General features: G+C 43.3%; 2 protein-coding genes across 2 annotated transcripts; one reads left to right on the forward strand and one right to left on the reverse strand.

The window, feature by feature from the left end:
• Window positions 1–9,189: 9,189 nt before the first annotated feature.
• On the forward strand, window positions 9,190–53,312 carry cdon (cell adhesion associated, oncogene regulated). Its single transcript, XM_078245895.1, has 19 exons — window positions 9,190–9,671; window positions 24,555–24,693; window positions 28,316–28,594; window positions 29,125–29,271; window positions 29,919–30,062; window positions 30,160–30,450; window positions 31,227–31,496; window positions 35,328–35,602; window positions 36,919–37,093; window positions 39,611–39,727; window positions 40,471–40,674; window positions 42,008–42,189; window positions 43,742–43,847; window positions 45,871–45,993; window positions 46,253–46,444; window positions 48,079–48,374; window positions 49,020–49,099; window positions 50,030–50,292; window positions 52,583–53,312. The coding sequence occupies exons 2-19, from the start codon at window positions 24,621–24,623 to the stop codon at window positions 52,735–52,737; spliced, it is 3,372 nt and encodes a 1,123-aa protein (XP_078102021.1). The 5' UTR covers window positions 9,190–9,671; window positions 24,555–24,620; the 3' UTR covers window positions 52,738–53,312.
• A 5,136-nt stretch (window positions 53,313–58,448) lies between these two features.
• LOC144512557 (uncharacterized) lies at window positions 58,449–60,748 on the reverse strand. The gene is made up of 2 exons (XM_078243330.1): window positions 60,596–60,748; window positions 58,449–60,220 (listed from the first exon to the last, which is right to left on the reverse strand). Exons 1-2 carry the CDS (start codon window positions 60,645–60,647, stop codon window positions 59,859–59,861), a joined length of 414 nt encoding a protein of 137 aa, XP_078099456.1. The 5' UTR covers window positions 60,648–60,748; the 3' UTR covers window positions 58,449–59,858.
• Window positions 60,749–62,810: the final 2,062 nt, after the last annotated feature.

Below are 62,810 nucleotides of genomic sequence, written 5' to 3' on the forward strand. Positions count from 1 at the left end.
CTTTTTGGCATATACAGTCTTCTTTGTGCGTCACGGGACAGTGTTTGCTAGCTGAGAGGGACAGTAACACAAAGTGTAATTTTGCTCCACTAAGACTACAACTTGACTTGATTTGTCTAATTGCTGAAGCCCCATATTCACTTTTGGTGAACTTTGAAATCAGTTTTTACACAGAATGAGAACTGTTGAGTTTGATTTCACCTACAGTGTATGAATAAGTGGTTCTATATAGAACCTTAAAGGGTTCTATAGCTTGGTACATATGTGGCACCCTCAAAAGGTTCTATGTACTGTAGAACCATTTCAGAGGGTTCATTTGAAAGAACCCTCAACAAATAGAACCTTTTAAAGGTTGAATTAACATGCCAAACCCTTTATTGCTTCGGTTGGCCACATCTTTTTTTATTTATAATTTTGCAGGATTACCATTATATTAAGTTAATTTACGTAACTACTACTAGTAGTTTAAATAAAATAACCAATAACCTATAATATCTAAAACTTCAATAACATAAAGTAAACCCTTATCCGCCACCAACTTATTGTAGATTGAAGAAAAAGAAAAGAGAGGTGGTCTCAAACTGACTGTATTGATAATCAAAAAGGAGTTGCACCATGTAAAACCGTTGACCACTTGGTGTCTTTAAGCCTCGGTTGCTAGGTAACCATACTGTATACAAAAAATAGGTACTAACTAAAAAACTAACGGTTGTATGCTTTCACTGAAGACAGAAAGCGCAACTGTAGTATTCATTTTCTCTTCTGGGCATTCATAGCATGTGAAAGGGTTGAGCACTGGCTTCTACTACTATTAAATGGCTTCAAAGTGGATGTAAATACCCATGACATTTAACCTTATAGTAAGCGTTTTATTTTAAATCTAATGTGCCGGGGGTGCGAAAACTAAACTGCTTCATAAACTTCATTTCCTAGTCTCCACTTTTAGATTCCCCTAACTCACCCACTCCGAATGAAGTCCCACTCAGATCATATATTTGTCCTGAATACTTGCACTGTGATGGCAAAAGTAGGAGCACCACATGCACAGCTCGCATGACAAAACAACGAAGAGAGCTCAGTGAAAAGTCAGTAGAGAAGTTACTTGGCAGAGAAGAAAAAAACATGCTGAATGTGGAACTCAGGTTGTATGTGTGTGTGTGTGTGTGTGTGTGTGTGTGTGTGTGTGTGTGTGTGTGTGTGTGTGTGTGTGGAGGTTATATGACCAGACGGTGCGAGTGAAAGAGAGTGTGGTGACCTGTAACAGCTCCATGACTCCAGTCTGGGGCTTTAAAATCCACACGCCGGGGTCCTGGATTGAACCCACGGCAGACCTCACTTCAGTATAGACAAGGCCGCCCCAATGGGAAACCGATTGTTTATTTAACTACTGTTTTATGGAATACCTAGTGACAGGAAGTCCTTAAAACAGCAGCAGTTACTATTTATATAGTCCCCTTTTTTTTCGGAGTAAACACACTCGCTGGCTCGCCCCCCGCCTCCCTCCCGCAGACACCCTGCCGTTGAGGAATGCACCCATTAACATGCTGGTGGCCATCTTGGAAGCTTGCCTCTCACTTCCTGTTTCCATGGCTACACTCCACTGCTACGGGAGATGATAAGCACTAGCAGTCTCCGGTCCTAATCCTCTTCATCTAGCTCATTTTCTACATCACTTCATGCCATTCAAGAATGAGCTGGAAAAGCCAGTTACCCGCAACAAGCGTCACATTTTTTACGCACGTAATCCCTGGATTCGCAGACGGAAGCAGATAAAAACAAGAGAAAAGGGATGTGGATACAGTTTGTTTTCTTTTTATTTCAGTCCAACAGATGGAAAACATTCATCCCAAAGCTGCAATGATTATTATCATTATTTTCAATTATTTTATTTTACAGCTATCTACCAGGTGAGGTACCCACGCGCACCGCTCGTTTGATTTGACTGCAGAGCCAGACTACCAATCATGCTTCTTCTTATATATATATATATATATATATATATATATATATATATATATATATATATCTATATATAGTTAGTGAAGGCAGTGTAACAACAGTGACATACAAGGTAAATGCCATATACAACACATAGACAATACATAAAAATATGCATAGACAGTGACAGACAGTAAAAACAATAACATCCAGCATACAGCAGTTATAATGATGTGGTAAGAGGCAGAGAGAATGGTGGGTGTATGTATATGTCATGTGTAAGTGTATCAATGTTGGGGTGTTCGAATGTAAGAAATGTAGATATGTATTTGTTTGACGATCTTGAGCAGGTTGACAAATGTGGTGGAGACAATAATAGGGAAGGAGAGAGAAAAACGAGAAGCTAAGAAACATAAAACTCATAAAATTGGGAGGAAAACCCCAGTCCTGCTTGGGTCTGGTATACGTGTGTGTGTGTGTGTGTGTGTGTGTGTGTGTGTGTGTGTGTGTGTGTGTGTGTGTGTGTGTGTGCAGCTATGAGGCAGCTGTATTCTGATCTGCTCCTCCAGCGCTGCACCATAAATCTTCGGTTCGCCATGAGCCTGTAAGACCAGAGGAAACATCAGCGTTAAACAGGAATGATATTTCACTTCAGCCTCTTCCTGCTCCACTACTCCCCAGATACCCACTACAAGCAACTCCCAAAAGCGTTATCGTGACAGCTTCATGTCAGTGCCGATTCGAATGTTGGGGATGAGACCGGAACAGCACGTCCGTACGATTTGAAAATCCATTATAAATCCGAGCTCGGTGGAAGAGATATAGTACAGAGTAGCAGAACATCTTTCATGGCTTCACGTCATGAGTACTGTCCCAAAATAATTGACTGGTAATAGATGTTGGTACATTACTTTAACTCTTTTGCAAATACTTACACAACATACATGGCTGCAGGTGTTCTACATCTTTTCACATTGTGACAGAGTAAAAGTGTAAAGAAACCGTTATATTTGCATATTCTAATTCTCTGATAGCTACAGTTGAAAAACTAACTTGCTTTAAAAACAATCATACTTTTTGTAAAAAATGTATTGCAGTTCATCATAGCAATCATCATAATCATTAATTTTATATATATCCATGTATGTACAGTGCTCAGCATAAGTGAATACACCCATGCTAAATGACTAAAAAGAGGAATAAAAAAAAATCTTTTGTAAATTGATCTTAATGCCTTAATTCAAAAAATGAGGAAAAATTAAACCTTTAAGGACACCAATTGTCTTTGTGAATGAATAATGTATCGTAAATAAATAAATGTTCTTCCTTAAAATACAGGGGGCATAAGTGAGTACACCCCTATGTTAAATTCCCATAGAGGCAGGCAGATTGTTTATTTTTAAAGGCCAGTTATTTCATGGATCCAGGATACTATGCATCCTGATAAAGTTTCCTTGGACTTTGGAATTAAAATAGCTCCACATCATTACATACCCTTCACCATACCTAGAGATTGGCATGGTTTTATTTCAGTTATCCTAATAGCTGGTTTGATTTGCATTGAGAGATGATTTTATGGAAAGTACCCCATGCCAATCTCTAGGTATGGTGAAGGTATGTGATGATTTGGGGCTATTTTAATTCCAAAGGCCAAGGGAACTTTATCAGGATTATCCTATTCTATTATCCTCTTTTTAGTTAACTTTAGCATAGGTGTATTCACTTATGCTGAGCACTGTATATCATTTAGCTTTGGATCCACCCAGCTGGAATGTGAGTATGTGTGAGAACATTTCATCAAATACCATTTTATCATTTACTTTTTCCCCTGACAGATCCCTCTGTGGTTTAAAACAGTGCCAGTTGTCCGTCTAACAATCTTAGGATCATCAAATCAGAGCTAACTTTTTTTGTTCTTAAATCTACTTCATTGCCTTATTCATTAAATACGACCAAGAAATCTAAAGGTAAAGAACACATTATTATTATGTTTGTGTTTTGTTACTTACGAATAACTGCAAAAACTTTGTGTTCATCTCCTTAAAGTTTGACTTTGCCCTCTCCCCGGTTGGTTTGGTTCCATCATGTAGGCAAGGCAGTTGCTGTGTTTATGTGAAGGAATATATATTGTTGAGCTGTGGACAACTCAGGCAAAAGATTTAGACAGTTTTATGCCCCGTAGCAGTTCTCACAGAGGCACCATATCAAACGGGAGAAAGCTTTAAAGATGCTCCAAAGATGTACCAGGTCACTGCAGTGTCAGGAGGGACACTCAGGATTGTTGTACATGGTAAAGCCCACGGAGACGTGTGAATAAGTGAGATGTTACAGACTGATGAAATTCCCAGAGAGCCTACAATGGATAATGTGATCCCAGCACAGTGATGCACAAACCAGATGGAGAGAGGTGCCTTCACGTTTCTCTTTCTCTCTATCTTTAACACATCCACCGACACACACACACACACACACACACACACACACACACACACACACACACACACACACACACACACACACACAATACCTAGACCTAGACCTACATATAGAAAGACACAACGTATACACACGTATACACACACACTCATGCACACACACAAGCACACATCCACCGACACACACACACACACACAGACACACACACAGACACACACACACACACACACACACAATACCTAGACCTAGACCTACATATAGAAAGACACAACGTATACACACGTATACACACACACACACACACACACACACACACACACACGCACACACAGACACACACACACACACACACACACACACACACACACACACACACACACACACACACACACACACACACACACACACACACACACACACACACACACACACACACACACACACACACACACACACACACACACATACACACACACACACACAATAGCCGGACCTACATACAGAAAGACACAACGTATACACACACACTGTCTCTCACACACGCACGCACGCACACGCGCGCACACACACACACACACACACACAAACTCATTGCACACACCTGTCTATGTCATGAGATATACAACCCTCAGAGGGGAAATCCATTTAGTCTATGTTGTAAAATAATGTGATTTTTCTCACTCTCATATATATTTCTTCGCCTGCACAAAGTTTTCTTTGTCTTATAAAAACTTCTAAAAAGTCGGAAATAAATGTTCTTGTCTCAGCTCCTTAAAAAAAAAACAAAAAAAAAAAACTTGCAACTGTCCGACTCCATGCCTTAGCACTTACTGTAGAAAAAGAAAGGCAACAAGTGCTTATTCATGGCAGTTTACACTCTAAATTTGACCCACAACATCTGCTTTCATGTAATTACATAAAATTGGGCTTCAGGTCTGACAATTACAGCAAACAACAATTAAGCTTTGTTGCAGATTTCATCCTGCTGACGAATCCACAAATCCTGACTGGCTCAAACAGAGGGATGGTACTCCAGTTATCTGAAAGTGTCTTTTAATAGCCCTTGGAGCCAGGCGTCCCTCAGGCCCCTGCTGACAAAGTCAACACAACGCAGGGCTGCTTTGCAGGTCATAAACACTCTGTTGACAGTGGTCCGAGGCTTATTGTCCTCAGAGCAAAGGACAGCAAGCTGGAAGGACCAACTCCAAACACTCCCAGCCTGCAGATTCAGACAAAGCCCTTGTTAGCAGGTCTCCTGCCATTTTCCCGTCCTTTAGGCTAAATTAGGACGTCACACGATGAAAGTCAGTATTTTTTTACTTTAAAGTTAAAGTAATAATTATATTACAATCTTTACATGTCCCATTTCCCTCAGAAAAGGTCCGTATGTGGACGTTTTGATTGATTTTTCGTTTTTTTGATTCAGACTCCAGAAACGTTTTTTTCTTCTTCTTTTCGTTTTCAGTTGTGTGTAATGGGGATCTTAATAAACAAACAAATATCACCCGGACCCCATACCTGGTAGATATTGGATCTACTTCCCTGCAGGGTGTATTCTATTTTAAACAACTTTAACCCGCATGTTGTCCTCGGGTCAAAGATTTTTACCGAGTGTGTCTGTCTGTCTGTCTTGTTTTCTGCTTTTTTAACTAAAAAAGTAGATCTCAACATCATCAACAAGTGCCAAGTGCTCTTGTATCTGCTAAATGCGTCATCTATTGATATTTGATCAGGGCTGATATGACTAAGGAAACAGCCTTCCTATCAGTTAAATGTGGGCCAGAGGTCACTGCTGCATTGTGCGCCCAGTGCTTCTGCTGCTTCTGCTCTCAATGAGCAGCTCGCTGAAGCAGCAGCGGCTCAGCAGTGTGGAGCTGGCAGCTCGGCACAGAGAAGTGAGCATATACCCCAGGGGGCCAGAGACAGCCGAACCCTCAGTGGATGAGAAGTGTCTGTGCTGTCAGCTTTGGTTCCCAGCGTGGCCTCTCCTCCTCGGTCGGCCCCCGCCGCCCCCGCCGAGCCCCTCCCTGGCCCTTTGTGTGTGGACCCTGCTCCCTGTGGACTAGCCACTCTCTGGCCTTTCACATGCGACTGTGTCCAATCACCCCGCTCACCCCCCTCTGAACCCAGAGCCTCCGTCTCCATCTCCAACCAGCCCCTGACCCTGAGAGAGAGGGGGAGTGAGATTTAAAAAGGGGGGGGGGGGGGGAGAAAAATTGCTATCACTGGGTTGATGAAAATAGGGCTGCAACCAACGTTAATTTTCATAGTCGATTCAGCTGTCGATTATGTTCTCGATCAGGGGTGTAGCACAAAATTCTGGGCCCTGTAGAAAGACATTTTCTATGGGCCCCTCCCCACATCCCCAGCTATTCATTCTAGCATCTTTTTGGGCCCTCCTCACATGAGGGCCCTGGGTACTCAGTCCCATTTTTCCCCCCAGTCCGACGCCCCTGTTCTCGATTAATCGATGAGTTGTTTGGTCTCTAAAATGTCAGAAAATTGCGAAAAATATCAAACAGTGTTTCTCAAAGCCCAAGATGACATCGTCAAACGTCTTGTTTTGTCCACAACTCACAGATATTCAGTTTCCTGTCACAGAGGAGTGAAGAAACTAGAAAATAATTCACATTCATGAAGCTGGAGTCAAAAAATGACTCAAATCGATTAATCGATTGTCAGAATAGTTGCCGATTAATTTAATAGTTGACAACTAATCAACTAATCAATTCATTTTGGCAGGTCTAGAAGAAAATAAATCACTTGCATTGAAGATGATGATGGAAAAAGGGGGCTGTACTGTCTTATAAGACACTAATTAAAGGCTTCTCTGACCACAATAAACCACCAAGTCTGTGGTTTAATAGTTTGTCCATGAAGAAATTACAAATACTAATGCTACTAATATTAAAAGTAATTATAAAAGCAATGTGAATAAAGTGGTCATTGCATTAATACACAACATTAATAAGTCAGGAGGAAGAGGTTGAACTGTCCAATGCAGTCGCCTTTCTGCATGACAAATTAAAGACCCAGTTTGAATTTACCATCAGGCAGAAATCCAAATGTTTTAATGGGTAATGGTTAATGATTTATGACATTAGTAGAATCCTTTATTACAACGTATAAAGCTTTTACAATGTATGACATTAGTGCTGATAACGTGACTTGACAGTATGTAGAAAAGAAACACACACATGGCAGAAAACTGGCAAGGACAATATCAGGTCTGTTCAACTGTGAAAACAGAGTTGAAGCATCCATCATCATTATTATATTCAAAGGTTTTGCAACTCTTGGATCCAAGTGAAGCATCCATCCTCCATCTTGTTTCCCCTCTCCTCCTGTGGCAGAGCTTTTGCTGGTGTGTTGGCATTGGCCCCTGAGCGCCTGAGGGCTCTCACTGGGTCGACCTAGACTCGGGGAGGATTGGATCACACCTTCCATAGCAGTCAGCTGTCAGATGGTGAGCTGCACCTGCTGTCTGATGCAGGGTGGGCCCGCCCGCCGCCCGCCGCCCGCTGCCCGCCGCCGCTGCTGCCCAGCCAACGCTGGAGCACATAATTACTGCCTCAAAGATGATTCTGCTGTTTACTCATGCCCATACGCACAACAGATGCCTGTATTACACTCTCAGCCCCGCACCCCCCACACACACACACACACACCCCCACCCCCCCCACCCCCCACCCCACGCCTCTCTGTGAAGGCTTTGCACCTAGCAATGAGGAAAGAGCTGCAGCCAAACAACATTCAGCCCATATAACCGACAGGTCTGATGCCAGAAATGACCCGTGGCTATTAGCTGTTCAAACATCCCCCCCCCCTTCCACATAACTCTCATTCAATTCAATGGGCCAAGTGAGAGCTGGTTCAATCTACCAAGCACAGTGTATTCCACTAGAAAAAAATTGAGAAGTGCCTTTATGGCTTTGAGGCTGTTTGTGCAGTAGATATAAACTTGTGTGGACACTTGACTGTTTTGATTCTGGTCTCAATAACAAAAGTATTCCAGCAAACAGACTGAGACAGACAGACAGTGCACTAAGAGAAAAAAGATCCACCTCGTCAGACATTGACATGCATGCACGTAGTGGATAGTATCACCCAAAGTCAGTTTAATCCAAATGTTATTATTCTATATGCACATTATGAACTCAACCCATTCAGTTATACACAGAATGTTAAGGACACGCATCCCTTGCTTTGTTTACAATGGGTGGTAGGTTTTCTTAGGATGATCCCCTGCCTGCATTAGATGATCACGGCTTATTGTAGATGACTTATCCCATCCCTGCAACCTTTAGTAAGCGATAACTTACTGTGCAGGTAAAATATGTCTTCATAGATTTCAACAAATCTATTGATTTTATCATGCCATTTCATTTTGGGTTACCTTTCTCTGATGCAATATGGGTTTTTAAGATTTGTATTATGTAATTTAATGTATTTGTCTGTCTCTGTTGGTTAACATGTTGTCCCTGGATTCATTGTAATTTGTAGATCAATAAGTAAATCAAAATTCCAACTTAAAAGAAAATGTATTATACCCCATTAAAGCCCTTATTGTGATGTAGCCTTTATACTGTACATCTTGTTAAACAAAGGGAATGATGTGTTCAGGTGGATTAACCTTCAAGTGATAACAATAAGTCGCACAGGTAAGTGCGCAGTTGAGGAAGGAGGAAGTTTGATTTATTATCTTTTCTCGTTCGATTGTAAAACTTGTTAATGTCTATATGGGTAACACCCCCTCTTCTCTCTCTCTCTCTCTCTCCCTCCCTCCCTCCCCTCTCCAGGAGCCGTATTGAGCTGTGGGGCTGGGACATTCCTGGGTTTGACGACCAGCTTCGCCGCTGCCATGATTTGCTGAGCAATTCGACACTGGCTTCAAAGATGCATGTGTGGAAGAGGCAGCGGTAGAGAGACGGAGACCGAGACCTGGGGGAGAGTTACAATAACGGGTACACAGACAGACAGTGAGGTAGTGTCGGGACGTAACGCTTTTATCCAACACGAGGACTTCAAACTTCCCAGGAGAAAAGTCTTCACTACCTCAACTCGAGTTTAAACCAGGGGGAGTTGTCGCACCTTGGCCCCCGAAGCCTGCGCTGCTCTGCGGGTCTACAAAACTCTCTTTCATCCCCTCCACCTCCGGCTGTTTTCATGTTCCTCCCGTCGTCTCGCACTTTGAGCCCGTGTCTAATGGAGGGCCCCGTACGGATTTGCCTCCAGAAGAATGCTTTTTGCTGCTAATTCACCCGACGGCTCGCAGCTTTTGCCCTCCTGCACGAGAGGTAAGGACGGGACGGAGGGGAGGCAGACAGGGCAGGGGAGTCCCGGGCCGGCTGGCCGGGGGCTTGGAGCGGGTTGGGGGTGGTTTCGGTGTAGCCTACACACCAGGCCAGCTGGGCTTCTCTGGTAATAACAAAAGAAAAAGTGACCTTCAAAGAAGCAGAGAGCACCACAGTGCCAGTTTAATCTGTTTCCCAAACATGACCGTGTATTCCTAACTTTGTATTGTGGGTAAAGTAGAGAGCCGCGGCACGGAGAGGCAGCAGGCTACATGCTCCGTATGTGTGGCAGTCTGGTGGACGGGGGCGCCCGTGTACTAACATTACTATTCTGTTCATGAATTAACTAACTGTCCACATTATATACTATATCTACTGTTGCATGTAGCCTGCCTACATAAGCTACTCTGACTCCAAATAATGACTTCCTTAACCGTCCAGTTCCTTCATTGCATTGACAACATGACTATGATTATTGAAAATATGATTTCTCTAGATCGGTTTGTAAATGTCAGAGTATGATTGTGTAGCCTACTACAGTTTGGATTTTGTTGACTCCAGGCTACATCTTTGTTAGATTATTATCTGCACACAGAAAAAGAGCAGCATTTCTGTGTAAAACCATGCTTTGTATTTTGGCTAAAATTACCCCAAATGATTTGAATTCTCATTATTATTCAGCAGTTATCTGTGGTTATACATTCCGACACAGCTTAGGGCACTGTGTTGTCTCAGAGGTGAATGTAACACAAGCAAAGGCATACATATTTGTTTGGTAAACAGCCCTGGAAGGCAGGGACACTTCCAGTTGAAAACAGATGGCCTGCGGCTGCATTTTTGCTTTGAAAGATGAAATCTTATATATATATTTGGCAATGATTATTATTACAATATTATTTTTTTTTTTAGAAATGGCAAATATGTCCCTCCGTTGACACATTGGTGTCACAGTCATAGAAGGTGAAAATGGACAGGGTCTATGTGAAGTATTTGTTCTAAAGTTATAGTTATACTTTTTTTTTTTTTTGTATTACAGATCCGCTTTAGGAGCCAATTTTCAGCCACACTGACCACTGTGCAGAATGGTGGCTTAGACTAATATTTGGTGTGTCCCCCCCCCCCCACACCTCTCTCCAAAGACAGGGAGACTTTATTGTTGTAGATGCATCCCCTGAGGGTGTCATAAACGTCTGTTTGGTAAATCCATGTTGGTATTGCTGTAAAATTTGGCTAAGTGCACAAATCACTGCAAAGAAAAGCAAGTGTAGCCTACCTGCCTGCTTGCATGAAGGTGTCATTGTTTACTGATTGGGAATGTGATTTTTTTTTTTTGGCTGATTTTTGATTGGGGATTAGTTGAGTTATACAAACGATAAAAAAAAACACACACACACACCAGAGGCAGAAGGGGATCTTAGTAAAGATGCAGATGTGTTTGTAGTCTGATGAAGATCATCAAACAGCTTCTGCCTTGTTCCTATTGGCTCAATTTCACGTTTTATCCACTCTTTTTTCAATGTTGGAAGAATTCCAAAAACAAGAACAAAAATTAGGTGTGTGTCAAATAATGCCCTGACTAACAGCTCAGGACTGAGTGTGCAAGTGTGCACATGAGCTTATTCTACTCCGGCCTTGCTGGGTTGTCATCCGCACTGCTGCACCTCAGGATCTTTAAAGGATAACAACTCTAAACTTGATAGAGTTTTTGAGTCATAGACAGACCTGTTCTTCAATTTGAACATTGATCCACATTTAATAAAAAGTTTCATGTAAAGTTAGTTTTGTATTGTGTTGCTGTTTTTTTATAAAGTAGGCTACATCATACACTATGCATGCAGATTTAAAGAGGCCCCATATATGTCTTTCAGAGCACAAAAAAACCGGATGACAGAGTCAAAATGATAGTAACATTGTGACAATGAGACAAGTTCCTCACTTATTTCCCGCCCCCCCCAAGTCATTTCCTCTGTCTGCTGTTCACTATCATCGGAGCTCCGGGGACTTTTGTTACATAGGGGGGTAACTCTCAGAAGAAGCCAACACTTAAAAAGTTTTCGAGAACAAAGTCTTGAATCCCTCTCGAATGCATGACATCCAGTCAGTGGGACACACATGGCTGCTCTCAGATAAAACACTTTCAAGTTCAAACAGTTGCTCGTGCATTGTCGCATCGGTGGGGGAACAAGAAGACACTTCCGATGCCTTTTCAAATCCTTTCAGTGCTCCCCAATATCGGGCGAGCTTTTGACAGGGGCAGAGAGAGATTTGCCCTTTGTGTTAGGGCTCGGACGCTGACGGCGTTCACTTTAAATCCTTCCTCAGATTTTGATACTGGGTCTGTTCCAGGAGGTTTTTCCTAATGTGTTAATTTTTTTTTTTCTTTTTTTTTGTGTGGCCACTTTCCTTTTCAACCTGCCACATTCTAACTCAATTCCCTCCATGATTCACCACGTTTCCTTAAATACCTTTCTCCCTCGCTCTAACTACTGCAACATTGGCTGCGTTACATTCTGGTCAGTCTGTGAAAAAATATAATAATAAATATAAATTTCATAGAAAATATAACAAAATAGACCCATTAATCCAAAGCTACAAGACCAATACATGGTGAATTTCAAGCTGAACATAAAGACCTGTGGACTATTTTTAGTATGTGACTATTGGTAATGTGATTGAATCACATGCTGACAGAGCCTCGGAGTCCTGTTTTGTATTTTCGCAGCGTTTTTTTTGTGTGACTCGTAGAGAAATTAATAAACCATTAGCGGTCCGGGCTCTTATCAGACAGAGCTGAACAAAGCACAGCTCTGCCATTAAGCCAGCCCGAATAATGTTAGAGCCATTAGGGTGCTCGCTAATGATATACACATGTTGCTGTAGGAGAACTATGTTAAGTGGGCAATTTGAATGGAAGCATGTGTAATGATACCAGCCGCTGCTCTCATAATGGCTCTTTTGATTTTTCTGATCACACAGCCGCATATACGCTCCAACAATGACAAATTATTGTTGAATCGTAGCAGTTGAGGTAACAGCTGGATTCCCATAGTAACGATCATGATTCATTGAAGGTAAAACCAGGAAGTGTGGTCATATATGAGTGACATTCTTTTCTTTGTTTTGATATTAAAATAAAGACACTTTTTGTTAGTACTGGTACGGTTGTTCGATCAGTTGCGAACTACTTTGGGTTACTATGGGCTTTACTTTCTCAGAGTTTATAGGACAAACAAAAATCAATAAATCGAAACAATAGTCATGTTCCAAAAAGTCAAGAAAAGGTAGCACATCTCAGGTTCCCAAGTTTAGGAGGAGAAAATACTAAACCAATAGTCTAATACCGAAACAATTAGTCGTCAGATGAAAAAAAACTCCAGCTGCTGAAGAATTCCCGTGATGGTAAAGTGGATGAATGTCTATCGGCGCCCAGTGTGGTGGGAGAGGGTGTGTCTAAATGGGTGACTAAAGTATATTTTGGGCACCTCATTCTCATTTTCTAGGCCATACAGATTGGAGGCCAGGCAGCAAACCTCAGCCCTGGCCCTAAAGCGAATGAAAGTGAATTTAAAAACCTAAATCACAATGTGGTTTGGTTGTTTATTTGGTTTTAACTCAGTGATCTGTCATTTTATTGCTCCCAAGGATCAACCGTTGGCTGTGAAAAATTCTCAGCGAGTCAGAAAACAAGAAGAGAAAATCAAAATTTCTGAGCAGCCACCGTATTTTTCATCGTCATCACAATATTTTGACAGCTGTATTGAAGCCTTACTCATTTTCTAAATCTCCGATGGCTAATCCATTTCAGCTTCTTAGTATAATGAAGTAGAATTTAGTGGACTGTTGTATGGTTGGCGTTTGACCCGCCGAGCAACTATTTCCCAAACGAAAAACCTGGCTTGTTTTGAACTCTTGACACATAGCCCTCCTGTTTACTCTCATTGCTCAGGGATTGAGTCATATACTGCAGCCTTTTTTTTTTTTTTTTCACCATTTGATAATGCTGGCCTTTACTCTGTGAGCTTCAGCTCCCATTCGTCAAGGACAGAGCCATAGCTCAGGCCCCATTAGATGGACAGAAGAGAGTTTTGGGCAGCATGCCAAAGAGCCCCCATGTTCAAGGAGCCAGGGGGAGGTGGGGGGGGGGTGGTGGTGGCGTTGATTGACAACACCCAGCAGCCATGAGCAGGGGGTCGATGGGAAAGATGGGCAGGTCAGAGAGAGAGAGAGTTTGAGTTCTCGTGACTGCTGGGTTGGTGAGTGCACCCTGCAGCTGCAGTGCTAACAAATAAAAAAAAAAGAAGAAAAAAGTACTTTCCACCCTCCGTTTTCCTTCCCTAAATTTATTCCAGGGACACGCTGTGAGTGGAGTTGGATACATTGAAGCTGTGTTGAAGAAGCTGTGAAGGCAAACGCGGTAGCTGGAGGTGTCACTCGTGTTTTGTGAAGCTGTCATTAGTAGCACTTCTTATCTGCTCGGAGCTCACACCTTCATTATTTTAACTACACAACGCATGTGTCTCTCAGTGGGGACCCCCCCCTACCCCCCTCTCCCTGTTTCTTCCATGCCCCCCCCTACTCTGACAGATGATCCAAACAGCCCGGTGCTGACTCGCTTCACTATGCAAGCATGTTGCTCCAGCAGGTTACAGATAGGCTGCATGCTTCCTCCCGTACGACTCCTTCTGAAATGTCAAAGGTGAGCCGACTGTAAACACCAGCTTTCAACACATGGTCGTATTGGGTTTCTAAAAAATTCAGAACCTTGAAGGACCTGAAACTGGATAATGATTTTCGAGAGATTTGAGAAATGAAATGAGAAACATCGGGGCGTAATTGTTAAGACAAACAAACAGTTTTTGGAGCAGCAGAAACAGATGTTCCAGCCAGCCACCGAAGTGCAACGGGACGAAGCCGTACAGGCGATGCAGGGCGAGGAGCTCTGCTTCGTCTCTGAAGATGGGTTTGTTTTCTGTTAATGTAATGGAAATACAGGCCTATATATATGTACCTATATGTACTGTATATATATGTTCTCAACATGATAAAGGAATGTAACCCAATACCACACACAGCGCTTTGCGGAAAAATGGTTATTGTCCAGATGGGTACAGTTAATAAAAATACCTCAGCAGCAGTTTGTGTGACACAGAAAGACACTTTGATTTTACTGTAGGAAAAAAAAATGATGTACTGTAGAATCAAATCTTATACGTAGCTGGCTACACTCACTGCAAAATACTTTGTCGGTCCTGAGCCGTTTAAAGCACACTGCCATTTTTTTTGTTTTGTTTTATGGTTTGCAGTTTACTTTTTTGTAGATGCCTTTTTTATTATGTGCTCAAAATCATTTGCGAGGGAGTGCTTTGTGGCTTGTGTAGCTGTAGTATATGTGCCTTTAACACGATGCATGACACCACCACATGCATGAGAGAGAACAAAAAGTACCCCTGGAGGGTGTGACGTGGCATTTTTTTTACACAATACTCGCCTCTCGCCAAAAACAACAATCTTTCTCATAATTGCCAAGCAAAGATACGACGAGACCCGTTGTCTGCAGCCTTGTCTTGTGTAGTTTTCTTAATGATTCCTCAGCCCTAGGGAAGATTTCAGGGAGTGAACTTCTGAACCGGACCTTTGTATTTCAGAACATTTCTTGGGGATTTTTTTTTTTTGCATCCTCCTCTTCCTGTTTGCAAGATTCATTTCTTTTTCCCTTCCTGCAAACTGACCCCGCTAAATATGCCTGACTTAGTCTGTTGCCCCAGCGCGGGCTCCGAGTCTTTTCTTCTTGAAACTGTGAGCAACCACAGCTTTCTATTTCAAATGTTGAACCAATAAGTCACATCTGACATGGGTTTTCTGCGAACCAGAATATGTGTGCTGTTGAAAAGCCAGTGCAAGGATCAGCAAGACTATATTAAGGCAAAACTAGTGGCTGGCACTCCCCTCCGGCTGACAAACAGGCTACTTGTTTGAAGGGCTGTTTTTCTCCCAGATCAGAGTGTGAGGCAGTGTGGGTACTGCTGTTGCCTGGGCCTGTGGTTAGGGGGTGCCATTTTGGGCCTTCCCTGCTCCAAGATGTAGCCCCTTAGGGAGCAATGGAACCCCTCATTTATAAAAGATATTCAAAGTGAGCGGAGGAATCTAAGCCAGAAGGATACAACATATAATTGGTCCAGCCGTCTGCATTGTTCTGGGAAGATTGTAGCAGATCCTCAGCATGCTGCGGGATGCATTTCTGCCTTGTGATGAATGAAAACACATACCGGGTTTGACTGACTTTAATCAAGTCAAATAAATCCCTGTCATTGCTTTTGTGGTGCTCTTACACAGTAGCAAACGCACACAAACCTACCCAGAGAATGCACCGAGTAAGCCTACGCCATGGTTTCTGTATTATTGCTATGTTTTGCTGTTGTCATGACTGAGGTTGTGTTTCTCTTGGCTCCATCAGAGCACTACGTCATTTGCCCAAAAGCTCTTCTCACCTCCAACACAGCAGCAAAGAATAGCCCTGGACCCTAAATATGTTGCAGAGTTTTTTTATACCAAGAGCCAGAAGTGGAATCTTAGATGGTGTGTGTGTGTGTGTGTGTGTGTGTGTGTGTGTGTGTGTTGGCGAATCACCACCAAGTTTGTTTTGTGATCACTCGATTGCCGCACAACAAGCGTGGAGTGTTACAAGGCGAGACGGATAAACATTTAGACAAACTAAATAAAGCATTTACACACTCAGTTCGGGACTGCATATTTATCTTTGGGTCCTCAAACGCGTACGTACGAGGGTGCTGGTTTGTTTGGGTTTTTGCAAGAGATTTGTGGAGTTGGTGAAGAAGACTAATTATATCTCAACATTTGTTTGTTTTTGTTCGGCCGGCTGGATGTGGAGATCAGGCAACGCTTTCTGTCCTACATCCCCCCCCTTGTGAATATACATCGCTCCATTATATTTGCAGAGTCAATTTATCATTCTGAGAAATACTCCGTGTGTACTTTCTTTCTCACGCCTCTCAAGTGACAAACAAAGACGAGGCAAACACCCTGAAAGCAACTCCGTTGAGTTTTATTCCTCAATGTGTTTTTTTTTTTTTTAATACTGACTTTGAACAACCTCTTGTTAGTATCTATTTAGACACCCTGCCACTTTGTTTTGGTTGCACATGTTTGGAATTGCATTATTAAATATACAGTATGTTTTTGGTTTGAAAGTACTTTTGGTCGGCAGCCACTGACCTATCAGGAGGAGAATGAACAGAAGCTGTTGTCTGCGTCTTCGCCGCTTGTTGCCGTAGAGACGCGGGCAGTGATGGAATCCAGGAGAGTTTGGGAGGGACGAGAGACTGAAGGGAGAAGGGGGGGGCAGCTGGATCAGATCACTGCATGTCCAATAGTTCACAGCCCACACAACAGCATTTCAAAACATAGATAGTGTCTCGACTTCCCCCCTCCCCCGGGCGAAGGTGGACATTTTCAAGGTATTTGGCAGGCAAACGTGATCATTTTTTCCCTCCCCTTGCATCGACGTCTTTTCCCATCATCTCTCTCTCTCTCTCTAATCACGGCTGATATTGAGGAATGTGTGGCCTCCTCTGGCTTCGGTGCCACGGCTGCACAATCCCAGCTCGTCTCTCGCCTGGCGTGAAGAATCGGACTCTTGGCACTCATGTTGGACATCGGTGTTATAACGCACCCTGCGGGCAAGACGGCCCTCTTGTGTATTCCTCCTTTCCATCAGAATTACCTTTTTTCGTCTGAGCAGACGTTCCCCTGTGGGCTGAAAAGCCTGTGAAATCAGCCGGAAGGGCCCAGAGTGCCCCGACAATGGGGCAGGGTTGTTAGTTACATGCGCTTTGCAAAAAGGGTCTCGAGGTGGCCTTGTATGGCGGCGATACCCGGGGATCTGTTTCCAGTGTCCGAGGCCGCTATTGAGTTTCGCCCCTGTGGTTAATCCCGCTGTTCAGGTCCTTGGGAAACAACCGCGCCTCCCCACCCTCCTGTCCCTCCCCCCTCGAACCGATTCCCAGGAAAAACAAGGCATTGCAGAACAATCTCCAATTAAGATGGGTCTTACATACTGTACCATTCAGTCCCCACTCTCTCTTTCTCTCTCTCTCTCTCCCCTCTGTCTCAATCTCTCTACCTCCCCTCCCTTTCTCTCTCTCTCCCCCCTCTCCGCTCTCTGTTTATGTCCGCGGCCAACAAGCCTTGGGGCTAGAATTAGCGCTGTCTCCCAGGTCCCGGCCCTGGCACTTTGGGAGGGTCGGGCTTTTGGTGAACGGAGATGTTGGCGGGGGGTGAAGGGAGGGGTGGATGTGTGTCCTCGGTAAACAGGGCTTTGTGGGATGTGACTGTCTGATCCCCGGGGGCCTCTCCTTTCATTCGCCCTCTCTTCTGATCCCATACCACGGCCGTGTTGTCAGGGCTGCGGCGTCTCTGGGTTCTGGGACCCGAGTGGCCCCGCTGTTACCCTGCGCCTCCCGGACTGCTTCTGCTCTGTCCTCTGCGGTCACACACACACACACACACACACACACACACACACACACACACACACACACACACACACACACACACACACACACAGAGACAGCAGTGTCTGAAATACAGACTGTCCATGGAAGGTGTATCTCATTTGTCTTCTGCAGTCACACTCCGTTTAAATCATCTATCAAGGGGACTTGCATTAACTTCCTGCAGGACGTCAGGTTCAGACAGGGGCAGTCATTTTGTATTATGGATTGACTAAACCCTTTGAATGTGATTTTCTCATTGTGAAACGAAAAAAGGATCCCTCTTCTCTCCCCTCCTAATTCCCTTATTGGATTCCAAATCATGTCTCTCTTTCTTTTTCTCTCTTTCTCTCACCCTAAGCTCACTCCCATTCTCTAAGTCTGTCCCACTTTTAATAACATCTCAACAGACCACCAGAGGCCCAGTCTTTCAACTCATTAGTTCCCTCAGTGGCCCACGGCTGCCTCAGTGGGCTCACCCAGACCAGCAGAAGAAGCCCATAATGGTCCCCTAGAGTCTCTTCTCTCAGGACGCTCTTCCCGAGGTTTTTTGGGCCGAGCTGAATGTAGATAGGCTGAATCACCAGCCAGTTTTGGCAGACGTGGAAACAAGCTCAGACATTATCTGTACGTCCATCTCTGAGCCAAATAAAGAGGGAGGAGAAATGAGTCGGGGCTTGGCAACTTGTTACCTGCTCGTGAATGTTTCACCTCTTCTTACCCCCATCTCCTTTTACTCCTCTCCCGGAGAGCTTTTATTTCGATATGTGTGTGTGTGTGTGTGTGTGTGTGTGTGTGTGTGTGTCCATCTCTCTGTCTCTGAAATTCAATTCAAGGGGCTTTATTGGCATGAAAGTTTCAATAACAATGTTGCCAAAGCATCAGACAAAACACAATAAACAGTTATATGTACATTAACACTGTCTCTGTCTGTGTCTCTGTCTCTTTCTCTCTCTGTGTCTCTGTCTCTTGCTCTCTGTCTCTTACTCTGTCTCTCTCTCTCTGCGTGTGTGTGTGTGTGTGTGTGTGAGGCTGAGGAATGCGTGCTGCAGATCCTCTGTCCATGAGATGTGGGGCGAGTGCAGACAGGTTTGGGGTATAGCATGTGAATCAGTTTCAGCGCACAGGTCAGATTAGACCATCATACCGGAAAAGACTTGCTCTTTCTCTGGTACACCCCACTGCTCTCTCACGCTGAACACCTTCATCTCCAACTCTGAACTTCATCCAGTTCCAGGCATTCGTTACAGTTCTCTCTCTCTTTTTAAGCTACACCTTTCTGATTGACTGGATATACAGTATATACCACTCTGGTATTGATTGCCAGAGCATTCAGGATTGCCCCCCTGCTGTCGAATCAGTGTTGGAGCGGCTTCATGACAGCGCTGCGCGACATGAGCAAAATGGGCAATTTGGGATAGCGTTGCTGAATATCGCGATAACGATATTACTTGCGATAAATTAAAAGTTGCACTTAAATCTGCTGCTTTCAGTGTTCTGCATAAATGCAGCAAACTGCTTGTTGAATTGAAAACAAATGAAAGGAAATCATTTCCAACCTTCTTTAATTGAACAAATTGAACATTGAATTGAATCCACTAACTCAAGTGTCTTTCGCGATGTGCTTATTGCGCCAGTTGATATCGCGACGGCGCTAAAAAAAACAAAAAAACAACAATATATAGTGTGCAGCCCTACTTCGTGATGTTTGCCGTTGACTTTTGTTCAGCTGTGCAGTGTTGTGAAGCGGAGAGGCCAGGCCCCCACCTCAGTCAGCAGCACCAGTTGTGACCTGTTCTTCCTCTGCCCCGCAGGTCTTTGATGCTCCGCCGCGTTGCCTTTGTCCCTGTTTACCCAACATGACAGGGATATGGGCCAGCCCCACATGCAGGCAGATGGGGCTTTAAGTAGTTCCTGCAGAGAGGAGGCCAAAAAGAAGTGCAGGTGCTAATCCCCCCCCCCCCCAGAACTCGAACCCCTTTCCCTTCCCTGAGGGCAGCCTGTCAGTGTGTTTATTTTCTCCTGTGTCATCACCAGGGATCCCTCTTGTCCTACCAGGGGATATATGGTGCTATTCCTGTGTCAGTTTTGTATTACTCCCACGATAGATAAATAAAGGTGCTGCCTCTCAACACTACATCTCTACTATGGATTTCTCTGAAAGGGAACATGATGGATAAACTACAAAAAATAATAATAATAAAAAAAGAAAGTAAGATTGAGTGAGGGGCTCACGCTGTCTAAGAAGACTGCTGTTTTTTCTCGCTTTCACACATTTAAGCCAGGTGTCAGTCAGACATTTCCCAAACATACATGGGTCAACCCCCCAAAAAAATAAAATAAAATAGGAACTTTTCCACTTGAACCCACTGACACTGAACTCATTTATTTTCATGAACTGTCTCTGTGTCTGTATATCAGCTTTCAACGGTTCGTTTTGTACGCTGGATGTCTCGTCAATTTATAGCCGATCAGCCCGCCTTGAGAATGGCCATGCATCTCCAACATAAGTGCAATAACAGGAGGGTAACACAAGATCAGATTTGGGATAGGAGGAGGAAATGTGGAACACAGGATTTATTTTTTCTTTTAAGGAGTATAGTCTGGAGTTTTGAGAAGGGGAGCAGAGAGGAGTGAGGGAGTGGGCTGGCCGCAGACCAACACGGGACCAGAGGAGACGGCTCTCTGGCCCAGCAGACTTCATGTGATAGTAGGGCTGCTCCATTATGGAAAAAAAATCATAATCACGATTATCTGGGTCAGTATTGAAATCAGGATTATTTAACACGATTACTCATTGAACTATGGATTAGCATTTATTGAACTTAAAAACAGTGAAAACACCTTGAACTGTGAAATGTCCCTTCATACTTTTCCTGTTTTGAACTTTTTTTTCATTCAGAACACAAGACAAAATAAGAGTGTACTTGCAAAACGTAATGTGTAATAAAAAAATAATCGTTTTTCTCGATAACTGTTTTTGTGATCATTAGGAGCTGAAATCATAATCACGATTACAATTTAGATTATTGCACGGCCCTCTGTGATAGGGACTCCCCCTTCTGCCAAAGGGCCGCTCCAGATTTTGTCTGGGCGTCTGCTCAGGAAGAAGCGGGACTTGCCTGCCTTTCCATGCAGCCGGTGCAGCCAGCATCGGGACGACGCTTTGTGATGAGGGATACAAGATATCCTGTCTGTCTCCACTGGGGCGGCTTCATGGTGGCGGATGTCAAGAGGAAAGCCAAACAGATAAGAGGCAGGAATGATGCCCCTGTGTTTCCTCGTTGAGCCAGATCGATGGGCGAGATAGGCAGCTGTGTGTGTGTTTACACAAGGGCACCCAGTCGGTGTTGTAGTGCCTGACTGCTACACCCGCTGGGAGGAAGTCACTGGTTAAAGTAAGAAAAGAGAGAGAAAAGGTGAATACAGAGAGAGGGAGTTTCAGAATCATCTCCGGTTTCTCATCATACAATGTGCCAAGGTGCCTGCGCTTGGCTGTGCATTTTTTTTTTATAGCGCTGTTGTTATTATTGTAATTATATATCATTATTCCGGCAGGGAGATATATAGTTTCCACTGATGACATGGGGGCAGTGTGCAGCGCCTGTTACAACTTGTGGGATGGAGAATTGCTAGCCTGTGAGATGTGGGTTTGATCTGCTCGAATGAGCATGCACACACTTTAAACTGGAGCCTGAAATGCAGAGCGTACATAATGCGTTCAATCCTAAAGTCCAAATTACGTCGTCGTGACGTTGTAGTCAGAAACATGGTTGTTTTTACTAGTTTTTTAATGTTTCTTTTAGGGCTGAAACTTAAGATAGTTTTCATTGTTGTTTAATCTGTGGATTGCTTTCTGGATGAATGGATTAGTTGTTTGCGTTCTAAAATGTCAGAACATGGTGAGAAATGTGGATCAGTGTTTCCCAAAAGCCCAAGATGATGTCCTCAAATGTCTTGTTTTGTCCCCAACTCAAAAGATATTCAGTTTACTGTCACAGAGGAGAGAAGAAACTAGAACATATTCACATTTAAGAATCTGGAATCAGAGTTTTTTTCTTTTGTTCATAAAAAATGACTCGAACCTATTAGTCGATTATCAAAATAGTTGGCGATTAATTTAAAAGTTGACAACTAATCGATATCGATTAATCTTTGCAGCTCTAGTTTCTTTTAAGCACTTTTACACCTGTTGCGTGTGGAGTGTTTGGTAATGTGTGAGGATGTGTGTGAGTGAAACAGGGAGCGCTGGAGGTGACCCCTGGGGGCCGGCCCAGGGCCACCAGACACCCGCTGGTCCATCCTCTCTCTCTCTGCTCCACCCTGACCTTTGACCTCGGGGTGAGAAGGGGGCGGGAGCCAGGAGCTGGGAGAGTTTATTATTTCCTGGACCTGTAGGCCGTTATATTGTTAGCTAGTTTCATTTAGAATAAAACATCAGATTTTATAAACTACATGTGTTTTGTGTAAAGTAACTAGTAACTAAAGCTGTCAGATGAATGTAGTGGAGTAAAAAGTACAATATTTCTCTCTGAAATGTAGCGGAGTAGAAGTAGAACGTGGCATGAAAAGAAAAGACTCAAGTAAAGTACAAGTACCTCAACATTTGGACTTAAGTACAGTAATGGAGTAAATGTACTTAGTTACATTCCACCACTGGATAATGAGAGGATGGATATGTCTCGGGCCATTTGTCAAGCAAAAGTGCAGAACATTTGCTTGTTCCAGATAAACAAAATTGTTTCAGAAAATGAATCAAGAGATGAATGGAAGATCATTGCAGCCCGACTCCAAACTGTTCCCCACTGGGACAGAGTTGTCATTTTCTCGCCGTCCTGCAGCCTTTAGAGGAGGCTAAATAAATTGACCTGCCTGATGAAACAATGTTATGATGAGGGTTAGAAACCTGTTGAGCTTCACCGATTCCCACCCAGACATCATCCTTTTTAATTTGACCCAGCCTTCTGCCCAGGTCGGCCCTTCTGCTAACGCCTGCGAGCCACCGAAGCGCCAGCGTGAATATCACAGCTTGACGGCCATTGTCCCGCCACCCCTCAGGCTCAAACCGTGGTAACCAACCAGGAACCTGGGATCAAAGCCTGCCTGGATTACTCTTAGAAAAAAGGAGGAGGTGCCGCAGTAGGGGGGGGGGGGGGTCGGGGTTGAAAAGGATAGAGGAATGCTCCTAATTACGTGCCCTCTAGTGTGTTTGGGCCTGCACTTGAGGCTACAGTGAACCTATGAGGAAGCAACACAGTGTGACAAGAGAGTGATATTAGGAGTGAGGCGACAGTCTCTCCACGGCCACTCCATTAGCGGGAGATCTCAAGCGGGGGGTGTCGACATTCCAGCCTCCGTGGAGACACGGCAGTGGGTGAGAACAGGGGTCAGAGGAGAGGCTGGGAGGTGGAGATCAAGGAGTGTGTAAAGAGGATGTGTCGTGAAGATTAGAAGGATTGTCGTACAGGATTCATTTGGAAGCTAATAGATCCCCCCAACCCCCCCCGCTCAGATCCACTGATCTAAGAATGATGTCACTGGATTTTCACCCTGCGAACTCATGTTCGGACGCCGATTGACTTAGCTTTTGGACTACCTGTGACAGAGGACCATTCTCAGTATGTTCAAAATCTTAAGTCTCACTTGGAGAAGAGCTACACAGTTGCCACAGACGATGCAGAAAAAGTCCTGCAAAGAAACCAAACCAGATTCAACTTATCTGTGGGAGATCGTGTCTGGGTCGGAAAGGTTCGGCTGAGACTAGAGCCGGGCGATATGCTATTGTCGCTTTCACATAATGTTAACACAATGAGAGTTCAGTAGCAAGGGTTTAATGACTAAGTGGGCAAAGACAAATAAGCTAGAACAGTAGCCTGTGGTAAGCGCAGAAAAATACATCACTTTACTGTAATGCAGCTCTTTAAAACCAGGAAAAGACAACACTTGTGTCATATCACGATATCCAAAATCTAAGGCGATATCTAGCCTCGTATATCGATGTCGATAAAATATCGATATATTTCCCAGACCTAGCTGGGAGGCAAACACAAACTTGCAGATGAATGGAAATCTGAAGTCTGCATTGTTTTAAAGAGAGGTGATACTCTTCCGGTCTACACTGTCAGACCTGAGAATAAAGACATTCCTCTCCGAACACCACACCCGGGACCTTCTGCTTCCAGGACCGACAGAAATTCCAGTTTGTGAAACAAACTCTTTAAACCAGTTGATCCTCTGAAATCCTCCTCCCCGCTCGTTTTGTCGTTTTATATCTGGCTCAGGTCTTCTTTTGCTCGTACTGATGCTGTCATGTCTCCACGCACATTTCTGGTCTGATGTGGTTTTTTTTTTTTTCCCTCTCTGCTGTGGGTTGCAGGTTTGCTGAACAGACGAGGGTGTGCGCGCCGGGCAACACGGCTGCTGGCAGGGGTCAGAGTGCACCATGGACAGTGGCCTCAGGGTCCTCCTGTCAACTGTGCTGTGTCTCAGCCAGGCCCTGCTCATCGGCTGCTCATGTAAGTCTCTTGTCCTACTCGCAGCTTAACACGGATGGAAGTGGTGTGATCCCCCTAAAGCAAAGATCTTCAACAGGGGGTCCGGGACCCTTAGGGGGTCCTCAGAGTTACTGCAGGGGCCCACCAAATGATTGTTAATTTTAAAAAACAAAACAAAAAATGTCGTATCATGAATCCAACATATTATTAGCACATATAACTCAGCCTATTTGTGAGAAAAACCCCACTGATGATAGGCTTACTGGCCTATAGGTAAGGTAGCCAGTAAGGTAGTCATCCACAGATACGGTTCATCCTAAGGATTCACTGTGCTACATGTACACTACCGGTCAAAAGTTTGGGGTCACTTAGAAATTTACATTCCACTCCATTATAGACAGAATGCCAGCTGATCTGAGTGGGTGGCTGATCTTTAATGCAATATCTACATAAGCCCATTATCAGCAAACATTCATCCAATGTTCCAAAGGCACGTTCTGTTTATTAATCTGATATCATTTTAAAAGGCTAACTGAGAAAACATTGGAGAACCATTTTGCAATTATGTAAGCACATAAAGTAATCTGAAAACTGCTGCCCTGGTTAAAAAAACAATGCAACTGATCTCAGCTGGTATTCTGTCTATAATGGAGTGGAATGGACATTTCTGTCCCCAAAGTGACCCCAAACTTTTGACCGGTAGTGTATGTTTAACAATAAAACATGATTTATCAAATCCTGCCAACAATTATTATTTTAATAGCTTAGTATTGTATGCACTAAAACGGTATGGATAAAGGCTTTAGGCCGCCCTACATGTTATTGTTTAATATGCAGGAGGGATGGACAGATACTGTTTTTTTTAAGGCTGATACCAATAGCGATTATTAGTAGTTAATGAAACCGATAACCGATATTTGGAACCAATATGCATTTACAGTGAAAATGAAAATCTTTAAGGCAAAATTAAGATTTTGGAATGTTACAAACTCCAACACAAAGTTTTGTTTAAATGCTTTAAGCAAGTGTTTAATAAATGAGAAACTTTTCAACATAATCCCCAGTAACAGAGTCAGATAGTGTTGTGGGCGGGACATTAAGTCAGACTCAGTGGTGAGGGAAACCGAAGCAGAGGGACAGACACAGAGATGTAGCCGAGCCAAAGTAGACCACTTTTTAAATTCATTAACTTTATCAGAATCAGAACATCTTTATTGCCAAGTACGTTTTTTACACATACAAGGAATTTGTTTTGGTGCTGTAGGTGCGCGTCACACAATCCCTAAATACAAGAGGGCTAAGAGAATCAATCACCAGAATATAACGATATAAGTATAAACATATATACACAGTATGTATTAATTTATCGGTTATCAGGCAAATAAAACGCTGATACGGATAATCTGCAAACTGCCAAAAAAAAGGCCCAATAATCAGCCAGGGTCGATAATCGGTCTATCCCTAATATACAACTCAATTTTATACAATATATGTAGTAGGGGGTCCCTGCTCTGTCTCTCTTTCAGTTTAGGGGTCCTTGGCTTAAAAACATGAAAGACCCCTGTTCTAAAGTTGATATGTGTTTTAAATCACAAACCATTATTTGTACATTAACAATGGAGCAAATGATTGTGTAATGTGAAATGTGTCCCACAGCACCGATAAGAGACTCTGCTTTCATGCACGCTTTCTTCAGTTTCTAGCAGCAACATAGCAGCTGTTTTTATCCAAAAGGAGGATACATGTTGGACGTGAATTCATCAAGACCTTAAACATGACTCCAAATTAATGTTTCTGTGTGTCTGCTGAATGTGTTAGGGTTTTTTTTTTTTTCCGCTTGATGTGGAGTCGCCTGTTCCCAACTGGCCAAAAAAAATAAATGATTGCAAGTTTAAAGCAATAATTTACACAAACATTTCTTTTTCTTTTTTGTTTGAAACATCTGGTTTAGGTTAGGTCTATCCTGTCGTCCACTAGAATGCTAAAGAAGCCGATAGCGTGATAACAAACGAGGGTTTGGTGCGTCCTGAAAGTCAAACTTAATCAGGAAGACGTCGATGTAGCCTCGTGCTTTTACTGATAACAGAGCTTTTGAATTTGTATGGCAAAAACAAAACAGCAAAAAGGGACAGTTCGCCCCAAAATTCAACATTATTGTCAGTCCCTCCAGAAAAACGCGATTATGCGATCGCAGAATTCAATGCATAATCAGCCAAAGTCCGCATATTTATGCATGGGGGGGCCGCGTTTTCTTCAAATACGCCGCACTTTCGCCGCATAAATTGCCGATTTCCGCGCAAAATATGCGGGGCTTGCGTGATTTCATAATCCCCGCATTTTCGTTACAAAAAAGTCACATATATCTTAGCAGAAAGTACTTATACTTCACAAAAGAGCAGCTATTTTCCCCTGTTGCCATGGGAAGGTAATTATGCGACGTGAACATCATCGAAAAGCAGGGTGTTGGGGGAATTACTTTCATCAAAACGCAGTTTTTGCAATTTCATCGCATAAAATTGCATAAATATCCCACATATTCCATCGCATTTCTTAAGAAAACGTGCCGCATAATCAAGGATTTTTGCCCGCAACAATCACAAAAAAATTCCACGTTTTTCTGGAAGGACTGTATTGTTTTTATTACCTATCTGCAAAAATATGAAAGCCATCCAGATAGTTTCATTTGTCTATGAGATGTGTGTCTCTGGGTTTTCTTCGAGCACCCCCATTGTGTTGTTCTGGGTGGAGGTTGACATCTATCTGCATGAGAACATGCGTTTGGTAATCTGGGCTAACCCAGAGCCAGTACCACTCACCAATTGTGATTTTTGTCCACATAAGTACCCTTACTTCTAATTGTTAATAACAGTATTATGAACATGCTTATATTTATACCAAAATAAATCTCACATGGCTATATATCATGATTTATTGGAAAACAAACAAACAAGCGATTCTATGTAAAATCCGACATTCAGCACCCTTAATGGAATGATCCTTTGTTTGATAAGAACATTTTTTCAGACACTGCGATGATTGGACTGTGGGTCGGCAGTCGAATCAGGCTCCATAGATTGATTAGTCGACTATTCCGGGACAAACCTACTATATATATATATATATATATATATATATATATATATACGCATGAATCTAAATATATCCAAGACACATGATGAGCATGTCATGCAACTTCTGAAACCTTTTGTGATATTTAAATAATGACGATATAAACTGTGACACACTGGAAATTCAAAGATTTGCTATACTGTCGGGCTGTTCTTAAGAACTGTGACTACAGAAATTCTTAGGCAACTCATACTCATATGATTTTGTTGACTAATCAGTCAAATCGAGTTTCTCCACAAAGAATCATGCAAAAGCACCACTTTAAATCTTGTGTTTACGAGAAATGTGTTCATACGTTTTCTTGGGGGGAAAAAAGTCACGCAGCATGAAAAAGCATAAAGAAATGACCAGTCGAATAAAGAAATCTGACTCCGCTAAGACCAAAATGGTCGATTAGTCGAAAAATCGTACAGGCACCTTTTATTGGTCCGATTCAAGCACTGGACCAACCTATGACAAAATGACTGATTCCAATCTGTGAACCTGTTTTCCTCTGCTCCTGTCTCCTCCACAGCTCAGTATCCCTCTTTCCGCTCTGAGCCTGCCTCCGTGGTCCAGAGTCCAGGCTCTGTTGCTCGTCTGCGCTGCTTAGTAAGTCCTCCATCAGCGTCGGTTTCCTGGCGCTTCAGAGGCCGTCCCCTGGACCGGGACAACCTGTCCGGTGTGGAGCTCAACCAGGGCTTCCTCACCATCTCCTCCCTTAAGCCCAGCCATGTTGGCGTCTATCAGTGTGTGGCACGCTTAGACCATGGGCCGGCCATCGCCAGCCGCCACGTGCGCGTGGCCATAGCAGGTACGGATGCAAACAATTGCCCTTGGGTGCATACTTCTACTCACTTCAAAGCAGAGTGGTGAAAAAAAAGAGAGGAAGTTGCCTTGAGAAAAGGAAGGTCGTTTTGTGAGTGTTGAACACTTAGAAAGAATGTCTGTCCTCGGCTGCCTGCTGCTGAGTGGCGGAAGGGAAGGAAGCAGTAGGAGTTTTTTTACTCGGGCACCCTTCCAAAAGCCTCTTGACCGGTATCCTTAATGAGCCTTGGGCTTTCCTGTGTAGTGTGTTATGTTCCTGCTGGGGTGCTGCTTGCTGTTGGAAACTACCCCCTAAGGGGATGACCCTGATCTGGAATTGCATCAGGTTTGAATAGAATCGCTCACTGCAACAATAAACAAACCCAGCGATCCAACACAAACAGCTCGGCTCAAGTAGCGCCGTTTTGCCTTCCCTCTTCACTGTGCTGGTGCTCAGCTCATATTGAATGTCCAACAGTCTGCGCAGAAAGTGAGTTTGACTGACTGAAGGAGTCTTCTTTTTCTCTGTCCTTGCAGAAATATCAGAATATGAAGATGGCCGACGGCGGTCGTTATCGGTGCAGGAAGGCAGCTCTGTTCTTATAGAGTGTCCTCTACCGCACAGCGTCCCTCCAGCTCTTCCCAGGCTGAGAGCACGAGGGGAGCGGATAGAAGTGTCAACAGGTTTGTTTGAGACCAGCAAATCAATCAGAAGTTTGTTTGTATTTGGAATAATGCTTTTAACTTGAGGTTGGCAGTACGACTATATAAACTGCAAACACTAGAAATTCAGATCTGTCAAGTTGATCCAAAAAGAATCATGTAAAAGCGCCACTGTAATTCTGTGTTTACCATAGATGTGCTCATACATTTCTTGGAAATAAGTCGTTCAGCATGACAAAAAGAATAAAAAAGGACTAATGGACTAAATAAATCTGAGTCCGCTAAGACCAAAACGACCGATTAGTCGACTAATCGACTCTGAGGGAGCAGCCCTGTTTTAGGCCATTGCAGGCAATGTTGAAAATCAGTGAGCTGGACTACTTGTGCATCAATGTGATGACATTTCTAGATTTTATCAGGGTTTTTTTTCTCCACAGAATTAATCAAAAATATACATTTCCATTTGGTCATTTTATCTATAATGGTTTCTCTATTGATATTGCAGAACATGTACTGCTTCACAACATGCTGCCATATAAAACACACTTACCATGCCCATGGTGTAACACACACACACACACACACACACACACACACACACACACACACACACAATATATTAATACTGTGGAAGTTCTCTGAAACTGTCGTTTCCTTTTTCTTTTCAGATGACTATGTAGTTCTCCCGTCTGGAAACCTCCAGATTCTCTCTGTTTCAGCCCGGCACCAGGGCATGTATAAATGTGGTGCGTTCAACCCTGTTACTGGGGAAACCGTCATGCAGCCTCATGGCACTAAGCTGTCGGTGAAACGTGAGTCTGATGACATTTCATTTAAGATTCGCAAGTTTTCATGTCTCAGCTGTATGCTCTGTTATCGTGTGCTGACGTGGTTTATTTGCCTGTTCAGATTCAGACTCCTCCCCCCCAGTGCGGATAGTTTACCCCACCGCCCCATTGACCGTTTCAGTGCAGCGGTCCCAGCCGCTGACGTTGGAGTGTGTAGTGTCTGGTAGTCCTGCACCAGCGGCCACATGGTTTAAGAACGGTAAGGAGGTCGCACCGGGGCCTTCTCACCAACGACAGCACAACAACCTGGCCTTTGTTTCAATGACGAGGAGCGATGAAGGGAGTTACACCTGTGCTGCTGAGAGCACGCAAGGGACTGTGATCAGCGCGAACTATACTGTCAATGTTATCGGTAAGAAAAACACAAGAAAGTCTCTCGTTAGGGCTGGGTATTGTTCAAAAATGTTACAGATACCAATACCAATACCGTGACTTGGATACTCGTTCCTGAACATAACTTTTTCCGATACCAAGTGTGTAAAATCCATTTTAACATCCATCCATTTTTTACTGCGTGTCTCTACGACGTGTAACGTTAGACAGCCAATCAGCAGCATTATTAGATCTTTGTAGAAGCATGCTGCATGCTTATTGGCTCACTGACACTGATGGGATTTACTCCTTAGGTATTTCAAGTTAGGTTTGGGCATCGTTTTGATTTGAACAATTCTGAATCCAATTCTGATTCTTTCCTTTCGATTCTGGTTCTCATCGCCGATTCTTTGAGGGGTGGAAACGGGTCACATGCCTATTTCACAGATAAGAGGAACATTATATTTTGATTCAATAGTGATTTACAGTTTTACCGGCTCTTGGCTGCAACACAACAATCACCTCGAGGTACCAAAACTTGCGTTTGTTGAATTTGGAACCGATGATCGGATTCAAAACCAAATTTTCCAAATTTACAATAACAAAAACTATTCCATTGGAATTGTAATGTTTGAAACCATTCCAAGTTGTAAAATTTGGTATTATTGGCATTATTCAATGCTCTATACTGTAGTAAGGAGGCAATTTGGTCAGTGTCCAAAAAGTATGGAATTGGGTACCCAGCCATAGCTGTTGTTGTGTGGGGATTGTTTGCGACAGATCCCATGGTGATGCTAATCTTTCTCTCCTCCACAGAGCCTGTGTCTATCACAGAGGGCCTGACCAACCAGCTGGTCTCTCCCGGCTCCTCCACCCATTTTACCTGCGTAGCGACAGGAAACCCTTCCCCAAACATCACCTGGCTGTTCAACGCTGACCCCGTCACCCCATCGCGTCGCTTTCAGATCTCTGGATCCTCGCTTGTCATTGCAGATGTGACACCACAGGATGAGGGCATGTTCCAGTGTCTGCTGGACAACGGGATTGGCTCGGCACAGTCATACGGAATCCTTACGATGCTAACGGGTATGTATCGGTTATCGTAATTTGTGACTTGGCTTTAACACGGAGCTATCTCGACTCAGCTTGTATTAGTAATAAATACAGACTTTTTAAAACACTTAATGCTTCCAACCCACAGACTTTTTAGTAGTAAGTAAGTAATTGGGGTAGAGAAGCAGCACTGGTTGCAGCTGTCACCATCAGCTGTGATGTGATGACGCCACCGAAGCCTTGTTTGCGTTTCAAGATGGCGGCGACGTGAAAAAAGGCGAATTGCCACCGTACTGTAAGATCATTAACCTAACAACACCAGTGTGTACACTGACACTGGACGCCTTACAGAGCTCAGAGAGTTAATGGATACAAAAGGGAGGGTTTTGAGACACGCCACATCATTGTCCATTGTTCCAAAGATTGTCGCTAGTGTTGGAAAGGCATCCTACCAGGCGGGATCTCTGTGGGCCTGCGCATACAGTATCTGCAGGGAGTCCTTGCTTTTTGAGTGCGAATGTGTGTGTGTGTGTGTGTGTGCGTGTGTGTGTTTCTCTGAGGGCTGGTAGGAGAGGCTTAGCCAAGGCCGCCTTCCTTCTGAGCCTTGAACTGAGCCTGAGCGTGAGAGTGAGCTTTGTGCACGCCGCTGGGGATAAGCCCCCGGACACTGGAATGTAAGGAGTAGCCGTGGAGGGTTATGACGAGGACCAGACCACCCAGCTGTCAACATCATACATACTGCTTTTTATTTATTAACACATCACAACGCCCCCCACCACACCAAGCCTCCCCTCTCCTGCCTCCCCAGCCGCTGTACGCCAGGGCCCCATTCCTCAGCTCGGCCCTCTATCTGCAGCATGATTAATACAGCGACATGTGGTACATAGGGAGTACAGATCAGACAGGATCAGGCGGGGTCAGTGCAAAATATTTGCTCCCCACTCCACAGAATACAGCAAGAAGGATGGGATTTCATCTATTTTTGCTGCAGATATACACAAAAGAGAATATGAAGCCGATAAGCAGGACATGCCTGGCAGAGGTAAACACTCTGAGGTCAGTTTGTATTCACTTGTTTCTTAGGTGCCAGGCGCCGGAGCTTATCCAATGCCCTTTGCATACAAAGATAAACACTATCATTGATGTGAGTAGTCTGTTGTTATTATTATGAGCAATCTGAAATATGTTCATATATTGGTATCGTTGTTTTCCATCCCCATGACAACTCTCTTTCATCCTTCGATTGGGATGCACCACAGGAGAGATGTGGTGTCCTCCTGGCTCTCACATGTCAAAAAGCTAGCACAGCGCTGCAGCCACAACACATGCAGAAGTGATTATTTGATCACTTGATTGACAGAAAATGAATCAAGAACAATACCATAGGTTTACTGCCTTTTCTCAGTTTTATATATCATTATTCAGTGAATCTCTTTGGGATTTAAACTGCTGGTCTGAGAAAACAAGCAATTTGAAGACATCACCTTGACCTTTTTTAATTTTTTTCTGATATTTTCTAAATTTCAGCCCTCATCACTAATCCCTAATCTCACAACTGCCACCTCCTCGCCACATCAGGAAAGAGCTATCGTGACGTCCAGGCAGTCAGTCAGTCAGGATTATAAAACATATATTCACTTGTTCCAGTTTATCCAGTAAGCCGAGCTCTGTCTGTACTGAGGCTCTCGTCTCTGCTGGTAATCCTTCACAGTTACTCCCAGGTGTTCATCTCTAATGCACTGACCTTTTTCTGGGAAGGACCTGGCAGCGTATCTCTGTCCAGGTGTACACACTCAAGTGAATTCGTCAGCTGTATGGGCAGAGTTAGCAATGGCTTTCAGCTGCACGGCTTCCAGGAAGGCTGCTCTCTGTATCCTCGCTCATAGCTCCTCGGAGATCCCTCCTCGATGCTAGCTCCTTGGGGCAGGAATAAGCGCTTTGAGACGGCCTTCAAGAAGGAGGGCCAGAACAACTTCCGGTTCAGCCGAGGACCGAGGAGCGAGGAGATATCGAATAAGGGAACTAGGATGTTCCCATGATACATCACTCCTGTCCATGAGGACTGTGAGGATGCCGTGGCCTTAACTGCCTCCTCCTGTATCAGTGTGTTGGAGGCTGTGGTTAAGCTGTGAGTCGGAGCTGTGGAGGGGGCAGAGGGAGGGAACGGAGCAGGAGAGTGTGTTGGACTGGCTGTAGCGCTGACTGGGGTCTGATTCTCTCCGGTATTTTAATGGTTGGCGTGTGGAATGTGTGGCAGCTGGCCGCAGTCCCAGGATCAGGTCTAGTGTTACCATCCCCGGGCCTGTTTGTTTTACAAAGTGAACCGGTGCCGCACACAAAACAGCCTCGAAACTGGACCCTGGACCCTGCAGTTTGGCCCTGTGGCAAGCCTCGGTGCTTTAACCTCCTTACTCACTTGTTTAGCTTTGAATATTCAATTATGGTGCTCTTTGACCGGAGTGGTGTGGCGAGTCGAGCGGGCCCCCTGCTCTTGTGGGCTGTGCTCAGTGTCCTCCAAACGTCTGTGAAATATTCCACCCGAGCTGTGCCAAACCGGTGTCAGCCATAATAAGATTCCCAGCCTGCATTATTCGCCCAGGTGGACCTCTCTGGCTCAGGCGAAGATTTAATGAAAAACAAAAACAAAGCATGATTATGTAGTGCTGCACAGATCCAGGTTTTTCTTGTTATTTTATGTAGATTCAAAGACTTGTTCCAAATGTAAAACTTTCCAGCACTGGTTTTCTTCTGTGGGCATGGAGGGCCACCTCGGTTAGTCACTGACTGAGTAACTTTGTTGCCATGGCTTTGGCTTTTATTGCTTTGTGCTTTCTCCAGTGACGGTTGTCTCAAACTCAGCACAGCCTAGTTCCAGGTTCTTAATCAAGAAACTAAATATGCACCATTAAAAAAGCTGTCCATCGGCTAATAAACATATACAGTACCAATGCATACCCTATATAGGAGATACTGTACGTTACATAAATGTTTTTATTTTGCAATGTTCATATTTGGCCGATCACTTACCTTTAGGATATGTTGATGCAAAAATGTGACAATATGCATTTTAGAGCAGAACAATTCATCCAAAATCATAATCCGGTCTATTGCCATGTAGGTTTTCACATACAAGGAATTTGCCTTGGTGATTTGGTGCATAACAATACAACATAGTAAAGAAAGTAAAAGCAAGTACTGCAACAGTCAAGAAACAATAAAATGAAAATAATATAATAACAAGTTAATACAATATATCTGTTTTCAAAATGTAGAGCTGTACAGTTTTGTGCAGCGATGTGCACAATATTGTCCAGGGAATAGTATGTGTATGAGTATGTATAAATAATATGTGCATTCTTGTACAGAGATGATAGTCCAAAAGATGAGCGTAAATGGAATGCGTTGTAAAAGACGTGGAGACTTTACGTTAACGATCGCAACATAACTCAATCTGATTACATTTTGTTTGCATAATCCCACAAATGAAACGGCATTCAAAAGTCTCGGCTGCTGCCTGGAAATGTTGACATGTCTTAAAAGAAGCTCTTGTTTCTTGACAAGATGTTTGAAGTTGGAGATCCTTACTCCGACGAGGTTCAGACTTTTTATTCATTGGTTTAGTTTTATCTAGAGAAAGACATTTTTGTATACAAACAACTTTTTCACATAAACAAGACAACTCATTTTGAACTAAAACCTCTATGAAAGGCAATTAAAAAAGAATCAATGGTGAAACCTGTCAATTTTAAGAATAAACTGAGTTTTGTCACAGTGTGTCTTAATTGCAGCTTTGATAAAGTATTGTGTATCTGACTGAACTGACTTGTTATATTATAAATAATATTTGATTTTGCTCCCTGACAGATGTGCAGCCGAGCTCCACTGCCACCGTGCTGCTGGAGGCTTCACCATCGCTCCACCCCATGCAGAGCGACGAGGGCCACGAGCGCTTCCTGACTGAAGACGACGGCGACGCCATCAACCTGCCTGTCGACAGGAGCGGTGAGCGGCCCACTCCGGAGGCGCCGATCATCACCAGCCCGCCGCAGACCCACAAGCCTGATATGTACGACCTGGAGTGGAAGGCCGGGCGGGATGGCGGGAGTCCAATCAACGCCTATTTTGTGAAATACCGTAAGGTGAGGGGGAAAATACACGCTGCCATGTTTCACTTCTTTCATGCCGGATTTTAGTTTTACCACAAACGCACAACCTTTTGTGTGTTTTGCCTATACCGGGGTTCTTCAAAACTTTTTTAGGCCAAGGACCCCTTAAAACAGAGACGGAGAAGGGACCCCCTACTACAAACACTGCATAACATTTAATTGCATATTAAACTGGGCCGGATAGGTGAAAATTTATATTTACATGTTATTTATACATCAAGTTTTAATGTCTTACCTATAGTAAACCTATCATCAATACTGTGTAAATGAAATGTTGTATTTAGCAAAAAGGCTTTGCTAATAATGTGTTGGATTCATATTCATGTATATTTTCAGACATATTTAAATTTTTGAAAAACAAAAATCTGACATAATCAGGTGGCCCCCCTGCAGTAACTCTGAGGACCCCTTAAGGGTTGCGGGCCCCTGTTGAAGATTTCTGGCCTATACCAACAATGCAATATGTTCATTAAAGGTCCCATATAATGCACGTTTTCAGGTTCATACTTGCATTTTGGGTTTGCACTAGAACATGTTTACATGCTTTAATGTTCAGAAAAACACATTATTTTTCTCATACTGTCTGTCTGAATATACCTGTATGTACCCTCTGCCTGAAACGCTCCGTTTTAGCGCCTGTCTCTTTAAGGCCCCCTCCTGAAAAAGCCCAGTCTGCTCTGATTGGTCAGCATTTCCAAACTCCTGCATCTGCGTTCTCTGAGTCTCTGCACCGCCATTGCAGTCAGGCAATGACTGTAACAGCACTGTAGCGACACTCTACCTATATATAGTATAGTTGTGACATCACAACCGTACAGAAGTCCTGACGGCTCGTTTAAAGGCATAGTTTCTGAATACGGGCTGTGTGCGTTTCTCTGTGGATTGAACGTTTTGATACTTCACAGTATCAATATAGCACCTCAACCTGCTTTATAATCAAAAGAGACATGCAAATCTCAGTTATTACAATATGGGACCTTTTAAATAAAGAAGGTACCTGAGCTGGCTGACAGGCTGCTTATTTCCTGTTTAAAATCCTGTGTTTTCTTCAGTAATATGCTCACTCTGACTATAAAACCGCAGCAATGTTTTGTTGGCAGCACGACTCGATTCTGCTGGAGTTTGGAAATTGTGACAGAAATCTCACAGGGATTGTTTCTGAGGTCGTTCACTGTCGAGAGCAACTGAGACTGAACTGTGGAAGGTTGTAGAGCGACACATGATTTTGTTTTTCTTTTAGTCATGTGTTTGTATTTGTCTGTGTGTGGCCGTCTGTGTGTGCGTGTCAGGTCGATGAAATGGGAACAGTGGTGGGGAGTTGGCATACAGTTCGTGTCCCTGGCAGCGAGAAGACCCTGCGGCTGTCAGAGCTGGAGTCCTCCAGTCTCTACGAGGTGCTGATGGTGGCCCGGAGTTCAGCCGGCGAGGGCCAGCCGGCCATGCTCACCTTCCGCACCGGCAAGGGTCAGTCCAACCACAGGCTCTCAGCACTCAAAACACTGTTTAAAACAACTGTTAATAGCAATGTTTTTAGGCCTGTAACTAATATTACACAATTGTCTAATCGCAATTTCTTTATGTAGTCGCCGTTTTCTTTGCTTAACCGCAGTGACTTGCTAACATTAAGTAAGGTCCTAAGGCAGGGGTGTCAATCTCAACTTCACTAAGAGCCACACTGGAAAATAAGAATCACATCAAGGGCCAGACATGTTTAGTTTATTCACATGCTTTTATTTCATCAAAAAACGTCAAGCATCTTTTACTGCATTATTGCATGTCTCATATAGCCTTCTCACTTACAGTTTGGTCGACATAAAGACCCCAAAATGTCAGCAAAAAAGTAACTTAGCCAGCAATGAAAAAAGCGATTCAACAGTCAACAAAAAGCAACTAAAACATCGGAAAAAGGCCTCTGAAAACGGGCCAAAAAACGTTGGAGAAAGCGACAAAACATTAAAAAAAGTGTAAATGTCAAAATGTATTGTGAACCTAAATTGATATGCGGGCCGGATCAAAATCTGCAAAAGGCCGGATTTGGCCCACGGGCCTCGAGTTTGACACGTGTTTTAAGGGGTATCATTGTTGATGGTAATTGTTCATTTCAGAAAAAGAACCCAATGTTTTAAGACAGTGAAGAGGCGTGGTTTACTTCATAGGCTGTGTACCTGTGTTACTACATTATCTGGGTCACATAACTGTGATATTACCAAAAGATGTATTCTGGGATACAGTCAAAATGTATTTGTTCGAAATAGTAATACATCAAAAAATGATTTTTTTTTTTAAATTTGACTGAAAGAGACAACTATATTGTTAATCACAATTATTTCTGAGACAATTAATTGTACAGTGAAATTTGGAATAGTTACAGCTCTAAATGTACCTTTCAACCATGTATGTTTTAGGTGTTCTGGGGAATAACTGACCACTGAAAGACTCTCCTTTACAGCTTTTTCAAAGAAAGAGGTTCAGCTGCCTAAAACATCATCAGTAAATGTCAGGTTTTGGTGTCCACTCCTTTAAATAAAAGAGCATCTGGTTGTTTCTGCACTCCAGATTTTTTTTTTTTTTTGCACCAACATTAAACAGACATTCAAGCAGACATTTTTATCGGAGAAGAAGCAGAAATATGCATCTCTTTCTCCAGCGACAGCAGTCTCATGAGAACAGAAAAATATGCAGAGCACATTTTGTTTTCCAGTTCGAAAATATACTGTGGCTCTTTGGATGATTTTTTTGTGCTTCTACCTTTGTGATTTATAGAAGAGGAAGCACAATAAAGTATTTTCAATCAAACGGGCAAAATGAAATTAGTTCGCCATTTCTGTGGACTGAAGAATGTTAATAACAGAAGTAGAAGCAGATGGGACAGGCTAGGGATAATTGAATACACTAAAACATAAAATTGTGACTTCGTTACGAACTAACTGCTGATTAAACGTGTGTTCTACACAACCGTATCCTGTCTCTGAGGGCGGATTATTCCTTTAATTACTTCTACTTCCACCACATTGTCCAATTATAATCCTAAATTCAATCATAATGATCAGTATGATAATCATAGTGAGTTACTTTGAGCAAGTTGTTTGTGTTTCTGAGACAAATAGAAACAAGGACAACCGCAAATGTTCCAAAAACTTACAATAATGCTACACCACAGCCGGGTTGACAAAATGTTCCCCGCTCAGAAATATGCAAAATACTGCCAGAAACCACATATATGATTCTATCCCGAGGGTGGTTCTTTTACAAAAATGGTCCTGGACCCATAAAAATGCCAACCAGTCCAAACCCAGACCCATAAGCACCGCCACCTCCCCAAGAAACACTTGACTGAGCCTCAATACGGCCATTTGCTTTTGGTCTCGGTTGTATTGTTTTCTTTAAAAATGTATCTCCCGTCATGATGCTTGTTTCAAAACCTTCTCCACATTGCCAGGAATATAATTCTGGTGGAGAATAAGTAAATCTATAATCTATAATTATTTTGCATACAAAAAAAGAAAGAATCAGCCTTTTAAAAAGCCACCAAATGTATATAAATACAAACCTCAAATACCCAGAAACAACAACGAGGACATGTTGTCGGTATCCTCAGGGATAGCTACGGCCCTGTTTTTAAAAATATAATGCCCAGAAGATAATCTATTTATTTATTTATTTATTTTTAAAGAGAATGAATTGACTGAAAAAAACGTGATTAGCATGAGGCTTCTGTTCCTGAAAATTGTTAAATTGGATCCACATCACACACTCAATCCGAGCAACAACCCAGCCGAGTGGAACTGCAGCGTTGTCGGGGTGAAAACCTGAACCCCACCCTGATAAAACTCCAAACAGCTCTGGAAACCAGGAGGAAAAGTTTAGATTTCAGAGCCAACATCCGGAGCTGTTCCATGTGCTTTTGGTGGAACTGATAGCCCTGAAGACCTGTCGAGCCTTGTTTTTCTTACTCTCTTTTCCTTTTCCTCTCTCTCTCAGAGAAGAGCACCACCTCCAACAAGAATCCGTCCAAGCCTCCCGTCATCTCCATGCCTCCCAAAGCTCCAGAAGACAAAAGCACCAACACACACTTTGGTGTGGTCATACATGACAGAGGTAGGTCTGCAGAGTGCTGTGCTGTGCTATGTTGCTGCTGCAGCAGCGGCTGGGATGCGTGCACACAATGACTATGGGACTGTGGGGGGGTTTCTGAGGAAGATATGGGGCTTTCTGTCTGAGTAGATAGTTCTAATGGAGTTCATGACCGGACCGTGTTGAATAGATCTTACAGCTTAATGTTTAGATGTGGTCTGCTTTGTTTCTCTGCGCCTCGGAGTAGAAACAGTGACACGATAGTTTGCACCCTGTAATGACTCTTTGGATGAAAGATGCTGTAAGCAGAAAGCTGTGAAAATGCACAATGCTTTAGAGGTCAGATCTGTGTGTGTGTGTGTGTGTGTGTGTGTGTGTGTGTGTGTGTGTGTGTGTGCATGTATGTTAACTCGCGTTACAAGCAGGCCTACTTTGCTGAAACTCACATTGGTCTTTTCACTAACCCTCATTTCTCTCTCTCTTTCGTACTCTCTCCTGCCCTCTCTAACTTTGTGGCTAAGAGCCCAGGCAGTAAGTACACATTCCTCCACGTCATGCCGTCTTTATTTTTTTATTTATATATTTTTTTTCCTTCTCTGTGAACATGTTCCATCCTTGCATGAGTTGGGATGCAGTGCTGACGGTTGCCAGTTCTCTCTGTGTGTGTGTGTGTGTGTGTGTGTGTGTGTGTGTGTGTGTGTGTTGAATTGGATTCGCAAAAGTTTGCACCACTCAAGAGGGTTATTCCTTATTTGTTTCTGCCCCAGTGCCCGAGGCCCCCGATCGCCCCACCATCTCCATGGCGACTGAAAGTTCGGTGTATGTCACCTGGATCCCGAGAGCCAACGGCGGGTCGCCGATCACAGCTTTCCGCGTGGAGTACAGACGCGGGCGCAGTGCAGAGTGGATTCTGGCCGCGGATAATATCTCACCTCTCAAGCTGTCTGTGGAAGTCCGTAATCTGGAGCCTGGTGAGCTTCCTTCTCTACAGTCCAGTGAAGCATGACGTGATTCCTCTGCCCAGTAAAGGGTTTCTTGATCTTAAGTTATTATGTGATGCTATATGAGTAGTTCGCTTATCTGTCTTACCTTTGTTTTGACCTTAATCCAGACTAATTTGACCTGTTTCACTGCTGCATCATCTAGCCAGCTGATATTTGTTTTAGTTTAGTTATTGGGGCCAGACAACTATTGGCCCACAGTGGTAAAAAGCATGCAATCATTGTTTTTGTGACACAACGATAATATTGTTTTTTGCAGCTTTGTTATTACCGTATCACAATATTTGTAAAAAGTATAGTATAAACCTATAATATAACAAAATACGACAATGACTACGTTTACATGCACAAAATATTCAGGTTTTTGCCCTTATTCTGAAAAAGACGATATTCTTCCAGAGCTTTGCATGGCTAATGAAAGTGAATATTCCACTAATATTCCCGTTTACATGCAGCCGTGCAAAACATAACTTTTTCCAGCAGTGGAGGACTTGTTGGACCGTGTGAACACAGCCTCCCTCTTTCATTCCTTCAACCAGCTGCTTGAAAAGGTCGGCTATGCGATGTTTGCGGATATCCCAAAAAATCTGTTGATATCCAAGTCTTTCATACTGTTTAAAAGTAGCTGCGTTTCTCCTTCTTTTCTTTTGGCCATGCATCTCTACCACAGCCCTGCAAACTGTCGGCTGATTGGTTTGCATACAGAAACCATAGCGACGCGCAGAGCTGACTGTAAACCGTAAACAGGCACGAGGACGTTGACTGTTGCAAACTGCCGTAAAAACCCTGATTGAGACGCATATTCTGAATGGGGAAAATGCTATATTGAGAAAACGGCCTTATTTGGAACTCCCAAACGGAATATGCTGTTTACATGACCTTTATCAAATTCAGAATATTGTCATTTTCAGAATAATAGTGGAATATTAGTGTGCATGTGAACCTACTCTGTGTGTTTAATTATTAAAGAACAATCAAAACTAATTTATTCCTGCCATGAGCAAAAACACCTTCAGCAGCTCTCTACTTGAGTTAAAGAGATACTTTGCCCATTTAAAACAGCTCTGTGTCCTGGCAGTGTGGGCAGTGTGTTTACGTCATTCATGGACACACACTGCCCACGCAAAGATGACTCAGAGCTGGTTTAAAATGGGCAAAGTATTACTAAAATGAATCATTAGAAACACAGACAGCATACCATAGCTGAGTATAATGTAATGATGTACTCCACAGGATAAGAAGTAACATTTCTGTCCTTACATCTGTAACATTTCCCATGTGTAACATTGCATTTCTTTCTCAGGTTCCTCCAATAAGTTCCGTGTCGTAGCCATGAACATGTATGGCGAAAGTCCTCACAGCATTCCCTCCAAGCCCTACCTGGTGCCACAGGCCAGCCCGCGCATCGCAGACCGGCCCGTGGTCGGCCCTCACATCTCATCCACCGACGCCATCAGTGACACACAGATCATGCTGCGCTGGACTGTGAGTGCCCCACTGACATACAGCATCCATTAGACCGCTGGAAGGAACACGTCTAGACATCCTTTTTCTTATTTAACTTTTTACAACTATTTTCATAGTTTTGGGTCATCATTCCTATCAGTAATATCTACATTACATTTTACTCATTGAAGTTTATTTCCGAGATCGAGAATTAAATTGTTATAAGGAGTCAGATGGGGCAAGAAACAGGAACAGACATATTTGATACAAACTTACTTTGAAGAAAAAAAAAGGAAGGCAAAAACCTACCAAACTAGTTGCTCCCACACAGTTTTCCTGTGCAATGAGGGATTATTGAGGGACGTTTTGGGTGCACTCACTTCCAGTTTTACCTCTGAATGAAGTGGTTGGTGGTGAAGAGATGATCTGGATAAACTCTTGGCTTGTTTAAAACCTGCCTGACGACTCGTGTACCTTGCCTTGATGGGCTTCATTGATGTCCTTACAATGCAATATTATTATAATTGAATATGGAAGGCTTAATTACCCCTTTCCTATAATTTTTTGGAGTCTGACTTGAGTCCAATACTTGTAGACATGTAATGTTTACAGCTATCAGTCAGAGGAAAAAAAATCAAAATAAGCATCCCTAGTTTCAATGTATGTTTCAATGAGAAAAACAACAGTTATGAAGCTATTTGGGTCGGCGAGATAGTTTAGTTTATTTGTTTACACATAGACAAATCCTACAGATTAATATACACATAATCAATAAACGATGTGATGGAGGGATGCAAAAAACCCTCAGAGGGGCTTAATCTGGGCACTCTCCAATGCATACTCCAATTAAAATAGAAAGAAACTAAAATGCTGATAAGAGAGATGACAAAGTATAGCATCAGTTGCTAGGTTACAGACATAAAAGTTGATGTTGGATTGAGTATTTAGGATTTCCTAACCTACGACATGATGAGTAAGATGAAATAGGATTTCTAAAGTTCGTTGGGATTTGCTTTTTTAATACAAAACTGTGAAAATCCTATCTTTGACTTCTTCCTATGTCAATTTAGGATTTAAGATAGGATGTTTATGTAACACTGCCCTAGGAGTATAAGAATAAAGTAGCATACCATAGAAATACAAAATGACAGTAACTTTTTGCCAGTGAAAGAATAACTCGGGCGATGTATAGTCTTTCCCAGCTGGCTCACCTGTGTGTGAGCTGCTGGTAGTTGTTTGGCAGCAGAGACCCAATCAGACCTTTCACTGAGCGCCTGTGATGATTGGAGCTCTGCTCTAACTGAGATTAAGAGGCCCTGACCATCTACGTTTTTGATTCCACTCTCTTAAAAGCCGTTTCCCCTCCTCACCACAGTTTGGGCTGCAGATGGCCGCAGATAGTTCCCCACATTTACTTAACCTCAGACAGTCTCATTATTTCCTGAACTTTAGACACAAAGTGCAATCACAATCATGCTTGCAGTCCTGTACGTCTGCTGATAACAAGCCCTGCCATTAATTGCCGGAAAATGTCCTCTCTTTGTGTAATAATTGCTAGTCCAACGCAATCTTTTTTTCCATCTCCTTCTAGTATAGTCCCTCGAGTAACAACAACACTCCGATCCAAGGCTTCTACATTTACTACCGGCCCACGGACAGCGACAACGACAGCGACTACAAAAGAGACGTGGTCGAAGGTGAGTGGAAATGCACATGTGAAAGTTTGTGTGTCCGTGTTTCCACTGCAGATTGGGTGTGTAGCTGGTGTGGATTGTTTGTCGACAGCCCCCGTCCTGTCGGGATGTTCGGCTCACGCTCTGCAGATTAACTAGGAGTCGGGAGGGTAATGGATACTCAGTGTCAAGAGTGGGACTGTAGTGGAGAGGGGCATTTCTGCAAAGATTTATAGAGAGTGCTGTCCCTGGGCAGCAGGGCTTTCTGAAATCTGTTTTTAATAAATGGCTGCCAGAGCTGAAATATGAGCCCCGCCAGAAGAGAGGGGCTCAGGTTGCTGGCTGGAATGCTAACAGAGCAGCCTGGTACAGGAAGGGAAGGAGGGACGGCCTCTCACTCTCCGCCCAACTCTTTAACATCTCAACGTCTTCCTTCTCCAAAACGTGTGTGTGTGTCTGTGTGTGTCTGTGTGTCTGTGTGTGTGTGTGTCTGTGTGTGCTGCTTCTTACCCAGTAAGCACTGTTTTTTGGGGATTTAAGGTCCACAAACATTCAATGACTGTTTAGTTTAGTTTATTATAGGATCCCCATTAGCTGTGCCCTTAACCACAGCTCCTCTTCCTGGGGTCCACATTTAAAAACATACTGTACATTAAACATTACAGTCCACATAATTCAACACATTTAAGCCATACAGTACATTAGCTGTATTTCAATGTGTAGTTTAGAACTGCAACGAATAATGGATTAGAAATGAATCGGCAACTATTTTGATAATCAATTAATCGGTCTGAGTCATTTTATATGAAAATAACATTCTTAAATGCTGACTTCAGCTTGTTAAATGTGAATATGTTGTAGTTTCTTCTCTCCTCTGTGACATTAAACTGAATATCTGTGAGTTGTGGACAACACAAGACATTTGAAGACGTCATCTTGGGCTTTGGGAAACTCTGATCCACACATTTCACCATTTTCTGACATTTTAGAGACCAAACAACTAAACCATTCATTCAGAAAATAGTCATCAGTTGCAGCCCTGGTGTAGTTATGAACTGCTTTCACTTGATATCTAATTTAGCTATGTAACCCAGACATCTACAAACTTTCCAACCAGCTGGCACGCCCTATTTCAAAAAAAGTCTTATTTTTACCTGGATTGTCTTAATGTTGCACTTAAACATATGACTTGACAATCATTTGAAAGATGTCCAGATGTGTTTCACCTTATTGGTTCTTGCTTCATCTTTTAAAAATATAAGTGCCAACGTGATGCCTGAGTTTCAGTACCACACAAAACCTTTTTGGATACCATACTTTGAGGAACATGAACACGTTCCTTGACATTTACTCCCTTTTTTGGTTCGTGAGCTTTGCCTTAAGAAGACAAAACTAATCTGGCAAACCACACAATGTCATTGTTTTGGTAGCCAGCAGTTTGATTTCGGTCCTACGGTCACAGTTCAGCCGGTCCTCAATAAGTGCTGAGGTTCAGTAGCCTGCCCTATACGCCTGCTGCAGTCACTTTCCCATCAGATAATCTTCATGTGTCTTATTTTAATCTATATTTTATAATACATATGTGATTGAGCACAAAGTGCTGTTTCTTTGTGCATTTGTGTGTGTGTGTGTGTGTGTGTGTGTGTGTGTGTGTGTGTGTGTGTGTGTGTGTGTGTGTGTGTGTGTGTGTGTGTGTGTGTGTGTGTGTGTGTGTGTGTGTGTGTGTGTTGGGAATACTGGAGGCTTGCCAGGACAAACATGAAGCTGCCATATATGGAGCTCATCTAAAAGCAACTGTATGAGCCCTCGTGGGACCGACTGAGTAAGAGAGAAGTGGGGGGCAAAAAGAGGGAGAGGGGGGTGAATGAGAAAGAGAGCATGAAAGAGCATGACCCGAAGTGTGAGGCATGAAGAGAAGGTGGAGAAATAGTGAGTTTACACAGGATTTAGAGCAGTGTGAGTCAACACGGGTCCATAGAGGAAGTGATTTCTAACCTTTGTCGCCCCCACCCCCCACCCCGCCTCCCTCTCTCTCGCGCCCTCTCAGGTGTAAAACACTGGCACATGATTGGACACCTCCAGCCTGAGACCTCCTACGATATCAAGATGCAGTGCTTCAACGACGGGGGAGAGAGTGAATACAGCAACGTCATGATCTGCGAGACCAAAGGTAAGAGCAAATAAACGTCATGACTCATGCTCCAACCAAACCTCCACTTTGTGAAAAGTCCAGTCATGTTTCTGCCAAGGCCGCCACTTTAATGACGGGTATGATCGCCATAATTACACAACATAAACCTACTGAGTTTTATGAGGCTGACAACAATGGTTTGCATTCTGTGGTTTGGTACTGTGTTATTTTTCTTGGTTGCTTGCGGGTAAAAAGCTGTTCCTCATGCCCCCCCCCTCTTCCCTTCTCCCTGCTGCAGCACGTCAGTCCCCAGGGTCGCCCAGCCAGCACCCCATCACCCCACCCTACCCCCACCCGCAGGAGCCACCCAGCCCACCTGGAGGACTGCTGTACCTGATTGTGGGCTGTGTTTTGGGAGTGATGGTGCTCATTCTGCTGGCTTTTATTGCCATGTGTCTGTGGAGGAATCGCCAGCAGAACAATATGCACAGTGAGTTTCTACACAAACTAAACCTTAAGCATAAAACCGGTATAGATTCTGCCCACACTGTGGCATTTTAAAAACCATCTATCATACAGCGCCTGTTGTGTTCACTCCAAGTTTCACTAGAGCTGCAAAGACTTAGTTATTTTTTTATGAAAGAAAAAAAAACTTCTCTGATTGCAGCTTGTTTAATGTGACTATGTTCTAGTTTCTTCTCTCCTCTGTGACAGTAAACTGAATATCTTTTGAGTTGGGGACAAAACAAGACATTTGAGGACGTCCTCTTGGGCTTTTGGGAAAACTGATCCACATTTCTCACCATGTTCTGACATTTTAGAACGCAAACAACTAATCCATTAACCAAAAAAAGGAATCGACAGACTCATCCACTATGAAAACAGTCGTTAGTCGCAGCCCTAAGTTTTACTTTCCTTCACTTTCAAATGAGTTTGCAGCACCAGCATGCATACTGAGAGTTAACTCCAACTTAAGTGTCTCATATTTAAAGATAGTTGGCCCCAAGACAGCATGTGTGGCATATTCCAAGTGTTCATAGTACATATATGGCTCCCACAGCGCTTGCAAAGGCTTTTGCCATTTTTGGATGGACTCTTTACCAGACCTTTTGGCTCTGTTAATAGTTGGGGTTCTGTAGCTTAAAGATTTTGGGGGGGAAAGTAAGATTGAGTCAAAGGTGCTTACGCTCTGTGTAAAAACTCACTGCAGTTCATAAACATCAGAGAGAATTGAACAATCAAGCTGATCATTATATATATATATATATATATATATATATATATATATATATATATATATATATATATAATTTTTTTTTTTAAATACTGGTGGCAATATGTTACCGCAGTTCACTTCTGATGCCAAAACAATTCTCATTTCTTTTTTCTCATCAACTTCTTTTGACAAATATAAACACAGTTTTGTATAAATTCTGTCTCTCATTGTTCAAAATAAGCCCAACTTCTCAAAGTGCAGTGTTTAATGTTGTTTTAACACAAACAGCTTCATAATAACATGGCCAACGTAAAGAAATGTCTCAAATGTGCGAAATTATGATATATGCTGTAGTTATCTGATAAAGATCAAATAAAAATGTATGTAATATAGATACAGTATATCGATCCAGATCGATATATCGTTACCCCCCCTAATAATTGTATGTATGTATGTATGTATGTATGTATGTATGTATATATATATATCTTTATTTTGAAATTCCCACTTTATATTTATTCTTTTTAGTCAAAAGAGTAGTTTGTAATTTTACTTTAAATGCCTGGAAGATCTCAGTAATGAAATTGACTAATCATACAGTATATAAATGTAACTGATTAAAGGGGCTTATGTATCGTCTCAGGCCCCTGAATCAAATCGAATAGAAATGGTATCGTGGCAGACTTTGTTATATCAGTAAATATCGTATCGTTGTCCAAAGAATCAATATAATATCGTTTCATGATAAAACTTGTGATTTACACCCGTAATAATTATCTGAGGACTGCACTGGCCAAATTAGTAGTTTCACCTTGTTAATGCATCCTGGCCTATGATCAGATTTCAGTGCGTACTAAAGAATAATCCGGCTCAATACCTAATGATTTTTTTTACCTGTTGTGATGTAGAGTATGACCCTCCCGGGTACCTGTACCAGCCAGCGGAGATGAATGGCCATGTCCTGGAGTACACCACTCTGTCTGGCACCAGCCGCATCAACGGGGGCGTCCACGGGGGGTACGGCCACAGCGGGCCCATGTTATCCCAAGGCTGTCATCACCTCCACCACAAACTCCCCAACGGCTTGACGCTGCTCAACGGCTCCGGCAGCCTGTTCTCACCCGGCCACCCACACGGCCACGATGGCACCCTGCCCCACAGCACGCGGGACTGCGAGCACCCGCACCCCCACCACCACCATAACGTGAGTACTCCAAAACCTAAAGACTGGACCCAATATTTGGTTATCAAGGCCCGGGCAATATCCTCTCAACTAGGGGATGATCTCTATTTATTTTTCTTGTCCTAAAGTACATTGTTGTCTCGTTATATATTGTCTGTGACAAACTGTATGATTGACAAATAATGTGTTTGTATGCAGCTGTTGTCAGCGCTTCTTGCCCAAGACAGATTTCTCACGGGACAATATAGTTTACCTTATCTTATCTTAAGGCTAGAAGGGAGGCAGCTACGGCGACGACAGTTATGTTTAGGCACCAAAACGACTAGTTAAGTTTAGGAAAAAGATGGTGGTTTGGTTTTAAACACTCCTGAGGAAGGAACACTTGTTTCCTAGGTGAAAGTATTAAAATGATATTGTTAAATTAGCCTAGATTTTGCATAACTTCCTGCCGTAGCTGTATCCCTTCTAGCCACAATCCCATTATTCATATCCAAGTATTAAAGACCAAGTGTGGTATTTTACCATTATATGCAGTTAGGTTTGGCTAATTGTAGTGTGTGTGTGTGTGTGTGTGTGTGTGTGTGTGTGTGTGTGTGTGTGTGTGTGTGTGTGTGTGTGTGTGTGTGTGTGTGTGTGTGTGTGTGTGTGTGTGTGTTCTCTTGTCAGGGCGGAGGCATGTACACAGCTCTTCCCCAAACAGAGTCGTCTGACTGCATGAGCTGTCAGAACCTCTGCAACAACAACAGGTAAGAGAAGACGCCCGTTTTGATCTACTTCAGCATTGCATTCATGGGTGTCTTTAACTTTGTTGTGGACATCTGGGACACATTGTTTCAGTTTTTTTTTTTATTTATTTTTTTTTTTTAAGAAATCCAGGAATTTATTGATCCTATTGTTTATTAATCAGAAAAGAAACTGAAAAACCATGATCTGTTAAAACTTGTGAACCCACAACCCAGAGACACTCTATGGTGAAATGTATCATTGCTTTACTTACTTGAAGGAACTCTGGTGCATAATGTTTGTTACAAGAGCACAACAAAAAATAATATATATTTATATATATATTGGAAGGAAATACATACACACACACACGCACACACGCACACACACACACACACACACACACACACACGCACACACACACACACACACACACACACACACACACCCTCCTGCTAGTCCTGTTTATGTACTTAAGGGTCCCAAGCATCACAGTTTACCCTGTGTGCACCCAGCCAGCAGACTTAATGAGCCCTGTGTTTATTTACCTCCGGCTGCTGGGAAAAGAGGGGGTGTGGTCACAATCCAATCATGTGCCGACAGCAGGGAAACATGGTGAAGCTGGCTGCATGCAACGGTCTGCGTTTGGGAACTTCAGCGGAGAGCAAAACCACAACGTGTCCCAGTTCTTCAGAGGCAGTGAGACCGGACCTTTTAATCTCCGGTCCAACTGTTGAAAAGCTGTGTGGAGAGTGCTCCAGGTTGTGTTAGAGAGCTGTCATTGCTTTGTCCACTGGCAGGGCTATGACAGTAACACAAGGGGTTTTCTGTGTCTGGCGGAAAAAAGCCACACATATCTGCAGAGAGGAAGAACCAGAGCGGTATGTTCAGCAGAAGAAGCTTTATAAACGACTGTCCCGTCTTTCTTTCCATCTCTCTCTGTCTCGGAGCAGATGTTACAACAAGACCAATGGCACTTTCTCCAGCGGCACTCTGCCTGTAATGCATCGCGTGGCGCCGTGCCAGCAGGACGGTCTGGAGATGGTGCCTCTGGGCCAGGTTTCCTCGCAGTGCCACGGCCCCGACAGCCATCTGCTCTCTGGGGACCCGGGGGCCGACGCAGGGGGCCAGCCAGACGAGCACAGAGAGTCCTCGCCCTCACAGCATTCCTGCTGTCTGGTCGGGAACAATGACAACTGTCCAGCAGATAACACTGGTGAGGCACTTTTTTTTTTTTTTTTTTACCCACCCAATGCCCACGACATCTTTCCAAGTATTTTGTCTTTTTTCCTCCTCCGACCTTTTTTTTCCTTTTTCTTCATTTTCTCGTGTTTTCTCACTGCAGAGACAGACACAGAGAACTGCAACTCCTCACTGCCTTTTTGGTGCTATGCATTTAGTTGAAGCCTGAGGCTCTAAGAATCCAACATTGTTTCCCAAGCTGGAGTACGTGTTCGTCCAGGGGTATGCATAGTGACATGGGGGGTATGAGAAGTAAAAAAAGAGTTTGGGGGTACGTAGCTGGAGGTTGAACGATTGAAGGGGTACGGGACTGTAAAAAGTTTGGGGAAATGAAATGAAACATACAAAAACTAGATCAACTTTTGGCCATATCCTCTTCAGCATTACATACAGTTAGGGCTGCACAATATATCGTCTTTTTTTATCATAAATCGGAATACTGAAAGCAGCAGAAAGGCAGAACTGAGTAGCCTACACTTTACATGTAATATCTGTTAATTTATCGCAAGTAATATCGCGAGTATTCAACAATGTTATCGCATATTTTCCTCATATCGTGCAGCCCTACATATGTCACCATAACATCCTTTTATCCTTATTGTTAACAGTGATACTATATACTTTTATAATAGAAAACTGTTTTGTTGTTTCTTATTGCAGTCATTGCAAGAACCTATTTTAATGATCTAAGCGCACGGCGTGAAGCACATGGTGTAGGTGCATTTAGGGCGTGTACGAATCCACTTTTGCTCCTTTGACGGCAGAAAAAAGGGTCCGTGCGCCGGGCGCATGGTTCAAAAGGGTTGTACTTAGTGTCTTCATTAATTCATAGGTGTGTTTTGGGCGTAACATGCAATAAACCAATCAGAGTGTCATCTCCCATTCCCTTAAAAAGCCAGGCGCGTTTGTACCTTGGTGTATTGCTATTATGATGGCGGATTTGTACCGTAATATTTGTATTTGTTATCTTTTGTGTGTAACAAACGTAGTGTGCGCGCTGTGCACGAGCCTAGGCACATTTTACTAATTTGCTGTTAGAATAACAATGAAATGCTGCGCTATTGACTTCAGACCAGGTTTTTGTTGGTCAATGGCGCGATCACTTTCCGCTGTCTTAAGATAGCAATACGCCAAGAATTCACCTGAACACACATCACTGTAAGACCAGCACGCCCATGGGCCCACATATTGGCGCAGGTGCTGGACGGGAAATTGACAACTGCGTCGGTCTGAAACTATCAAAGACACTTGCGTCGGGCTTTGCGCTGTGCAGCGCCGGGTGCAAGATAGGGCCCTACGAGTTGTTGGATTGTATAGCATCTGTTAATGATGGCTCGTGACAAGTGAAGTATTTCATGACAATGTAGGAATAACACACAATAACAAAAACACAATCAGATTGGCTTCTACAGTAACTAATATGAATGTCCTATTATTTAACCACATAGCTCGTTGTAATTTTAAACTTAGCCAGAATCAGTTAACAGGAATATCTTGATATTTTGGGAGTGCTTGTTTATTTGCTGTCTTGCAGAGAGTCAGGTGAGAAGATTGATACCATTCTCATTTCTGTCTGGTAAATACAAGGCTACAGCCAGCAGGCTTAGCTTAGGTTAGCTTAGCTTAGCATAAAGACTGGGAAAAAGTCTTACGCAACCTCACTAAAGTCTTGTCGTCACCGGCCCAAAAAAAAAAAAAAGAACGGCCTGAAAACTTCAATGTGCTATTTTCTACTTCTACTACATATTAAACAAAGCGATATAAGATGAGATTTTGTGAAAATTGAAAGGCTTTAATCTTTAAACAGAGCTCGGCCCGCTGTTTTCCTCCTGTTTCCAGCCTCTGCGCTAAGCTAACCTGCTCCTGGCTATAGCTTCATTTTTAACGGGCAGTGTGGTTTCAATCTTTTCATCTAAGTCTTTGCGAGAAAGCGAATAAGCATATTTCCCAAAATGTTAAACTATTGTTAGCAACAATTGAGCTAAAAAACAAAAAGAAACATTCCCAGGAAAGTGAAACTTTCAGACCTTTGTGGTTCAACACTGTTGTGAAATTGAACTGTCGACAGTTGCTCTTCTTCATGCCTTCCTAGTTAGTCTTTATATCTTTACCAATCCTCATGTTGTACGCAGACAAACTACGCAGCATCACCAAAAATTACTCTGTGGGCCTCTCCACAATCCTGTCTTGTTCCTCTCAATATAAAGTATAAACCAAAGACTCTCGCTCTCTCTCTCTCTCTCTCCCTCTCTCTCTGTGTGTAGCTGAGGAGGAGATGGAGTGCGTGGACACGGAGGGGCCTGTGGTGTGCTGGGAGAGTCTCGGCCTGCCAGACTTGGACTGTGACGAAAAGCCTGGGTGGATCTCCAGCAGCAGCCTGGCAGGCGAGCTGATCCAGCCCAGCCCGCAGGAGGTCTGAACACAGCCCACACACAAACACACTCCCCGTGCAGCGTGGAGGCTTTAGAGGAACCAGGCAGAGAGACAGTGGTGGAGAGAAATCACAGAGGAAGAGGACCGGCAATGGGATAGTCAGAGACACTGCATGTGACACTACGGTGACAAAGGACACAAAACGTTGGACGGACTGAGCTGAGATGAACAAAGTGTGAAAAAGAGCGACTGAGAGCGAAGCCAGATGGCGAGAAACGCAAAGGGGCAAAGGAAACCTTGCTCAAAGACAGAAACTACAGTATATCCCACTGGAGGGAGGACTCTCGTAAAAGATCAAAAACTCTTGAGATGACTTATTTATTTTTTGTAGTAGTGAAATATTATTTCATATGAATGTATCTGTTTTAAAGTTAAAAAAAAAAAAGTTTGTCTTTTATATTATTTATGCCTTTTTGGATGAGAAATACTTTTTATTTTTTGTTGTTTTGTCCCTCTGTGTTCCACTCTAAAGTGTGGAGATTAGCAATGGTCTGTGTAAAGTTTTGTAATAATATAAAGAGAAGATATGGATGAGTAAAACAACAAGCTATTTTCAATGTCTTTCCTCCCCTCCTTCATGTGTAGCGGCCAATGAATGATTACCATAGTGGATTTCGCGGCCCGGGTCCAAACCCATCCATATTTCTGGCAGGCCTTTGATGTGGCTCTGTGATGGGCTGTTCCACTGCAGTGACCCCTGAACGGGGTGAACACTCCCTTCTCTGTTCACATTAAGGCGGCTGTTCTTTGCTTCAGTGAATACTTGATAGCTCATCACTTTACGCAAAATGCACTGTTGCTTTGAGAGCAGTGTTGACCTACTGCTCCCAATCTGTTAGAGAAGTGGAGTAGTCGCATGTTAAAACTGCTCTGCTGCTAGTGACAGAATACTTCCCCACCCTTTCTCATTTGTAAAATCCCACAGGTGAGGTTTATCTGAGGTCAGGTACAAATCTCCAGCCACAGGAAGGAGTTAAAGTTAACATAAATTGCAGCAAATGCTCCATCCAGAGAAAACGGTATCCTCTCTCATCCATGTGGCATTCTTGTCTTGTTGTTAAAGGGTCAGTTCACCCAAATCAGAAAAACACGTTTTTTTACTTAAAGGTGCACTATGAGTTCCTGCATGGTCTTAGCTCAATTTCATTTTTGTCTCAAATCGTAGGCATCTCTCCTTGATCCGCTAACTGCCTGCCCCCTGAATACACTGTGAAAAAGCCCAGTCTCGGGAGACAACACAAGGGTCGTAAATGTCAAACAAACACTAGGGGCACAGGCTGTGCACCAAAATACAACAAACCACTCCAGCCAATCACCGACAAGATGGTTGCGGGAAGGGATGGGGGTTACTGTCAGTTAGTCATGACAGTTACAGAAACATGGGGGGAGGGGCGAGCTTGCTCTGTTTTGTTTGGTATTTACTTGGAACGTCAACAGAAGTAACGTCATGCACCTGCATCCTTTAAAGGGTAACTTTGTTTTTATTTCAACCTGGACACTATTTTCCCTTTGTATTTTGTGTAGACTGATGGGAACAACCATTTTTGAAATCGGTCCAGTATTAAGCAAGATCGCTGCAGTCGACAACGGTGAAACAAGCTGCAATGTAAGTTATTGGGCAATTGCGCATCTTCGATTTCCATCCACTAAAAGTGTTTGTTTTGCCACTGACAGGCTCAGATTATTATTCTAAGTGTCTGACAACATTATGGAAATGATCCCTACAGAGATAGACCTTTTTGTTAAAGAGTAAGATCATTTTTGTTTAACATGAATAGCTATCGCTAAAGCCACCAGACTCTATTTAAATAAACAACAATTTTATTATCGTAAAACACACTTAATTCAAAGTCGATAAAAACACAATAAAACTATAACAAAAAGCCGTATTTCTTTCCACTGTTCCAACAATCACCACTCTGTTTGGGTTGAAATTAACCCTTAATTCACCCATTTACATGTGGAAATACGCAGGCTCTATACACGCTAAAAGTGCTGATTATTTACATGGAGTCTGGTGGGTTTGGTGATGGCGTTTTGGTAGTTTGTGGTTAAACAAAAAGGATCTTACTCTTTAAAAAAAAAAAAGCTCTATCTCTGTAGGGATCCTTTCCATAATGTTGTCAGACACTTAGAATAATAATCTGAGCCTGTCAGCGGCAAAAACAGAACTTTTTAGTGGACGGAAATTGATGATGCGCATTTGCCCTATATGATTACATTGCATTCCGGTTTGTTGCTGCCAGTTACAGCGTTCTCGCTCAATACAGGACCAATTTTACACATTTAAAACACACTAGTCACTTAGACACCAATGCATGGGGAAATATGGTACAGGTTGAAACGTGTTATTTTACAAACCCCAAACTTTAACATATGAAACAAAGCCTATCTGCATGGCTGGGTACCATTGGACCATATTTGGAAATTGGAAAAATGGCCATCTGTCCCATATTATTGACATTACATTGCATAATTTCTGGGAACTGAATGTTGAATGCCAATTGGAGCTGCTAACATGCAAAGTTGTCTGGTGTTGCTTTATTATCTCGGCAGCGGTACATTATAAACAGACGGAGGGTGGGTTGAGATGAGGAATTGTCATCAGAAGTTGCTGTGTGTGCTCCTAATGTGTGAAAATACTGCAGATAACTCATTCATAAAACAAGTTGGAATATACTCTTCTCAGGTTTCAGCCTGCATTAGCCAAACCCATTTTCTGAAGGCTTAAGCCCTCCATTGGGTTTTAAATAATCTCCATGGTGTGCTGACTGATTGGAGTTGATAGGATTGCAGCAGGCAGATGACAGGGCTGGCCCTGCTTCACGGAGGATGACTGGGGTGCAGGCTTTCCATGCCTGGTGCCTGTCTGCCTGTGTTTGTGCCAGCGCCGGCTGCAAGTCCTCAGGCCCCGGCTCGCCTGGCATCTCTCCTCCCCCTCATGCTACACGGGATATTCCTGGCACCCGGGTTTACTCGCCTGCTGCTGAGGCGTGGCATAGCCTCTTCCGGCTGTTATTTTTAGTCTCGACGGAGGCTGGCGGCATTCGTTCAGTTGACTTGACTTAAACTCAGTTCTTTTTCCAGGAATAGCCTGCTAAATTTCAGAGTGTACACTGAGAATCCAAAAGTAAAAGTGACAGTTACAGCACAGAACAATGGGAAGAACTGGCCATTCCTTGCACAGTCTGATTAAGTTTCCTGTCATCTTTTGCTTTCCTTCCACACAGTATAGCTAGTATGTGAGTGTCCATTATGATTCCCTTGCTGGCAACAGAAAGAAAAAGGAACAAAACAATGGGTAAGAAATGAAGCTGGAAAAGAAAAGAGCAATGGTCCGGGGAGGGAGAGGGGATGCTGACAGATGCAGACTGGGCTGATGGGGAGAAGATAAGGGCAGGGTTGTCTCTAAATGAGCTGCTTCTCCATCTCCCACGTCTATCAGTCGGCACTCTCCCTCAGCCCTGGCCTGCACCCTCTACCCACGCAGCTACACCCCTTCATTAAGGAGCCCATGGGAACAAGAAAACTCATTGTCTGCCCTGGAATTTCTGCCCCTTGCTGCAGAGCCGACCTGTTAACGCCAGTCCCTCTCCCCTCCGCCCACCATTCTTCCTCTCTCTCCCCTCTCCAGCACACCCTGAATGAATGTAATTCTTATGAATCAGGCAGTGTGTTGTTAAGTCGCTTGATTCAGCCCCGGGCGTTTTTTTATCCTTGAGATGTCACAAACCACGAGTGAAGCATGTTGTGGTTGGATGAACTCCAGCGGCATTCCAGTGGGTCCCTGCAAATGATGAGCTCATATGCACCAGAAGACTAATAATCTATGTGTTCCCTGAAGGATATTCGCTATCAATTAATCAGGCTCAAGTCTTACATGATACATGAAGATGCCACACTCCACACTGTGCCCATTTGTAGACTGCACCTGTTAGATATAATCAAGGAAACGCCGTCTCATCTTTAGCCCAGCGACATCCGTTTAGATCAGGGGTGTCCAACTCAATGTCACTAAGGGCCACACTGGAAAATGGGACTCCCATCAAGGGCCAGGCATGTAGAGTTTATTGACATGCTTTTATTTAATTGAAAAAGTCAAATATCCTTGACGGTATTATTACATGTCTCATATAGTCTCCTCACTTACAGTTTTGTCGACTTAAAGCCCTAAAAGAGTTCCTTGGCCATCATACAATTTAGCAAATCAAGCAAATCAATCATCAATCAATCATTCTGATTACATTTTTCAAATATAATCACAGGCCTGAATATTGAATCGCATTGGTTCTGTGGGAATTTCTGAGCCTCAAAGTCTGCAAATCTGCCAAATTCTGTTTTGAGTGTCGCGTAATTACAGTTTGAAAACAGTTCCCCGTCTTTTTGGTTTGGCGCACAACTAGACGGGCCAAAATTGATTGTGAACCTGAATTGATAGGCGGGCCGAATCAAAGTGTCATGAATCCCGCTGTCTGAGTCTGTTTTCTGCCTGAGTTGCCTGTATTCTGTCCTGGAGTCTGTTTTCCTGAGTTTCCTGAACGCACCCTGTTTGGTTGCCTGGCGACGAAGCAAGGCGGGAGATCTCTCAACTTCCCACACCTGCATCTCATCAGCTACCTGCACACCTGGTCCTGATCATCACCTCTCCACTTCTTAAGCTCTGACCTGACATCCATTCCCTGCCGGATCGTTAGCCATGAACAGTATGTTGTGCCTGCGTATCAGCCTCAGTTTACCAATAGTTAGTTTTGCTGTTCTGTTATTTTTGCTCGTTGTGAACTTGCCTTCGTTTCCTCTGTCTGCAGTTACTCTCCCGGGATATTAACTCCACCTCTGCCTGGTCATCTGTTACTTCAGAAACAACACTGGATCTGCTCACTCTCCACCTACTCGCCTCCACTCTCTGCTCCGTCACCTGGATTCTCCTGCTTCCACATTTAAGTCTCTTAATAAATACTCACCTTTATTCAACTCACCTTGTCCTGGTCTGCTTCTGGGTTCCGCTCTAGTGAAATGTGACACAAAGTGAAGGGCTGCCTTTGGCCCGCGGGCCTTGAGTTTGACACATGGTTTAGGTAAATGGATGGACTTCATTAATCCCAAACTGGGGAATTACTGATTTAACTGCCCCATTATCTCCCAGTCAACACACTTAATGATTCCACTGTGATCATACTGATCTGGATCAATAATGAGCCTATTGAAGACAAGACATGAGCTTACCTTCCCCGAATGAAATTGATGGTATTCACATGAGTCAGGAGAAATCCTGAGAGCCACACTTGCTGAGAAATAAATCGGCCTCATTTCTTTATTTTTTTTATTCCCCAACCACTCTGTGCACAGATGAGTAAATGTTAGTTTTATTCGGATGAATTATCTACGAGAATATTTGTCTTGTGTGAGGATTTCTGTCAAGGCATCTGACAGTTCAAAGAAGCTAAAATGCTCCCGAGAAATGATTCAGGAAGGAGAGTTTGCAGCTTCGAGCGAAGTGTGTTTTTTTTAAAAAGAAGTGTGTGTCAGTGTGCTCTGGATGTGCCACAGCCGCTCACTCTGTTGAAAGTAGTAACTGAGCACAGTCTGATGCACTTAAAGAAACAACGCAGCAGGGCTGTTATTAGAACAAAGCAGAAACTGTGATTTACTATTTCGAAGAAAAACAAAATAGTCTTGTCTAATGAACCTGCTATCCAGATGGTTTTAATAATTAACACAACACAAGACTGGCTAAGTATTTGAAATGGAAACCACAACCTTAAGGTCTACATGGTGTCACTTTATACGGCTACCAAGACTGCAGGAGACAATAGCACAGTCTTCCACTGATCAGTGTCTCAGTGTGTGTTACAGTCCAGACTGGTGCTAAAAAGTCTGTTCACCCAAATGATAAAGAAAAACACATTTTCTCACTTAACTTTTGTTGTATTTAGTAGTTTTGGGGTTTATTTGCCCAGGTTTTGAGTTGTCTGTTCCTGAGATGTCTGCCTTTGTCCTAATACAATGGCGGTGCTTGGAATTTTAATTGTGATGCTTACAAAATGACCTGCAAAGTGTCTTTCCAGAAAAGCGATACTCCAAGTATTTTGTGTTAGACACCCAATAAAGTCGGGCTACTCACAAGAAGCAGATTACATGGGGAATGAATGGTCATAATCAATACAGGCTGAGGTATCCTGGCCTGTAGTACCTTGTATAGGTCAAGCTACAAAAGTGCTAGATCCTACGTTTTCCCATAATGTAACTCAAAAACACCACCATCTTTCAAACTCCACGGCAAACACAGACTTTTAGTCTTGGCTTGAAAAAGCTTCCTTCAGAGTCATACAAGACAACAGTTTGAGTTGAGCAGTACTTCCCAGGGTGAATGAACTGTAGATGTATTCATAAAATGTGTAGATTTTTGTGTAGTTTCCATTTAAATGTACATTTTCATTGGTGAAATTCCCTTCACCTTCATTGTATTGTGGTGAGGGCAAAACATGTCAGACGGATATGTCAAATCCTGGCCAAAAAACGATGCATGGCTCGGTACCATTAAAGGTAAGTTTGAGAATATGTTTTTAGGAATTTGACTCTTTTAAGCAGATTATTTGAAGATGCATACGGTGTTCATATATTTTAAAAGTACACATTTAACATTAGGATTGGGCATCGAAAACCGATTCCTACTTGGAATTCTTCCAAAAATTACGATTCCATCGGAATCGTTTCTTTATTGGAATCGTTTGGATTCAATCATCGGTTCCAAATTTAACATGCGCAAGTTTTGGTTTCCGTAGCGGCCAGGCGCTTGTTGTGTTGCTGCCATGGAGCACACAGTAAGCGGAGCTCTAGTGTGGCTTTATTTTACGTTGAAAAAGCCCGGTGCAACCCACCATTGAATCAAAATACAACTTTGCTCTTATTTGTGAAATAAGCATGTGACCCGTTTCATCTCCACCCCTCAAAGAATCGCAATCGAGAATCGATAAGAACCGGAATCGAAAGGAAGACTCGGAATTGGAATCAGAATTGTTAAAATACAAACAATGCCCAACCCTAGTTAACACAGCACACTCGAAAGGGATGAGACTGATGTAAACAAAATACACCAGAGAGTCATCATCAGTCCTCCTCCACATCCAGTCGGGTGAAGTAGAAAGTTATCCTGGTGCCTTCGTCCGTGTCGTACAGCGCCTGGCAGGTGTACATGCCCTCTGCGTCCCTCTGGAGCTCCTCTATGACTAGAGCAGAGGTGTTGGCGGGCACCCGCATGCGGCCCAGGCTGCTGGACTGAGCCTGGAGCTTCGGTCCTTGGCCGTAGTTGTAGGCCACCGCTACGTTACTATCAGTTCCCGGTTTGGTGAAACCCCAGATGAAGATAGTGGGCACGGTGGAACCACAGTCCAAGGTGACTGAGCCACCCGCTGTCGCTGTAGCGTGGGAGCGAATGTACTCCACCTCCTCGGGGTCAAGTATCTCCAGAGCTGTAACACAAGACGCCCGGAGTCACTTCCCTAATACTGTATGGAAACAAAAACTATTGCTGTTTCCCACACATCGACAAAAACAGCCCCAACAAGCTCAGCATTGACAGATGTTTATTAGTGAGTGTCTTCAGAGAACTTTTTACAAGACCTCACAGTTGGTTCGGGGAATGGACTGAATCAGCTCTTGAGGATGAGCAACACATAATTAAACCCACTGGATCAAACTTTATGACCCTCCCTCTGGCTGCGCTTAGCAATTCGACATAATAATGGCAGCAGTTTGTGATAAAGAGAAACTCTACTCGCCTCAACTTGTCTCCAACCCCACATCTTTGTTGTTTAAAGGAAGCTAAAGTACAATTGGTCTTTTACCTTGTAGAGGAAGAGCCAGCCAGCAGACGAGCAAGCAGATGTAAGGACTCATCCTCAGACTCCCTGTGGTGGCACGAAACTTCAACTGGAAATGTCAAGTCAGAGGGGCTATTATAAAGCCTATCACAGAGGTGTCTACCTCTCCAGTCCACACTGCTGTACACGCTGAGAGTGACTGAGCCAGGCTGAAGGACGGACGGGGAGGATTCAAACTACACCGGATACACTTTTAATTATTCATCGTTGCGTCCACCTCCCCAGCGTCGCTTCATTTCACCTGTCTCTCCAGCTCTTCCACTCATGACCGGGCTAAAGGCTAGACTTGAGCGTGAAAGGTGTAGGGTGTCAGGATGATGCCATGGCTTCATTTATTATTGAATAAACCGGTGGAGCCTTTTTTTTAAGAAATCCGTCACTTCCAACGTGAAATAAAAAAAAAAACCAGGGCCGGAATCTCCCTCACAAACACATGCAAGTTATTATTTACCCTATTAAAGGCATGCAGCCAGAATAAAATCACAGCGGATTCACAACATCTACTGATAACTACATTTCTCATGACTCAGTGAACGGCATTGTGTCGTCTCCAAGTATAGCCGTGTGTGAAACATGGAAGCAGTGCACATACGCACTCAAAAATGCATGAGTTTTTGCATAATTCATGTATGGATATTGAAATCCTTAAATGCTCGTTGAAGCACACTCGTGCAAGTATCTCTTGTAAGGAAAAAAAAAAACTCCGTTAAGATTAGATTTAGGAGGAGACAAACAGTGAGCATCATTAGTGGTGCCACGCAGCAGCCACCAGTAAAAACTCTCAGAGTTCCTCAGAGCCTCTGGCTGAAGTCTGGGCCTGATGGCTGCAAGAGAAGAGGCTGAAGCTAAGCAGCGCTGCCCTGCAAGCAGCCCATAAAGCTGCTCTCACTGGAGGCAGCCCCAGACTGAGGAGAAGGCTCTAATTAGTAGGGACGTAGAATTAGTAAGGACTTAGTTCAGTTTTTTTGGGAGGGGGAAGAGGAGAGCTATATTTAGAAGGCTGCTGGAAGGCAGACAGATGTAATAAAATTGCAATATAAAACAACATGGTTTGTGAGGGCAGAGTGGGCTGGAAGACGAAGTTCAAAGAGGTTTTAGGGAAACACTGACAAGCTAGTAAACACATTGCACAATGATGTGTCTGCTAAAATTGCAAAGAGGTATGGTGCGATGGAAAATATTGACCTGAAGATTATGTACGGAAGAGCAAAATGTTGCAGGAACAAGAGAGCAAGACAGAAACGAGTCAGAGTTACTGTTAAGAGTGGTTTGTACCAGTGTGGCAGGGTGTGCAGAAAATACAGAAAAGAAAAACATCAAGTTTATGAGGAGTTAACAAATTTAGGAGACTTTTAACTTAGTATTTTCTTTTGGAAAGAACGAACAACTTGTTGGAAGGCAGTTTTATGTTATTTGCACCCCCGCTGGCTGGATCCCCAGGGTATATAATAGGCATGCCTCGCAATACATGTTATTAACTCTGAAGGGCAGCTTTAGGCATCTCAGCCTACAGCCTGCCAGAAATCCATTCAAAACGTATTTGATCGGAATTAGGCCTTATATAAGCAATACAACTATCCTTATATATAACACACAAAATGTGAGCCCATGTGCAGTGCAGCTAGGCTGCTAACATTACCGGGGCAACGCTGTCTTGCAGCTGCTACACCACGCTGTAATGTCTGACTGTGACAAAGGAGGGAAGGACTGTGATTTGTCATTAATGGGACCAGTAAGTCCTGTTCTGTTGGACTAAGAGCTGACCGAATTCTTCACCGGTGAAGCACATCCTTTCTAAGTGCTGCAGTCCTGCACACAAGGGCCTGCCACATCTGCTGGCTGCCTGCCTGATTTGCTGCCATGCCGCTTGCAACTTAAAGAAAAAATAATTTGGGAAGGAAGAAGACCAGGCGACTGGAAAATGAGTTGTTGAGCAAAATGTTTTGGATGGTGGTGAGTGTGGGTGGATGTTGGCCTTGGAGAGTGTGGGGTGGCGGGGGGGGGGGGGGGGGGGGGAGGGAGGTGGCGACAAGGGAAGGTTGCATCTTATCTGGACCCTCTTTGAGCCCTAAAAGCTCTCAGGTGCAGAGCCCCATTGAGTGGATCCGGCCAGGCCAAGCTCGAGCAACGTGGTTTTTTTTGTTCTTGGCAGCAGATGAGAGAACTGAATCAGACCCAG

The sequence above is a fragment of the Sander vitreus genome, chromosome 3, assembly GCF_031162955.1.
Source record: "Sander vitreus isolate 19-12246 chromosome 3, sanVit1, whole genome shotgun sequence".
Taxonomy (NCBI): domain Eukaryota; kingdom Metazoa; phylum Chordata; class Actinopteri; order Perciformes; family Percidae; genus Sander; species Sander vitreus.

Excerpts from the sequence above, each read along its gene's own strand:
- LOC144512557 (XM_078243330.1), bottom strand. The coding sequence starts at position 60,647 with ATGAGTCCTTACATCTGCTTGCTCGTCTGCTGGCTGGCTCTTCCTCTA. Across the intron at positions 60,221-60,595 it reads GCTGGCTCTTCCTCTACAAG|CTCTGGAGATACTTGACCCC; the intron begins GTAAAAGACCAA and ends CTTGTGTTACAG.
- cdon (XM_078245895.1), top strand. The coding sequence starts at position 24,621 with ATGGACAGTGGCCTCAGGGTCCTCCTGTCAACTGTGCTGTGTCTCAGC. Across the intron at positions 31,497-35,327 it reads AATCCTTACGATGCTAACGG|ATGTGCAGCCGAGCTCCACT; the intron begins GTATGTATCGGT and ends GCTCCCTGACAG. Across the intron at positions 46,445-48,078 it reads CCAGCAGAACAATATGCACA|AGTATGACCCTCCCGGGTAC; the intron begins GTGAGTTTCTAC and ends GTTGTGATGTAG.